General features: G+C 31.9%; 1 protein-coding gene across 2 annotated transcripts; it reads right to left on the bottom strand.

The window, feature by feature from the left end:
• Positions 1-42,843: 42,843 nt before the first annotated feature.
• LOC110996771 (igLON family member 5) lies at positions 42,844-67,667 on the bottom strand. 2 transcript variants are annotated; one of them, XM_022264598.2, is made up of 7 exons: positions 67,572-67,667; positions 54,183-54,276; positions 52,906-53,096; positions 46,775-46,985; positions 46,228-46,355; positions 43,780-43,948; positions 42,844-43,353 (listed from the first exon to the last, which is right to left on the bottom strand). In XM_022264598.2, exons 2-7 carry the CDS (start codon positions 54,256-54,258, stop codon positions 43,217-43,219), a joined length of 912 nt encoding a protein of 303 aa, XP_022120290.2. In that variant the 5' UTR covers positions 54,259-54,276; positions 67,572-67,667; the 3' UTR covers positions 42,844-43,216. The 2 variants fall into 2 exon arrangements, with proteins under 2 accessions (XP_022120290.2, XP_022120291.2); XM_022264599.2 differs by lacking the exon at positions 67,572-67,667 and adding an exon at positions 61,550-61,745.
• Between the last annotated feature and the right edge of the window lie 4,422 nt (positions 67,668-72,089).

The raw sequence follows: 72,089 nt of genomic DNA, 5'->3' as shown, positions 1-72,089 counted from the left end.
TCATAACAGACAGAAAGGTTGATATGATGCGATTACATATTCACCCACTTCCAAGTTCAGGTTGAAGGCTTATAACTCGGCTACAACTCCTTCTACGTGCTCAGAAAACTTATTTGATTTATGCGTTGCGGTACGACTGTAAAAAGGTTAAAAGATCAATACTGCGCCTCTCAGAATTATGCTGGATATTATGTCTTTTGACAGCGTAGGCGGTTCAATTTTGAGATTTATTTCTCTTCAATGTTTTCGCTTCAGTAACTTTGTAACATTCTAACAAGGTTTATTGTTTTAAGTAAAGTTCGCATAGGTTCAGCAAGTCTATAAATAATATCCAGTGACTGTACAATCCTTAGCCCCAGATTTCTGTTTCTTGATTTTTCAAGGCTGAAGCCTTCTGTGCCTACTCGTCTGTCAAGAATTCCCTACTATTAAAAGTATTAACTGAACGATGTAATAGGGCCTTTAAACACACGGCAGGAAGTCTTGTGACTGGCCAGTAGACTAATATTCTTAGTTAATAATAGAAAAATTAATTGAAAGTTAAAATATTTATATGAACCTGTACTAAACGATTTATTACGAAAATCCTTTAGGAATTATTAAACGATCTCACAGTTGAAGAATTCCGAGCGCAATCAGTGTGCAAAGTGTAATTTTTTATAAGTTTTAATTTTGCTTCTCGAAATAAGAAAAAGAAGTGTACTAATGGATTCCCTAGTAGATTGGTTCGATATGGTAATCTCTCGGACCAATTAGCTAGAGCAAACTTTGACTACAGCAAGTTAAGACAATTTTTACTTGCAAGACTCCTTGGACCTGGAATTTGTTATTTACATTAAATGCTAACTGCCATATTCAGAGTAATTATTCATCTTTTCTTCTTTCAGCGGAGTAATAATAAGCGTTTAGATATTCTGATGTACGATCTATATTTTGACATGATGTTTTACAATAATAATTATTATTTCTTTTCTCTTTCAGCTGACACATTTCAAAATATTTCCATAAAACTTGACTTGTGAAAATGGCTCTCTTAAATGTGTCTTAACTAAAGTTTAATTTATTGTCATCAATTAAAGTTTCTAATTTATTATTGGAGAAATACCTTTATCTCTTCAGCTGATATTAAAATAACTTAAATGTCATCAAGAATTTTTGTACATTAGTATAATGATACATAGGAACAATAATATTATTGTACGAATTGCACGTCCACTTCACTGTTCAAATTATGTGTCTTTACTTTTCTGGGCTTAGAATTTGTAATTTTAAATTAGTTATGGCTGGATTTAAGTTAATTTTAAATTTGATTTGAATTTAGATGTTCCATCGCTTTTTCAAGTTTTCTTATACATAGAGGCTTTGCTTTTTATATTCATATTTTTGCTTTTTTTAATATAGGCGGATGAATAGAGTTTGTGTCCGAACTACAAATCTAAAGCCCATCAAATCTTAATAAAGTTCAAGGCGTTAACCACATCTCACCTTTAATCTCACTTCTATTTAAAGTTTTAAGCTCCTTTCTGAACAACCTATTTTGGGTATGTATTTACACTTGGGAACTACTTGCTTTTAAATGTACCCTACCTGACCCTTATCTACAGGGATGCATTCACAGATAGAATTTTTTTTTTATGGAATAAGGGGTAAGCGGGCAGGAGGCTCACCTGATGTTAAGTAATATCGCCACCTATGGACACTCTCAATGCCAGAGGGCTCGCGAGTTCGTCGCTGGCCTTTTAAGAATTGGACGCTCTTTTCTTGAAGGACCCTAAGTCGAATTGGTTCGGAAATACTTCAGTGGGCAACTGGTTCCACAAAGTGGTAGTGCGCCGCAAAAACTGCCTTGAAAACGCCTAGTTGTGGAACGGCGGAAGTCGAAGTGATACGGGTGAAATTTCGTATTCAGCCTCGACGTCCGATGATGAAACTCGGCTGCAGGATTTTAATGTTACTTAATAATAATATATTTTTTAAATGTTACCAACAAGTATAGAGGTGTATTTTTTATAAATGAATAAGATTTAAATATAAATAAATAATAAAACACTATTAGAACCTTATATTTAACATATCTAAATGTATATTTTATGTTCTTACTAGAAAGTGCGTTTTAAGTTACATAAGTCATTTTGAAAAAGTACAGTCAAATTTTATTATAATTTGAGAATGGAAAAATAATACTATAGATTAGTATTATTTTTTACATTAAAGTTAAATTCATGCTAATTATTAAAATTTTAAGCCAAATCCGAAATAGGACTTTACATTGAGTCTTCGAATCCGAGACTGTCGCTCGTAAATCTGTTATCCCGTGCAAATACGTGGAAGGTATGTGTTGACTTACAAATGGACTTACTCAGTATTTACCCGTTACTTGAATTGCAGAGATATCTTCATTTCTATATTTGAACCATTGTATTGAATATCAACAAGAGACGAACAAAATATTTATTAAGTAAACACAAAAGTTAAACAATTAATATCGTAATAAGAAACTTCGTACCTTCAGGGCAGAAATTACTTTTACATGCATTATATTTTTATGATTTCTGTTTAGCCTGACGCTAAGCTGTCTGACACACTATATTTTACAATCGTTTTAGCAAGTGTTAGGTTTCTAGGATCCGGAAGTGTCACAAATGAAATCCAAGCCCACCAATATAATTAATCATTTTTCTTTAATAGTTTGATTTATATTTTTATAGAATTTAGATTTTCTGTAGTCTAACTAAAAATCCGATACGTTTTGAGTTATGCCGCTAAGTCCCAAAGACTGCCACAGCGGTGCCGGTTTGTTCACGCTGTTTTTCGTCTAGAAGCAAGTATTTATTGTGCAATACAATCATCAAAAAGAACGCAGCGAATTATATGTTCGTACCTTAATAATATGGGAGAAAATAAATTATTATTATTATTATAACCTGCATAACTCTGAGATATATTATAAGACGAACGTAGTAGGAAGTGACAATTGGAATTTTGTTTTCAATCAAGTTTCCAATCAAGCATCACCTTTTATGAATAATGTTTTAGTAATAAAAAAACAGAAAAATGATAACTTTTTATTACTATTATATCAACTACTATCCCCGTGCACCAATGGACTTTCTTTCTATGTGCGCATTTGAAGTTTGCTCGAACGGTGAAGGAAAACATCTTGATGAAACATGTCAGACATGTTTTAGACCCACAAAAGTCGACGACGTGTGTCAGACACTGGAGACTGATCACCTATTGGCCTATTCGTTTTAAATATGATCATGAAACAGATTCAGAAATATGAGGCCAAGACCTAAAAGAGATTGTAGCGCCACTGATTTATTTATTTATGTATTCTTTACGAGTATACATATTACTGTTAGTCTGCACAACTATTTTTTTTTTCACTTCTAAATCATCGTTTTACTCTCAAATTATAGATATTATCAAAGACAAAACAATCTCTTTGTTTTGATCTTTGATACCTTTGAGCTTTTACGACTCCTGTATATTAATTTTAATGATCTTCGTCGCTTTAATTATTTATTAACTCGTCAGTTTGAGATTACGATACTTGGAAGTCGTTTATATTTCACTATTGCCCGAGTTTCTTCGTTCAAATAGAAACTGGAATGCGTAGCTTAAAAGTTCCGCCTTATATAAAAATGTTATATTTTTATTGTTTGGTAATTTTTAATATTATTGATGTGTACGTGTTTTAAACATCATATCCTGCACTTATTTTTTTTTTTACTTGTTTAAGCATGTTTTAGAAATATATAAATCCAACATTGTTGGCCTAGTGGCTGCAGCGTGCGACTCATACCTGAGGTCGTAGGTTCGATCCCCGGCTGTGCACCAATGGAGTTTCTTTCTATGTGCGCATTTAACATTTGCTCGAAAGGTGAAGGAAAACGTGAGGAAACCGACATGTCTTAGACCCAAAAAGTAGACGTCGTGTGCACTGGAGGATGATCACCTACTTGCCTATTAGATTTAAATATGATCATGACACAGATTCAGAAATCTGAGGCCAAGACCTCAAGAGGTTGTAGCGCCACTGATTTATTACATTTATAAATCCAAGACGTTTTTGACAAACGGGAGCTTACCATAGCTTAAAGTATGTAAAGAGCTTTGTATTATTTTACCACGTTGTTTATTAAAAACCACTTAATTAGTTGATCAGACGGCGTAACATATTTCATATTGTGTGATTTTTTGTTAAATGAAATAAGTTATATTGAAACGGTGTATTACTATATTTCAAATCTGGAGTTTCAACTCAAAGATCCCGAGTTGAAGTGACAAGAGACAACTAACCCGATCCCAATAATCAATTTTTCTACCGTGCCATACCAAGGTTGCGACTGAAGCGCTTATGATATTGAGTACTATATTGAATTTACAATAACGTCGGGATCTGTATCGTATATATAATAATTATAGAAGCATAGAAATAGCAAAAATCTTTTGTATTGTTGCATATCATATTGTAGGTATAAGCCATATATTTGACAGTCCACATTTAAAAATTAATAATTCTGTTGTGCTTAACGAACGCGAACAAAAGCTTTAACCTCGTTCATATCTCGCTAAAATCTTAGTGAATAACATAAATATATAACCTTGACCTGTGTGTACAATTACGATTTTTGCCAAGTCATATAAACCTAGTTATCTAAGTAAAACAAGCAACACATGCTTTCATAAGAGATACTCGTTCTTATGCGTACAAAAATTTAATCTCTCTTAATTTAATCCATAAAATATCCATTCCTCCAATTTCGACTTTTGGAGTAGAGACTCTTAGGCTGTGGAGTAGCCAAGTAGCCAAGTACACAGGCGTTAATTAAAATGTTAACTTGGCACCTGGTAGGTAGTACCAGTGGCCCAAGAGCTGGTGCATTATTTGCTCAACGAATAAGTATCGTAAAATAAATAGCGAGTAAATGCGTCCAGCGTTTACAGCGCACACTGTCACAGGAACAAAACTTTTTAAATTTTATTTCTAATTAGCAGACTCGGCCAAGCGTTGCTGTGGCTAAGGTTTTTGTTATATTACATAGTAGTAAACTATTCCAGGGAAATGGTAGGAGAACTTATGTGAAAGGTAGATAGCTTATGTGAAATGTTGGTACTTTTAACAGAGCGCCATCTGTTATAATTATATAGCATCAAATAATAAACAAATATTTGCAATAAAATAATATTGCGGGTATAAATTGAGATGTCAGCTATCCTATCTTTTAAGTTAGATCAAACTGCACACGGTGTGCAAATTTGATTGTTATCGGTTCGGTAGTTTAGGAGTCCATAGCGGACAAACAACGTGACACGTAATTTATATACATTAAGATTATTTTTATTATAATGTAGTGTAAATTGTAAATACCGAAGTTCAGTTGCAGTTTACATGAATTAAATTGTTTTCATTAAGTAGTAATTGTATCGTATAGAAAAAGTTCCAAACTCAATTGCGTTATTTAAACGTAATGTTAATAAAAAGTGGAAACTACAAATAAACGACAAAAGTAAGACGATGCCCTCTAGGGGTCTTGTTATCAAACCACGAGAGAATGAGTCTTTCTTCTGACCTCGGATTATTTTTATTAGACCGGATCCCATGGGTTGGATTTATTCATGTTTTTCCCGGTTAAATCTTAGTATTTTCTTTATTTTAGCATATCTGCAGACGCACGTTGTAAAGCTCAGATAGGATTCAGTAACACTTTTGGGTCACTATTGTGTATTTATTAATTTCTATATTCATTTAGAAAATTATTAACTTAGTGATATAATAAATTAAATTGGTATAACACGAAACATACCTTTTAAGAAAAAAGCAAAACTAGAACCTTATAGTACTTTTTATTGTTTTTCAAAGTATTTACCGCGTACCTTAATACACTTTTCTATGCGCTTATACCAGTTATTATAACATTTATTCCACTGTAACGAGGTGTTCAAGATGGCTGACTTGAAAGCGTCGATTACTTCTTGACAGGACCGGAACCGGTGACCGAGATTAATTTTCTTAATTTTAGGAAATATAAAAAAATCGATAGGGCTAGGTTCAGGATTGTATGGAGCATGGTCAATAATTTTCTACTTTTTCCCGCTTCAGATACTCAATCGTTTGACGAGCGCTACGTGAGCTTGCATTGTCGTGATGATGACGTCGCAGGACGCTTTGAGTTACATTTTCAAAGTTTGGCGTTAACCATTCTACCATCTTCAAGTGCAATAGTCGCAACATGGCTGGTTTTTCCAACGAACCATCTTTGAAGTGCTTCGAGAACGAACACCTTTAGTCTGCTTTAGCTCGTCTTAAAAGACACAGATTGTAGATTGTTAATTGGAATTAGGATCGTGGGCATCTGTCGTGGGCCGCCTTGTGATCCACAGAAAGCAAATTCCAAATTTAAACACATTCGAATATATATAGAACAGTTCCAAATTCAAAATTGCCGGGAAATATGGAAGTGACATATGCTAATATTCAGATCGTATCAATTTTTATGCTTGCATAGGAACACACGGTTCGGTAAAGTGAAACTGTCAAAAGTCGGATTTACAACATAAACTATTCCGGCAGGAGCCTAGCAAATTGCCGACCGACCAACTTACTGTTATAAATATCGGAAACAATGTTCTGATATAGTTTTCGTACACCGCAGTGGTGATATGTAGAATATATATAAATAATAAATAATAATAAAAAATACGTTTATTATGGAACCTAAGATAGACAGGTATCACTTATTCGACGTCATTAAATTTGAACTTGCAGGCATCTCCTACTCATCGGCAAAGAAGACAGAGGGTGAGCTTATAGAAGCAGAAAAACGGTTACGATAGAGATGGAGAAGCCTTAAAAAAATTGGTTTTGTTTTGTTATATCCCATATCCAATATTTTTTTGAATTTTTAATCTGAAAATAGTTCCCTTTAGCTTAAAATCGATGGCTACCGAAGCTGCCATCATAATATAATTCATCATATAAAATTACTCTTAAATATTGAAGTTGTGTTTCTTGCTTTGAACCATTTGAAACACAGTTAGCCATCAATGTACTATTATTTTCTATTTGAATTGTGTGGGTTATTTTTATTTTAGAATAGACTATGAATTCGAATCTCTTAGGGCCTGTTTCACAATGTATGGATAAAGTGCCAAATAGCTATGCAACACATAAATTATTCGAAAGATAAAAGTTCCAAATAAGATACTTCGAATTTCATGACGTATATAGTCCGGTCAAATTAGACTAAAAAATAGGGGTAAGGTTACAAAAATTCCCACTTGGCTGAATATTGGTAGGATTGTTCAATACACTATTATAAAGGAAATGTAAAAAGTCCTCATCGATCCGGCACGTGCAAAAAAATTTACTCGGGTTCAAAGGTCACAAAAACGGGTTTTTCGCGATTTTCAGCAAAATGGTAAGTTTTATCATAAAATTAGCTCAGACAAAAATTGTATATCAGATAATTATCTGATATACAATTTTTGATTATGAGCAATCGTACCAATATTCAGCCAAGTGCGAATTTTTGTAACCTTGGATGTCTAAATTGACCAGAGTAATAGCGCTATCTGACAGTCGTGAAACGCAAAAATACTATTTATCATACCAATAAGTAACAAATAGCTTATTTGGAACTTATCCGGATATTGTGAAACAGGCCCTTAGTCTATTTCACACATATTTTCATATATGAATGTGTACCTATCGTGGAGATTCAGTGTTGACTTTCGAAGCAATAACAATTTTTTTTTACTTTGACGAGTTTATTTTACTCTCAACATTTTGTTTGGGAGTTTTATTAAAAGTGTACTATTTTTATACAGACCGACGTGCGTAATTTAGAATATATTTAATATTAGTTGAAATATCACTTTATTATATCTATACATTTAGTTATTCTGTGGACGTTAGTGATATGTTCAGATAGTATTTTTTCTCCAGAATCAAACTGAAATGAATATTAAACTAATTGTACCAATGTATAGTTCGCACACTGTGGCATCATTTAGTATTCCTGTTGCGTGTGAGACTCGCATAGCATTTCATTGTAAGAGACTAAATCATGCACTAGTTATCCCCTGCCAGTTGCCGCGAATCCTCTTCAATATTTCACTGAAGGGACTTTCGCTTTTATGTGAAAACTTTTTGCGTATTCTTCAAGTTTATAACTCTTCACACATTTTATTTTCGTACTTCGTAATCTGTATTTAATTTCTCTGTATTAAGTGTTTTTTTTTATTGTCAATACAATAAGTTTATTTATGAAGATTTAATATTGTGTCATTGTGTGGAGCCATTGTATGTCGTCAGTTTATCACAGACAATCATATCTGTTGTTATCAATAAATAATTAAGACCTCATTTGCAAAATTAATAAAAATCTTCTATTGATATCAGTTCATCTAAAGTAAAAATAAACGCAAATAAAGCTGCATAATATTATATACAGTAGCACTAGGACTACGGTACGTTTGTTATTCGAAATTTAAAATAATACCTTCGTAATAGAACTACCAAAACGAAAATTTGAAATTCAAAATAAAATGTAACATCATAACAGAAAATTTTACAATTTTAAAAGACGCAAATAAAAGCTACTTAACGATGACAAATAAAATGGTTCGTTTTTAAGATACGTACAAGTGCACTATTTTTGTTTCCTTTAAAAGCGAGGACATAGTAAATAAACTTAATGTATACGTTGTGAAGGAAACTGGAGCGGTCTTTAGCCGAGCGAGATTATAAAGATGCATTCAGAGCTTAAATTGAGCAGCTTTAAAGGAATCAAAGTTTCTATTTTCAAAATACAAATTTTTGGTTACAGATTTATTTCAATCGCGAAGTCAACCAAATTTTTCTAAAACTAATTAGTTCAAAAGCTGCCAACCTATTTAAATCAAGAAAAGTTCTTATAAGTTTTTTAGGCGAAATACAGTACTTATAAGACGGGCGGAAAAATAGATTGAATGTGAATCAATCGAATTTTGAATTTGAACGAAGAATTCTCAGTAAAAGTCATACAAAAAGTTTTTTAAATAAAAACATAGTAGATTAATCATCCGGGCTACCAATATCATATACGTAAGTTATTTTATATCTCCGACATCTTCGGGGAATTATCTAAAAAACATTTTAGTAAACATCCCCGGGATTCATAAAAGGTCGTGAGGAAATCATCATGCCTGAACACTCCGCGTGGACACTCCAATTATCTACTTTCCAATGACTAAAATCTAATGATCTACGAAACAAAGCTGGTATTTTTTTGTACCGCACAAACATAGTACTACGCTGAAAACTATAGAAGCTCATTAAACTAAATTACAGTCGTAACAGATACCATATTGACTATAACATAATCAACAATAACTGAATTATGTCCACATTGTCATACATTACATAAATTATTGCGACTCTCCCCATCTCCGGGGATCACTCGGTATTTGTTACGCATTCATACACATTTCTGTTATAAAAAGCAAGTTTGATATTATCTCTAGCTTGTATATTTCGCTGTGATTCTATTATTGGAAAAGTAAGAGGACGTGTCCTTAAAGATGATAACAAAAAAAAATCAGTGGCGCTACAACCTCTTTAGGTCCTGGCCTCAGATTTTGGAATCTGTTTCATGATCATTTTTTTTAATCTTATAGGCAAATGATCAGCCTCCAGGGCCTGACACACGTCGTCGACTTTTTTTGGGTCTAAGACATGTCGGTTTCTTCACGATGTTTTCCTTCACCGTTCGAGCAAATGTTAAATGCGCACATAGAAAGAAAATCCATTGGTGCACAGCCCGGGATCGAATCTACGATCTCAGGTATGAGAGTTGCATGCTGAAGCCACTAGGCCAACACTGCTTTTAGATGAAAGATGATTCTTCAATTTTACACGCTTAAGTAAAATTGAAGGTAGCAAAAAAATTGAAAAGTATAGTACCAGTTTCAGAATGCATATTATAAAATCTATTTATTCTATGAGACCTGACTATTTAAAATACTACTTCAAAGTAGAACAACCTGTCTACTTCTGTTATTTGTATCATTTTGCCATACAATAAGTTTCACATCTGAAGTGACAGGTTCAGATTTAAAACTATAGAACACTTTTATTTCTCGTATATGATTACGCTAGCTAATCTAGCTAGCCGGGTTAAGTAATATTAACGCTTTTTCTAGACAAACGATTTAAGGCTACCGAAATTTCTCCCGATAAAAGCATATAAAGAAGTAAAAAATAGCTTATGAAAAAGCTCTCTCGTGATTAACGGGTGACCATTAGTTACTCGGACAAAGAGGCTCGCAGGAACGAGAGTTGTAGAAAAATGTCCGGGATTATCTCTTCAGCTTGGACACTGATTTACTTGCCGAAATATAGTTTTTGGGCGATTAATTCCTTCATCATATTTTACTTTGAAAATTATAAGGCGGCAGTATTAACTAATATTATAATACAATTACTGAATAATTAAACGGATATTAGTTTATTAAGAAAGTTGCAGCATTTGTGGAGTTTACAGCATTTTGTGAGAAACTATCTATAAAAGATTAGAGTGTTGAAAAGTACGCTAGTACTTAATAAATCTTATTCACGCAGTACAATATTAGTATAACTCATGAAGGTATATTTTTCATAACCTTACATTTATTCTCATAAAATATTCAGTCGGCTGACTACAGGAGCGCATATTTCGGAGGTCAAGCCGAGGCTCAGTATGCAAACGTGGGATTTGTATGAAATATTGCTTAGATTTTAAACCTGATATCTAAACTTCGCGCAAATCCCATAGTACTTTCAAAATATATATACTGAAAATTCTACTACAGCATTTTTAGCATGAATTTAACAAGCGTGTTGATCTATAGTTAATATAAAGGTAGCTCTTATCTATGGCTTTGCTGCGAACATTAATACATAAAATAGCATTGAGGGTTGCCAAGCGGTATAAAGTTTATATTAACACATTAAACTTGATATAACAGAGCAACATGATTGAAACAAAAATGCATATGCGAAATTTACAGCGCCTTTAGTAGTTTAACCAAAACATTTGTTTTTCGTGACTTGATTTGAGAACTGGCAGTAGATTTAAAATTAGAAGCATTTAATGTATATTTCTTTTTTTGACGTTCATAAGCGTTACGTTACCTACATGAATAAATGCTTTTTGAATTTGAATTTTGAAATTGAATTCGTTTACGATACATTACTCAAGATACTTCATTACAAAAACTTGAAGATGTGTTACCATGAACAACATAAACATTGTAACCATAGTACTAAAATAGTATGTTTTAACTACATTACAATACCATTTTCTACTGTATTTTTATTCATTGTTTTTTTATTATTATTACTAAGCTTTTATTGCTGACACCTATTTATTGCTAAGTTGCATAGAGTAACTTGTTGCCATTCTGTAATATTTTTGCCCAATTATTACTAAGATTTTATTGTTGTAAAACTGTTTTAAATTTATAAATAAGTTGATACTTACTTGAGTTTTGGATACTAATTCACTTAGCCTGTGCCATAATCGTCGTACATTATCTTTAAGCTAGTTAATATATATATATATATATACAGTCTGCAATAGGTGTGATAATTTTACATAAGAATATTTTAAAAAGTAATAATAATACATTAATAGGTTTATAAATGTTTAAAAACTGTGGTCTATGAATATTACAATCGTCAGATTGTCTCTACTATATTTTATTCTGAAATATAGTGGATACAGGTGACAGCTAGTATATATGTACTCATCTCGATTTATGCAAAACATGAAAGTCAATTCAGGAAGCGATTTGTTATCGCTGTGCCCTACATACAGGTGAATTTATATTGACATAACTGTGTAGTTAAATTTATAACTAAAACAATTTTTAAATCAATGCACTTTCAAATATAGTTCAATGATTTTATTAGCGAACATTTTCATAGTGTTTATTATCCCTTTATACAAAGTGACGACAACTTAATTCATCTAAAGAGATATGCTAATATATACGTACGTACCTTGCAGTTTGCGCGCGTTTACAGCATTATGTTGTATTTTCTATTAATTTATTTAAGAGCACTCACAGGGTTGTCTAACTTATTTATTTTTCATAGTAGGTTTTAAAAATATGTTAATTTTAAAAGCAAACCTCACCCAAGCTGACATAACTATCTAATTAGATGTAGTCGTTTGGTTTTTATGCGTGACACATTTCAAGGACTTATTAATTTATATACTAATAATTCGATGACACGGTGCACAGTGATCCAAAATGGGCCTTAGTCTCTGAAACTAGAAAACGCGTTTTAGAGCCAATTATTCACAGACAGTTTTATTCAAAAAATTCAATGGCAAGCTGTTAGACTTGTTTATACATTGGACCACCCTCCAACTATTTTTAACCCCTAAAAATATAGGTATAGTTATTACAATTCTTATAAGCATACGTTGTTACTTACTAAGATTAACACATTTACATAAATAATATATTCTAATCTATAACCTATTCTTTTATGTATTAATAAAACAATGACCATGAACAAGGACCATGAACATTTGTGTCATATGTAAGGGTTTCCTAGAATATTTCCTTAATTTTACGCAAAGCGGGGGAACTGAAAAGAATGTGACCTCATAATCCTTACTATTTAAAGATGCTCTCAGAAACTTTATTTATGTCTCTTACCGAGCTACGAATAATCATAATAAGACTAATATATGGACAGATATTTTTGTATGAGCATCGTTCTTTATCTCCTTTGCTTTCACGACTTTTTTCATCACATCTAAGACTTGCGTTTTTTTAAACTGTCACCAATATTTCATTGCTGGTCTTAATAATAGAAGATTTGAGAGTTTACCACGATGATGTATTGATAGGATCTTCATTATTTTTTTGAATAAACTCACGAATTATTTATTAATTGTTATGTGAAGTTGTTTACGAAACTCGATATTCCTCAACTTATCCATATATTTTCTGGATTGAACATGACGGCAACTTCCTCATTTTAACTGAGATAATTACTATAACTCCACCAGGGTATGATAGCCGATTAAATACTATTTCTATGCCTTTTATTTATCGACAAGTAATCATTCTTGTTCCGCATAAACCTGTCTTGTTTTTGTGCTGCCAATGGTCAAGAGAAGGTGGTGGTAATTTGAAAAAAGTATCGTGTTCCTGACAGAACTAGTACTTCACTCCTGTCATAACGAGCGCCGATACTAAACCTTACAATAATTTTCTGAGACAGATCTTGATCTTTGAGTTGAAGTCACCAGTCATGATTGATAATTGGTTAGGTTCTGTTAAATTAACAGCTGCGTCTAGTCATTGTTGAAAGTTTCATTGAATTCCACACTTCTATCTGCTATCGCGTCATATACTTGAGGTTGAAAGGCCTAGCTTCTAGTTGTAATAAAATAACATGATCTGAAAGATATATAATAGAAAGGGTTTGTATGTTTTTCGTTATAAGCACCACAACTCTCAAGTTGATGTTGTATGTCGCTGCCACCAAAGTAGTATATTGTAGCATCACCAGATGTTAAAGTCCCATTTCCATACCATTTTAAGACACTTCTGTTCAATTCATTTCCTGTAAAAGATTATCCAATTTTCCATCTTCGTATAAACTGCGGATGTTCCAAGTTGCTATCTTCGTGGCTGACCCGGAAATTCTTCGCACCCTCTGACCACTTAAGGTCTGCCAGGGACTAAGGGCCATAGTTATGTTTTTAATGTGTCAGCCATAATATTCTGGGAAAATTAATTGTGGTTATTTTCCGTTGCCTTTCACATCGCTGTTTGCTGGTCCTACCTATGGGTAGGACCGGATTACTTAGCTCCCATTCATTCAGTGTACATCCCTTCCTGTTCTATCGCTGCTGTTGTGTGGTCGGGGATTGCATGAAGCAGCTAACTGCAATATCTTACGGTCGGCTCGGTAGTAGCTCAGACCTAATCTATACCTGTCCCTGTTTTCGGCATACTAAATGCCAGAAATTTATTCAGTAATGTCACTTGCTACTAATCACATTTATTTAAACTATTCTAAACTAGTTCATGTAATTCTTTAATAAATTAAGTAAATTAACTCCGTATGCCGTGCTTTTAATATATGCTATTTGTTTAATGACTTTACAATGTTAAAAGTTAATTAGTCTGTCACAATTTATATCAAAACAGTTTGTTTAAATGGAAATTCTTCAGCTCTTTATGTTATTAATGACTAGCATACACGCAAATGTCGGCTTTTAAATTAGTGAAAAATTTACATTTCTTTAATATTATCCAGTGAAAATTTTATTCATGATTAATACAATTGTACACCATAACAATTCAAAAAGTTTTTTCGGAAACTATAAGTAACATTGTTTTAAATCAAAATCATGCTATGACAAAGATTCAACAAAAAAAGTGCGTGAGTACAAAGTACACCTGTCAGAATTTAAACATTCTTTGTAAATTAATTATTACTAAGGTAGAAGCCACAATAGATGATCATGTACCAGTATTTGACCACACCATGTATTTCTTATTTACACTGTTATAATAATATCTATATTTACACACTGTATACGTGCAAATGATAATATAAACAAATAAAAAAATAAGTTCACTGCTGAAGACGTTATGCGACAGAATTTCCATCTAAAGTTCTAATATGTAATTACTAAAGGAATACATCAACCAATAGCATGTATTTTTCTCGATCTCCCTTCCTCACTCTCTTTCAATCAGTATCAATCGCTCTCTCCTTTTTCTTCGGCAAAAACGCTTCATATCTTCGTAAGGTTTCATCCACAAAAAATAACTCTCATGCGCCTACAGAAGTTTCAGTTTAAAAACTCGTACACATTACGATTTGAAACGCGTTTAAAGTGGTTTTTAAACATGGAGAAACATTATTTATATGAAGGTACGAGGGCGGGATTAGAACCAAACCAGAACGTTTAGATCCTGTACTCAACGGTGTCAAGGCACCGAAGCGTCACCGAAATAAATGAACAATTAAAAATCTGATTATTACTCAGTTACATTTAAAACCGCAACGTATAATGTATTGTTTTGTAACAAATTACATTAACTTTGAAATGATACAAGGATGAAGCTAGACATGTCGCATTACAAAGAAAAGTATACAAAATGCAAGTCCACAAAGGCTTGTTACGGAAGCTCTCCTTTGAACTGGATAACCAATGGTAGCGTGTAGCAAAGACTAATCTTTACTTTTATGTTTTGAAAAATGTTACGAGAAAATATACCGCAGGTTAATTCAACAACGTTTATTTTCAAAACTGATTAGTACATGCGTTATAAATGTATTAAAAATTAATACATTTTAATATATATGTTTAGTATATAAAAGACAAAGGTATAGTCGCCATATAAAAACTTTGTCCGTTTAAGAATCACTTATTGTAATTAACATATTGGACTATAACTTTTATGGATTTCGTATTCGAAAGGCGAGATTTTCAGATACAAGTAATTGGAGCTCAATCGAAAAGCCCGTAAAATATTGAAGTTTATGAAAATTATTTACCTGATACAACTTATATTTCCTTTGGTTTCATTAAGACTAGAGGTAGACAAACACAGTATTTAATTACTACTAATAATATAAGACCGTTAAAAATTATCATAAGTTAGATGATTTGTATATTTTATATAAGCTATACTGTTCTGCAAGGGTGTTAAGAACTTTCTGCAATTCAGAAGTCTGACCATAGACATACAAACATAAACAACTGCATATTTTGACTAGTTTTTTTTTTATTGTTAAACATTCCGTGACTAATAAGTATAGTACATTGCTAAAGTTACAATTGGTGAATTTACAGTTGTAGAATTGTGCCGAAGTTGCAAAGCATATCATATTTTAACTATTATTTAAGGATTTTATTTTTCCTTACTACAAATATACGAATATTACGAAGCTCCATTTTCTATTTCTGATAGAGTATATGGCTCGACATTTTTTGTAGTGACAGAGTTTCAGAGTTGCAGACTAATAAATACCTAAATGTATTAGTCGTAGGTTTTGTTTATCTATGTATTAGTCTACAGAGTTATCAGTTTATTAAACTATGATCAGAATACATAAACAATTAACACACAGTTGTATTAAGAACGTGATTTATTTTGAAATAGTTTTATAAGAACTGTATACTTTTATTAAAGTTGCTTTCCCATGGTGTTGTTAAGAAACAAGCAAAAAGTTACAGAAAATGTTATTTCAAACTAAATAAAGCTTTCTCATCACGTCCCGTAAACTGAGGGTGCAGAAATTAATTCATACGAATGTTCTCCCATCTTCATTTAAATAAACATCGATTCCGAGTATCTTGATCAAGAAATTGCCTCCAATTTATGCATCAATGCCTATTATTACAATGATCAAAGGTCAAATTTCAATACTATACCAAGTCCTATATCAAATAGTTAACAGCAAAATTCAAAAACAAATATTTCCTCATAGAATTAAAATGTAACTTAGATTATAAGTTAACGTTATTTACCTTAAGTTAGTTATAAATATTATTTTCTTTGTTAATTATTAATCGGTTTACTCTCATTTTAATATAATATTATCTACAACTCTATTAAAGAAGTGAATTTTCTTCTGGATAGAATAGCAAAATCTATAATGATGTCCTATACCAAATATTAGTTTTCTGTTGGGACACGAACAAGTTTTTATGCATTGCATGTTAAGTGATGAGGCCGCCCGTAAAACCCACCCAATTTCATTATGTCCAAAAGTTTTGACATGTCTGGTATAATTAACTTAGTACCAGTACTTTTTTCTCTGTTTATAGAATGTGTTTTATATGTATTCGTAATTGGTTCTTTATATTAAATCTTTCGTTTTAAGTAATATATGTACGTGATGCTAATCGAACCAAGCTTAAATCGTTTAATGTTTTTATATTTATACCTATATCTCAAATTTATCATATATATATATATATATATATATATTCATTTAAAAATGTAAAAAAAAGTATGAAAGTTAGGTTTGTGAACCGGAAAGATAGAACCAGAAAACACACGTAAGAAGATCGTAGAGTCCCGTAGCTCGTAGCGTTACGTAGCTCGTAGCAAGAACAACATCGGCTGCATTTAATTACAGCGACGACCCACTTAGAGTGAAAATTGTACAAAGTTAAATAAGAGCATTCAAAGTACTTTGTTTGAATAAAACTTCTTCAATGCACGTAAACGCAAATTTATTATATTTATCGAAGTTTTGAGCTAAACAGCTGTTACGATCAGCAAGAAACGAGAGAGAGGTTCATCTGATAACTATTTAATACGTCCCGTTTTCGAAGATCCTATAATAACATGTAGTTATTTATTATTATTTGACAAATCTAATAGAAATCATGTTGGAATGTATGAAACTAACTAAATATGGTTATATATTATCTGAATAACTAAGGATGTTAAATATATAAAATCAATAATGACTAATAATGACAATTGTTCCATTGGACCGAAGTTCTAAGGAATATCGTTACGCGATAAGTCGCGCGTTGCGAAAGGGGGCAAGACGAAAAAAAAATAGACGAAAAGCTGTAACGACGAAGCTAGCGACATCTCTATGATAGAACGGAACTTTTTCGTAAAAATGTACATAGGTGTCAATAGATAGATATCTTCAGATTTGTTGTCAAAATTAACACAATAAATTAATATAAAATAATAGTTTTAGAGACTATAATTACTAAAATTGAGCCTACTGATTAAGTTTATATTACATTATATTGGTTAATAATAAAAAAATAGACATATAACTTAAAATAAAATATTACAATTCCTTCACTTATTAATCGAAACGAACTTGGTTCCATCCGGGTTTCCCTTGACAGCTCTTAAGTTTTTTCTATTCTAAAGGAAAAAACTTTTAAAATTAGTTAGTATTAGATAGTTAGTAGTAGTTATTTTACATAATTTAAGAAAATTAATTGGTGTTTATTTAATAATAAATATTTCATGATACATACACAAATGAAGCTGATTGTTGTTTAAATAGAACATCAATTAAATCTAAAATTGTTTACAACACTAAATACCTCTGTTTATCACCGGACGCTTCACGTATTTGACGTAGTGAATTGTTTTTGTTAAATTCCTAATATAAGCATACATTGGCATATATATTATTTCAATGCCTAGCAAAATAGCTTTAGCCTTGAGAGAAATGCAAAGTACATCCGTCCCTTTCTTTCATTGAAAGCTGTTGTTCATTCGCAAGCCACATCAGTGTCAAGTCGTTCATTACCGACATCTGAGCGCTATTTGCTCTCTTGTTTATATTTACACAGTTAATTAATTCAAGTTTAATTAGTAACTCTCGCAAAATATTCCCTCTTAAATTATCTGGTGTAAGACAAACTGGGTTTTAAGTTCTTATGCCAGTAATTTGCGAAGACGGCAGGTTGGAAATAAAATATGGGAGGGTCTAATGAAAACTGCCTATATTAACCTAGGGCTAAGCCCTTCCAAAGTCCCCATTTCTTTAGAGTTTAATGAGGTCTTAAATTTAAGAGCCGAGCTAATGCCAACCCTATTTATCTTCCTTTGACGCTGATAATTGCAATACTAAATATTTAATTATTTCATATTGTACCAAAGGGCCATTTAATAGTCCAATGCAAGGATTTTTCATTGAAGAAGTTAAATTGTTTGCTTTAATTAATTATCATTGTTTATATATTATCTCAATACTAAAATTTATTTATTTTATTATAAGCACCAAGAAATACGTTCTACTGAAGTGGTTCCACATACACTAACTATATTTATGGTGTAATTATCGAAATTAATAATTATATTAAATTCTGTTAACTTTTCTGGTGTTGAAAGACGACACGATCTGATGATGATATGAAATTAGTCAAGTCTCTCGTTAATGGTTTCTGTTGACAGTAGATGTTAAGTCAGCAGTATCATAACTTTACTTACATTAATTAAATTAATTATGAATTTCAAGATATATAAAAATATGTACAATAACTTATGTTTAATATTACTGCTACTTAATGTAAGCCAAAACTAATAAAAAAATGTATGCGTGTACTCGTGTTCACTCGTAAGAAGTGAAATTTCTTTATGACCTTAATTTTCAAAAAACGATCTATTATATGTAACTTAACAAAAATTGGATAAATAAAGTTAAATTAGATAAAGTTTAACAAAAGGCTTTTATTATCATAGTCATGAATACAAATAATACAATAATTTCAGTATACCTTATTGCTTCTAAGATTATTACTTAATTTCATTAATTGTAATAGAATTATTACAATCTTTGTTATCGTAATTATGTATATTTTTATAATCTTCTTTTACTTTGAACGGTAGAAAATTACAAACTACAGTATGTGCGAGCTATCAAATATCAAATAAAATTAAAATATTTATAGTTAAAATTATACAGATAGGTAATGTAAGAAAAATCACTAGTGGATTTTTATCGCACTGCGTAAACGATTTATTAAATAAATAATCTTTTTACCATTAGATTGTATTTATAAAATTTCATTAATTGAAGAATTATTACTATTATTGTTATCGTTATTATATATTTTTGTTATCAATGGCTTCGAATCTCTTCTTAAGGACAAGAGAAAGATGCCGCGTTACCAAAAAATGTGACGCATAACGTACAAATGTTTAATTTTTTTTCCAACGCCGATAAAGATGTTCCACTTCAAATATTTCAAAATAGTTACGAATATTTTGGTAATACTCACGAAAAATAAATTATATTTTTAAAATAAACCAGTTGTTTAGCAACTAAATATTTAATTACAAACATATGACAGTCTAGTGACTTTGAAAGTCAATATTGCCACAGAGCTATCTAATATTGCCTAAAGTTGTTTATTGTAACATAAATAACGTTAAGGTGGAGATAAATAAATTAATATCAATTCGTGTTCAGATCACGAGGCATCCCTCGGGCATAGTGTTGTAGATAATCAAAGCTGTACGAAAGGTCAGCGCGAATTGAGATCCTTTTATGTACTAATATAATTATTATCATAGATTTAATATATGACAGATTAGAGCAAAGTTTTATATATAAACGAGCGATTGTCATTTGTTCTGATTCGTTTGTCATTGGCTATGTTTGAAACCCAGTCAGACGGTTATTTCTAGTAGGGATAACCAACACATATACATATCGTAGTCTTAGATATGATGTGTCAAGCGTATTGGATTGATCAGCATCTTGTCTATAGATTAAACAGAGGCAGAAATGCGTCTGTCCTAATCAAGGGTATGGGTTTCATTCCAGTGAAATGTAAATTTTTTTTGACACAATTTAATTTGAAAATATGACACATATCTCAATATCCTTTTAATAAAATAAATATTACAGCAGAGAACAATACAGTTAAACAGTTGGCACATATAAGTCATATAGCCTGTACGGATTTTAAAGTTTTCAGCTGTTTGAGCGATTCGAATCGTCAACGACAAGTTACTTTCGTTGCGGCTTGATCCCTTGGCGTTGCGTAGAGATGTCGGGTATCTCTGCATCTTCTACCGCACTTACCATAGACAGTGTTTAGAAAAGTTGTTTGGACTAATATCTGCAGCTGAGTTTCACTATCCGATGTCCAGGCAGAATAGGAATACCATCCGTAACCCTCGACGCAACGGCACCTCGCGCACCACCACTATGTGGCACCGGCAACGCACTAAAGTACATCCAAAAAAAGACAATGTCTTGTCCTTCAAAAAAAGATCTTAACAGTTGTTAAAAGGCCGGCAACTTACTCGCTATATCAATTAAGATAAAGTGTCCGTTTGCCTCCTATTACATAAAAAAATAGATATATGTTACTGTCTAGTAAATATCAATAAAAACGATTATTTGACCTTAATAAAAAAATACAACGCTGAACTTAACACAAACTATACAAATCCTTATCGCGAGTAACATCTCCCTTGACTGAGTTCGCATTTTATTTTTGTAAACAGCTTTCTAGGCATATGATAAAAAGGGTTTTATTTTTATCATTTAAATGGAACAACATACAATTCATAGTGATAAACGTTTATGTAAAATTGTGTTTCAAATAATACACGCAAAATATTTGTTGTGATACAATATAAACCACTATGATAAACTACTAGGTAGTAGACCTAACAACTTCTATAATAAAGCAGGCGCATGGTGCTATGAAAACAACGCTGCAGATACATGATTATGCTATTAGGTCATGATTAATGATTATGTACTATTATCACTATTAACTCCAAATATATTTTTTTATCTCTATATTTTGATTTAGTGAACTCTGAATGATTTAGTTCCAAGATAGGGCAAAATTTTGCACTAATATTTTTTTATTAGTGCTGCAGTGTCTAGCCATCTCGATAAGAGGCGCCATAGAACTTCGTAGCATTGTACTTATCAACTTTTTGTTTAAACGCTTTAACTTAAATATTACATAACAAGGGACATTTTGGTAAGTGGAAAAGGGAAGTGGGCGAATAGGTTGGCCAATTTAAAAGTACCTGAAAATTACAGGCTGTTACACATCTGAATAAGAATTTATGAGGTCCGTTAACATAATGACCCATAAACATTGTAATAATTTTTATTTTTTTAACAGCTACATTAGGCTTTTTATGTTTTCATAAGAATATATATTTATTTTTCTATAATATATATTTTTCATATACAATATGTTTCGTCAATTCAAAAGGGCATTAAAGGTAAATATCAGAATGAGCCTAGAAGACGAACATAGGGCGGCTGATGGCGACGAGTATATCGTTGGTATATATTAAGTTTCTAATGTAACTAAAAATATATTTTTTGTAATGAGAAATAATGTTCTTTATATATAGAATATTATATTATAATATCAGATAGGGTGAATTGCAGCCTCAAAGAAGTTTTCTGTGCTGATAAGTCAAGAGTAGAAAGCAAATTGTCAAAGTGACATATGACGGATCTGTGAGTGATTTATAAATCTGTATCAATATACTTAAGTGGTAAATTTCTACAGGTTGTTAGAGGAATCTCTGAATCTATAGACCCGATATTAAAAAAAAACAATTTTCAGAAAATCCCATATACTTCAAAAATTAAAACACTGTTTTTGGTAGGCAGATTTGCAAAACAGGTCGTAGAAAAAAACATTCAAACCTTTTTTTTACGGCAGAAGCCTTAAAAATAAGCTTTAGAGGTGATACAAGTCTACAAAAGGCATAAACAGCGTATAAAAATCTATATATAAAAACAACAGATCTGCTAGTATACTATAGTTTTACGGCAAGAAGTAGCTTTTATTGCTATTTGTGCAATTAACACATTCTTACGGTGAATTTAAACGCAGTCTGGAATCATGTCTCAAACCAAAAAAGTCAGGCTCAGAAAGCTTAGCAAATCAAAAGAAAGAAACACATACAATGAGGCCAGGTCCCATGCTAATATATTATTGTACGTTATACAATTTATTAGATACAAATATGTAAGTAAAATTATGTCAATGTATGTTTAACTATATTTTAAATTAAATCTTTAATTGTTTTACAAAATACTTTACAAAAGTCATACGTATTATTCACATGAAGTAAGTTGTATACATCTTACTGACTTAATACTTTAGTCTATAGACTAAGCCCCAAGTAATTAACAGACTTCTCAAATAACTTCAACAAATAACGCATCACAGACAAAAGCGTATTAATTTATAGGCGTTATCTTTTGTCATGCTTAGGGCTACTGAATAGGAAAGGATAATTTATATGTAGCCATATTTTTAGACCGACGTCTTTTTGAGAGCGTCGAAGTATAAATCTTGTCTTCTAAGCTTTGGTTACCGAATAGAAAGTAACTTTTGTAAATCAACTCTTTTATAAACGATAAGAAAATGTATTAAAAAAATTGTAACTAATAACATAGAAGCTTATTAATAAAAATATTAATTATTTAACGATTAAAGTTTTAATCTAAAAATATCGTCTAATTTTGTTGCAAAAACTATTTCGATCGAGACATCCGTTCTTCATTTACACTAATATTATAAAGAGGAAAACTTTGTTTGTTTGTAATAAAAAGGCTCTTTCACCATTCGAAAGCTACATTATCCACGAGTAATATAGGCTATATTTAATTTTGAACAAAAATAGGGTTCCGTAAGATATTAGGGTTTTTCGGACACAAGGTGTAAAAAATCAACCAAATAAGTTACTTATTTTGCGTACCCTGCCTAAACTATTAAAGATAGAACCAGTAAATGTTCTAAGTAATTGTAGATCTTATAAATATCTACAAAAAAATCCGCGACACACTATACCTATCTATGTCGAGTGAGGCACAATAACCATAAATGATATACATGGCAAAAGGACGTTTGCCAGGTCAGCTAGTATATAATAATAAACGTTTAATATGTATACAGGACTGGGCAAAACCTGTAAAGAAAGAGAAAAATGAAACAGTTTTTGTTTAAAGTATCATAAATATGAAATAGAAATATTAAAAGTGGAGTAATTTTTTTATTATGACTAGATTCGGTTCAATCCAAAAATTATAATCTATTACAGTTTCAAATACATTATGTAGCACGTAAATTATTCATAGGTACAAATGAGTACCCGCGTTTCCAAAGAAAAACCGAAAAAGGAAGCCGGCCTTATGAGAAATTCCGAGTTTTTAGGTCACCATTCATCTTACAGAGAGGTAGAAATACACAGTTGTATACCCACTCTATACAATGAGGTAGATGCATTGTAAATATCTTCTTTGAAAAGTTTGATAAAACTTAACAACTAAACCTTAATACTTATTTAAGCATGTTAGTAATACACAGTTGATAGATTGGTTATAGGTTTTATTGTTCGCAAATCAATCGATATAATATAGACACGTTCAAAAGCCGTAAAAGATAAAAAACTTTTCATTAATTTTATATTGGTTAAAATTAATTTATCATGTTAATTTTTTCGTTAATAATATTTTAATTAATTTAATTCAACCTCGTTTTTAAATATGACTTTATCAGTCAGGAAAACTCTTGCAATCAATGTACGAGTAATGTTTGCTAAATGATTTGAGGCAAAAAATTTTTATATATATCACGTTGCACCCGTAATTTCTAAAACTCAATACTTATTACTGTATTTGCTAAAATTACATTATATTATATTGCATTAAACTTCACGCCCAGCAAAGCGACTAATAGAGACAAATCAAAACCAAACAGTTGCATACAAAAATAAATCAATATAACGCGGAATACAGAATTTATATTATTTTTTATAAATGAAACAATGTTCAAAGTGCCTTTTAGGGATTACCTTGTATAACTTTTATACGTATCGATAAATGGAGTAGGCAGTAGAGAATGTCAGTTATTTAGTGAACTACTCAATATACGTATAGACAGAAAAATACGATAAAAGGAAACTGGATCATGCCATTATGGTATGAGGCTTTTTCCAGTTTCACTGAATTTCTTCTTTTCAACAAAGTTAATATAAACTTTACCGAAATAAATGTTTTTATTAGAAGTATCTTTCTACCTACGATTGTTAAAATCTTAAGATGTATAAATATAAATAGTACCTAGTCGAGCAATAAGATTTGTTACAAATGAAAATGCAATTATTATTATATTTATACCCACATATTTAAAGACTTGGCAAAAATAAAACAATATACTATTAAAATGTAAAGTACGGAACATTGGTTTCATGCCAGGATTGGATAGTTCGTGCATTCTGACCAGGTGCTAAATCTGATGAAACGTTCTTGAAGGTTTCTTAATATGATCTAAGATGAAGATGCAGTATCTTCAAACACTTTGGTTGAAGTTGTCACAAATTTTTCCTTTAATTCACGAAAATGTAGTATGTTTTTTTTCTTCTTATTGAATTTGTAATATGTATTTTTGCAGTTCTTGCCTACCTTATGTAATTTAATCCATGTTTTTTTTTCACAGTGGTTGTCTGGAAGAAATCGCTCGAAAGCGATAAGGCTTTGTTTTAAGTTGCTTTTCATTAAAAAATGTTTTTTTTTTCTTTTATGCAATGCAACAAAGTGTTAATAAATAAATAAATGTATGTTTGTGACTCCTAGATAGAACAGGCCCCATGAAATCATCACTGACGCAGGATGATGACCACTTTGTACCTTTCCGACCACTTGAGCAGAAGTGTGAGAAAGCAAGCAAAGAGCAAAATGATAAAGTGTGTGACTTCCTCATTTCGCTTATAGTATTCTTCAATCGTGAATTTATTATTATTCATCAGTAAAGAGGATATTTCTGTGTTTTTCACCTGCTTATAGCAACAGGCGTCGTTTTGATCGCCGCAGTCTCTTTAAAAGTAAATATTCATTTAGGGCATATCCTGTGTATCGACGATAAGCACTGAACTTCAGGTCTTGTTTTATAATACACGACAGACATGCAGGAAGATTTTTGGTTTCTATTAGGGTTTCGACGAATTCTGGCATTAACACTGCATAACAGCCTTTGTAGTTGTGTTACACAGAAGTGCCGTCGTATCTGTTGATAGTACGATAACCAAACATACGGTTAATACCAAGTTTTTGAAGTGAATATATCCAATTTGTGCCAGGAGATCACTGTAATCGTTTTCTTAAACTTTATTCAATATTGTAATTTCATAACGAATACGAAAAAATATGTGAAAAGGTGCAAAAGTAGTTCAATTGAATTTGGAACACGTATATTATTTTAAATAATATATGTGTTCCAAATTAAATTTTATATGGCCAGACAGGTTGTAATAAATTCTTACGTAAATCATTCATTTGTTTATAATGACTTCAAGTAGATGAACTGCATAATAAAGTATTAACTTTAGTTACTAGTATTGCATGTACTAAAGCATTCCACTTTACAGTTGAATGCAGAATTCTGATATATTCGAGATTCCACTCTAAAGTTCCGTACAATGTGGGAATTTGTTCACAACTAAATACAGCAAATGTGTGCTGTGCAAATTCTTGAATAATGAAAATCATCTAATATTAAGTTAATGAAATTATTTATTTCTTCGATATTAACCTTTAATAATATGATAACAACGATTTCATTTCTATACAAAAGTAATTATGTTTTTTATTCCTTTCATATAAGACAAAATTCTATACGATTTTTTTTATTTTTAAATGGTGCTTCGATTAAATGAGCATAGATCGAGTAAATACATACACTATAAAAGCGGTTAATATGTACTATAATAGAAATTTATCTATACTAATATTATAAAGAGGAAAGGTTTGATTTTTTGTTTGTTTGTTTGTTTGTATGAATTGAATAGGCTCCGAAACTACTTGGCAGATTTATAAAATTCTTTCACTGTTGGAAAGCTACATCATTCCTGAGTGACATAGGCTATATTTCATTTTCAAAAAAAAATAGGCATCCTTACTAAAATTACGATAACATTAACATTTGTTTATTATTTGATACAATTCTAACAGATGGCGCTGAGTTAAAGGTAGTTTAGTTTAGGTCCGTGTCGTGGTACCAACGTTTCACATAAGTTCTCCTACGGTTTCCCTTGATTAATTAACTACTATGTAATATAACAAAAACCTTAGCCACAGCAACGCTTGGCCGAGTCTGCTAGTATTATATAAAAAAAGAGTGTGTGTACTTATGTACGCATCGTAAAAATTCACTCTCATCATTTTTCTCCATCGCGCCAAAAGAAGTATAACTTAAAAAATAAAATATAATAAACAAATATCAAGAAGATAGTAAGATTAAAGCTAAAGTAAACAAATCATGTTTCTGACAAAGCTCTGTTTTATCAAAATAGTCTCTACTAATTTAAATTTCTAGAAAAGGTAATTAAGTTCTAAGTCCAAGTATTAATTGACCACTAAACGTTCCAAATTCAAATACATAATCCCAGTGGGAGTAACAAATGATCGTTCCTCACAAATACCTAACCAATGTAAATGTGCCTTTCATGCTGGTGCCCAACGCTAGTGCTGCCCCCTGAGTGCGTTCATACATCAGATACACCACAGAAACATTTCACGCGTCCCTATATGCATAGTAAAGGGAGATGTGAAGGGTTCTTTAGTAATATCTAGGGTGAATACTTTTGTGAGTAATGCGTTGCCTTCATGACGGGATAGTATTATAAAAGGTAAACTGCTAAAAAAATATTATTGCTACCATGGTAACCATTATTTTAATTTAAAAAAACACTGTAACCATGGTAACGTGCAAGTAAATATCGTGGTTCCATGTATTTATAAATACTGTTTACTGTGAACGTCTTAAGTTAAACCCGGCTTAAACAGTAATTTTTTCTGTTACGTCGGCACAAAAACCTGATAACTTGTGATCGACAGAAGATAATATTTCTCGAGTCTGTTCGGAAGTACAAGAAACAAAATTTGTTCTAAATTTTTTAAAAATGTTACAAAAACAATGTAATGAATATTTCCTACACGGTAAGTTCACTATGCCAGTTTATCCCAGTTTACGCAGTGGTTAGCAACCATTATTCAATTATAAACTCTATTGTATGGTGATAAGGTTTCTTATTGGGTGGCATTATTATTTTTGAAGTTTAAACTCATATCGCTTTACTGAAAATGTGATAGATGTGTGATAGGGAATTGAAAATTAACCAATTATAATATTCCACTCAATGGTTTAGAAGATCTAAATTGTATTCTGTTGATAATTTCTAAGACCAGCGATAGCGAAATTACAATAATTTGGCATTCTTGAAACAAACGAATGGCTATTTATTAACCGGAATTGTTTTAGCGGCATGTAGACCTATGAAAAGAAAAATAATCTGAAACAAAAAAGAATATGTGTACTTATGTACACGCCTTAGAAGTTATACTTCTTTGGCGTATGGAAAAAAAACTAAAATGCAGTAGTGATTAACGATAAATATTAAAATTAATAAAAGAAAATTAAATAAATAAATTATTACATCACCGTCGTTTATGAAATTGATTTAAAAACACCAAAATTATATTTATTTATTCACACTGTTTAATTTTAATAACTTCAAAAAACAGAAAAACTAGCTTGTTTATATAATCTATATTCTTGTTTTGTCTATTTTTTTCCAGAATAGAACCAGGATAAACAACTTGTGCTTTCAAAATATAAAATAGTTAAACATCTAACAGTAAAGTTCTTTGAAATATTTGCAATTGCCACTATTTATTAACTACTTAAAATCTATCTGTACACGCCACCATCTTTTTTCATTCTTTATTCCGGTTATATTTTAATATATACCTTAGGAATGATTTTAAAAATTGGAAGCGTTTAGCTATAAATTGTAAAAGCTATTACAAAGATTGAGCGTGCTTTAATGTCTTGTTTAAAAACGTAATAAAATGTAATGTATCTAGTAAAGCTAAGTTAATTTAGGTATATTGGATTTTGAGTTTCCGATACATTTCGTAGATATATTATAATTTCCTCTTTGAAAGTACCGTTGTCTAATTTGATTATTAAGCATGTGTTTTTTTTATAAGATATTGGCCTATTTTTTCATATAATTAATAATAAGGTAAGTCATTTTCGTACAGACAAATTACGAAATATTTACATTACCCTTTTACATATTATTTTAAATCTAACGTTAAAAATATATTTACTTACAGACCCATTTACCGCTATGAATGAACTTACAAATTAAAAAGCTTTATAATTGAAGGGAATATTCATTAAAAATCCGTTTGTAAATACAATACGATACATCAAACGGACAGTATAGAAAGTCATAAAATCCATGTTCCATTTTTAAAACCGCATAGACGCGACTCTCTTCAACTTTGACAGTTAAACGCCGAACCGCACGCATTGAGCTTACTCGAGGATAAAGTTTTACGAGTTCTATCAGTCGATTGTCGTGACACGAAAGTCTTTATCTCATCCCTAGCGGGTAATAACGTGCATTCTCTGAGGAAATTAGCGGTTAGTGATCTCTACATCGAGATACTTACAACGTTGAGATAAAGTCGATTGATTAGTGGAAATGACAGTCGGTCTATTTTTTTACGTCCAGTGTTCATAAATGGATTTATTTTCGTCATCTGTTAGATATATTAGTGTAAGACACATAATTTGTATAATAGGAAACATGCATTAAATATTTATTAAACGCTATTTAAGCTGACATAAACAATTCATGAATTTACTGAGGTAAAACGTTATTAATATTATAATCAAATTATTTTACATTAGAAATAATGTTCAAACTGCGATAAGTTCTTAAAATAAACTATATAACATTTATGTATGCAAAATTACACTTCACATATTAAACCATATCTAGAAATTTGACTTCCGTTACTTGAACTAGTACGGCAGCTATCAACTTGTTTGATTGGGATTTGGTTCACATCCGAGAAGCTGTGGTGTATCGCACAAGACAATTCGACATTTAGCTTACTACTCATAGCATTCTTAACATTATTATTATCACGTGTGTACAATTAATGTAAATTAATTTATTAAATTGGAAATTTAAAAATCACAATATCCTATCTTAGGTCAAACATAATTTAACATCCTTTTAATATTGTAACATCCTCCAGTGATATTTGTTACAACCTGTCACAAAAACATTTGTTTTTCTTTTGATTATACAAAGATTCTAGTCAGAAAATCAAGATCAAGATCAAGAACCGTATCCCATCCTTGCAGCTTTACTTCTGGCTTTTCTTTTGTTACACAGTTGCTGACCTTGGACCTAAAGGATGTTTCATCTACCTTTTGCTTCTAATATTCTAAAATTTATGATATTAGTTTCATTGTGTAAATTAAATGTATTTGGAAGATAAAATTTTGGTCTGCGATTAGACTTTTAAAATACCTTATCGGAGTTACGTTAATTTATATTATTATCTATAAAAATTTTAATTCAGAATTCCAAACATTTCAATGATTTCTAATAAATGAATCCTCTATTTAAAAAAAACACAATTGGTTGATTGCGAGTGCACCTAAGTTTTCTTTCTTGTTTCTTGATAAAATCAATCAATATTTCAAAACAAATTGTTAGCCAATGCTTTGGTGTATTAGTAATTGTTTTAAGAAATCTTTATTTATTTGCATTATCCAAATAAATTTCTAAGAGCAAAACACTCTCTCAGCAATGTTCACATGTGAATAGTGTCTGTAAGTGGAATGAGATAAATTACCCTATCTACATTCGTGAACTTTCCTAGACAAGCTCATAAAAAGCCAAGACATTTCACTTGAGCTTTGTTCGTTACAAGTTTTATATGCTAAAAAGCTTTTTAGTACAAATTAAATGTTTAGGTTTAAAGACATTTATTTTCATAATAGACATTAGTCACTTACATGAGAACACTTTTATGCTAACGTTACAATTTGAAAAAAAAGAAACTTGATAGAACTTGGATGAACTTTCATTTCCGTAGATTGGGATCACTCAATAGATGGTCTTTTAATCTCAATTTAAATATTGCTAGGCTGCCTGCACTTTTTACATTTTTTGGGAGTCTATTATACCGCAGTACTCCCCCAACGCTCAATGTTTTTTTGCCGTAATTGGTTCTATACTTAGGTAGAATTAAATTATGAGGGCATAATGTTTACGTTTATCAAGTTACGTGATATACAATCGGGTGTTTATTTTAACATATTGTATATTAAATAATGATGACTTTTTAACAAAGACAGTTAAAAGTTCCACTATGGGATAACTATAGTCATACGAATTATATTAGTAAGGTTCAATAACAGTGTAAGTATGATGGAGTGATTCTTCCATGTATCGCAATCGATTTTGGCTATCAAGTCCACTTATTCACAGGGTGCTGTTAGGTAACCTTTGCACACGCTGGGCCAGTGGGACATCTCACTTGCGCATTGCTTAAAAATAGTCTACACCTGCGCAAGGAAAAATAAAAATCAAACATTACATTGTATTATTATTCACCACTTGTATATAAAAATAAAATGCGTTTGAAAGTAACATTCGGTACTCTAAGAAACATTTAAGGTCACAGAGCCTATTTAGACACGTCACTTATCAACAGGGTTTTGGTCTTAATTTACTTCTTATAAATGAAAAGAAAATAAACGCTATAAATTAGAGGCTCAACAGTAAAGCCTCTTGAAGCTATAGCCTTACAAAGATCCCGTCAAATTGCCTATTTTATTTTTTACGGTCAATTGGATGAAAAGCGTTGAAATAACTTAATATTGTAATTTTTAATCAAGCGAAGTTAGTTATAAAATATTTTCAATTATAATTTATAGAATCAATTTTTGATTCTCTTTAAGTTATTATTATCATTACAAGTATGCATTCATCGAATACATTAAGAAACTTCCTTAGCTTATATTACCTAAATATCGTATCGTACGAACACGCCCACAACACACTATATATTACGTCTCATATAAATTATATGCCACGGAATCACATAATTCAAATTTGGAGGCAAACCTTAAGGCAGTACAACAACTACATATTATATATCAATTTAAATAACTAATCACTAGATTATAAGACTTAAAGAGAACCTTATCCAAACTTAAAAAGACCTCTGGCCTTCACAGTAAGACCAATTAACTCACTTAAAAGCTTTAATTTTTAACATTATGTAAGCTATTTAAATCCAGCAGCTTTGTATAAAAGAAAAACTTGTTGAAGTTATACCAGCCCAAGTCGAAAAGCTACGCATCGCCGAGTTCTAAGTTATGCCGACAAACAATACACCACTCGATGGAGCTATAAATATCAAGATACTGAATAGAATTAGGCATGTGTGTAAGTTAAAGATATACTAGTGAGTAAAAAATTTAAATTCTAATACAACCTTTTTAATGAATAGACATATTATTAATTAATATTACGCTTTGAGTCTATTGAAATGTTAATTAACGCCATCTATTGCTTTGAATTTGACACATTGCATATTTCAATGATTATTTTAGAAGACCCATTTCAATAAAATCTTGGTAATTTTCCGAGTAGTTTAAACTGAATACATAAAAAAACAAAGCAGTTTTCAGCGGGACTGATAGAATTAGTTAATGTTTATTTGTGAAAAACCAGTGTTCTTAGTTGGTATTGTTTCGGCCATTTTGTGATATCCTAATATAAATAAATTATATCTAATGAATAATAGTTATGCACATATACGTAGCGCCAAACGTTTAAAGCGACAGCTGACAGACATTCTCATGAATCCCCTCTGTGCCCAGTTCTACGTGAGAGATCAACATTGATCTCCACTATGACCTGTAGCTCAAATCAAATCAAAATATCTTTATTCTTTTAGGTAAAAATGTACACTTATGAACGTCAAGAAAAACAAATTAAATTAATCGTAAATTTACATTTACCACCGGTTCGCAAGTCAAGGGCGTAGAGCTCCCTCCAAAAACCCAATGGATGAGTTTGGCGTCCACACGCCACTTTGACAAGGCAACATCATCTCAACTGGTTGGCGTAAAAGCATCAATTATTTATCTCTTCATGAGCACATTACTGTATAAAGTTTGTGTAGACGATTTTAACGGTTTTATGACGTAATTCAATTGTAATTAATTTCGAGCTATAAAATACCCAGAATACCATATTTTCATTATTTGTATAGCAAGTAGTGGATAAAATCCTAATCGCCACTATTGCGGCTTGGTTTCAAAGGGTGCGTGAGCTGTCGTCACTAACAGCTGACGATGCGGGGAAAAACTAGAGGGTTTTGCAATAAACTATAGTTTGCGTTACAACAGGATATTATTCGCCCTTTTAGTACGCTTGTAACATAGCTTTTTAGTATATGTATTACTATAAAATGTTGTTACATAACAACACTATAAGTAAGATGGATTATGAGGAATATTTTTACTTTATTTTACTTTTATTTTTTTTATTTCTATATATATATATATATATGTATATATATTTGTTCTAACGTCCGCCTGTTGACAATCAAATGTATTTTAACACTCTGAATTTGATTTAAATTGAAGTCACATTGTCACAAAGGTATCAAAATGTGTATACACCTAAGTGTGTATACACATTATACCAATATTACGAAAGAGCATTAATTCTATTATGCTGTTGAATAAGAATTTTACAACATTATAGCTAGACCAGTAAGTATGAAATAAGTTAACAGTCTATTTCGACATTAAACAAAAAAACATTATACAAATAAATTGAGTAAAAACCGTGTTCGTGTGACAAAATTATTTACAAAATTACAATAGAGATATGATGAATGAAGAGTGACTTTAATTCCTAGAAATTCAATGTCTACAATTCAAACATATGCCTAATTTAATAAAAACACGTTTTATTGATCAACCTACGTCGCTATTACGCCTTGTCGAAATTTAATTTAGAAGGTTCGTGAACACAATAAAATTTTAGATTATTTAGTTATTAAGTTTGAACTTAAATAAACAACATTTTCGACGCGATAGTAACAATTAAATTATTGTTGTCGCTTATTATATTGTTGATAGTCTTTGTTTTTAGATTGTAAAGCATCTTCGCGATCGTTACAATACTGTTTCATGTAAACATTTATTTCTGAATCATCCCAGATTACAATTCTGATTATCTTTCGGTCGTTTGTTAAACAAACTTAGATGGATATAAACTGTGTGACTCGACTTTATAAGTTTTAACGAGATTTTTCTGATGGTCGCTCGGTTTCGGAACAGAAATTTAGATCGCAAATTGACTTAGATGAAGTTGCTCCTGTCATGTTCCTGATTTAGAACTGTGGAGGAACTGGTACACTAGTTAAAAGTTGCCGCTTTGTCTGTGAAAACGAGAACACCTGTACTTCCAATTTCCTACATAATATGTTTTTATCAAACCTTATACAACACTTTTAAAACAGACCAAAGGGACCTCACACTAAAATTATGAAACACCAAATAACAATATTTTATTTCCAAAACGCCAAAAGACGTCGAATATTGGGAATATTATAGGAACAGTTTCTATCGGAAAATTCAATTGTCGTTTGGAGTATTTTTCTTTATTCATTTATAGTTTCCCATTGTTAAAAACTTGTCTGAACGTCCACAAACATTTCAGAATCATATTTAGCCGAATCGGTCCAGGTACTGTAGAGCAAATGAACATGGATTTATTTTTAAATAATAGAAATATATATCAGTATATCTAATGAATCGTATAATTTCGTTTTATGATGTACGCTTATAGATTATTTACTGTTAGTTTTGATGAATGAAAGGAAAGACTCGATTGATTGGTCTGGTACCATCATAATGACTATAGAATATTAATATAACAGGCGTCAGCCCTAACACGACGTTTAATTTTAAACGAATATAACATTGCCCTGTTACATTCGTAGCTCTAAAGTCTTATTAAACACACAAGTATTAGTTCCAACCTAAGGTTTCAACAGTTGCAAATAATACTGTCTAGACAGTCACGTTTCAGATGTGATCTAAATACAATTAAACACAAACCTTACCAACCATTTAAGATCGTCCATTATAAAATAAATATCTGTGGGGATAAATTCTTTAAGCCTTGGTTGGATTTATGTTTCTGTGTTGTGATCATAGTCGTAGTACATCGTGTCGTGCATAAATCATTAATACACGGGAAAGTGTTCAAATTTTTATAGAACTTTATTTTTCAACCTAAAATCATCTTAAGAATATAAAACGAACGAAATTAAAAAAGGGAGGTAGAAAGAGCTATCCAGACTCTAAGGAAAGACAAAGTACCAGGTTTAGATGAGGTCACCAACGCGCTTTTGAAAAACAAAATATTGGTAACTACTTTAACCGTTCCTTTTAATGTTTTATTTAGAATGGAATCAATTCAATTTGACAAAATCGACGATAATACTCATACATGAAATACGATAAGACTCACATCAATTAAAGGCCTATTAGCTCTATAACAAGCTCATATTAGACTATTAGTTATGAAATAAATGCACACCCTCATACTTTATGCACGACTTCGGCAAACTCGCTCGATCAGCCTTTTGTAAGTTTTCTAGTCAGGATGTTCTTCACAGAGAAAGTTATTATTTTACATATACATAAATTCGTTTTCAGATTCCAAAAACTACTTCAAATTAATGCGGCTCAAGCGAACACTGCTTCGTTATCGCTAATTAAGGCTTTATTGCAAAACGTGGATAATAGTGTTTACGGTATTTGTTGCCAAACAACAAAAAATAATAAGTTGTTTTATATGAATATAATATAACGCGTTAACACACATGTTATAAAATTTAGTAGGTCGCTAATATGTTAAATACATCCTAGGTTGCGTTTAACAGGTTTTGACTTATATTCTTTAGTCTAATACAATTCTAACTATAATGTTATATTTTACGTAGCTCACTACATCATCATATAAACAAAATATTTAGAATTTTGAATGATATGAAATGTATTTCAGTGAAAAAATATATAATCCACATAGTGGTTTATTTTAACCTTAATGACTCGACCACGCTAAGGGTTAACCACAAACCAGAAATGGGTAAGGCTATTGAATTATGCTTTTACTAAAAATACCATGTCAGCATGATAGTTTTTCATATGAACTAACCAGAAAAAACTAAAGTTGTAAAACAGTACACAGATGAAGGAAAATCACAATAACAAATAACATATATATTTTTAGAGCAGTGTTGTCGTAGTGACTTTAGCGTACAAATCTTCCTGAGGTTGTAGCTTCGATTTCTGCTTATGTACCAATAGAAAAAATCGTGAGGAAAAGGTCCAAAAAGTCGACGGAGTGAAAAAACTGTATAATTTCTGCGTTTTCCTGTTACTACGTTAATGAAATTGCGTGTGTCTTGTACTATATCCGTTATATAATCTCGTCATTACCAATATTGCTTATCAAGGCAAGTAGGCCAAAAGCCTTCTATGCATTATACGTCATCGTCATCGTTTTTGGGGTAAAGAGATGCAAAGATCCTCACATGTGTTAATTGTCTACTTACTGTTTAACCTTGAGTTTTAAATACACGGCGGTTCGATAACTTGTTTGATAACATTGCGCCATCAAAACATAGATAACAAACGAGTGTGAAAAACAAAACGATCTCACTAAAAACGTACACATACCAACTGTTGTTGTACCTTCATTGTTTCAGAAACGATACAAAATGTTTGTGATCTGATACCAAAGGCTGACACAAATGTACTCAACAATACGTCGATGTCTTTTCACTATATTTTTTTACTATTTATAAACTCTTTGATCGGGTATTGCTTTGAATTTATCGTTGTATTGATGAATGCAGCGTTCGATTTAAATTTCTACTGATCGTTCTAAATAAAGCACGATTCTCACTTGAATTAAACACAAAGACAAGTTTTGCTTCAAAAGGGGCTTATCGATTCCAATTTTAAAATTCATATTTATTTGTAACCGTGAATAAAACACTTCAAACGTAACAAATGAAAACGCCGAGATTGCCAGAATGTTCTTAAGAAATTTCATAATGTTTTGAATATTATCCATCGCTTTATAAGTTATTATGTAGTATTTCTATGCAACCGAGCCGAATTACTTAACGCCTCGATACCGAACACCTATGTTCAGACATATACAGTTGCATTAAATGTCAAACTATCAACACACAACAAACTATAACACCTCCGAAGCCCTTGAAATTGGTGAAACACCATAGATTCAAGTAGTAGCCAGCTGTAGTCAAATTTATTTTAACCGCCGCCTAAAATATTAATTAAATCAATAACTTCCAATTCTCCTAAAATTATTCGCTTAATTTTAATATTTGAACGTAAAATAAGTCTTCGGAACACTCAGTATGAATTGGATTCAATTAAGTTGTACCAATTAACAGTCAGATCCGTATTATTCCAGTTTCAATCGTGGTACAGAAGTTGAAAGTTGTGCGGGCTTAGGACCGGTAATTTGTACTCTACTGAAAACTAATTTGTTTTCTACTATATTGGATCATAAATTATAAATTTGTAATGAATTTCACAGCTGAGATGTAATAATTATATATGAGAATATAATTTATATGCAGAATAGCCCCAAACCCCACAAACCGCTATCTCGCGGCCGCTTATGGTCCAGTGCACCGTATTAAAGCCGATAGAAGCGTAACATTTATATTAGCTTAATTGTGATTCCAATCAATTTATTTAATATTTTGATACGAAGGTGCCGGTCGCAAACAATATTTTGAGTGTTAAAAACCTATTTTGCTTTTGTACTGAATTGAAATGAAAATTCTAATGGAAAATGTATTTGATGTTGTAATTCAACGGTAAGGGTGACCGACAAATGGGTGCAATTGCTGGGATTGGCAATTGAATTAATTTCTTCACTGAGGTTTTTAGTGAAATTGATGGCAAGCCGTTTCGGATACCCCGAAAAGGGTTTATTGCGAATCGGGAATTGCAGTCATTATTTTAGTTTCATTTGTTTTAGGCTATTCATTTGTTTATAATTATATAAGTCATTATACTCTATTTATCTGTGTTTCAATAGTTTCTTTTTATAAAATAAACTATTCTAAATTATCTGGCGTATCGATACTTTTAATAAGAAGTTTAATCCCATATTATTAGAGTTTGTATAATTACAGTCTTAAGTCATCATCACAATTTCACAGTAAAAGACTACTTAAATTTCTTTTCGTTCTTTGGTTAAAACAGCAGATTTATATTTTTCATGAATTTTTGTGTTTTGACAGATATATTAGCACACCGCGCTTATAAAAATAGATGTCTTTCAAAAAAGGTTGCAAGGAATTTTCATTTTATTTTTCTCAAACCAGGAGCCACATTCATCTTGTCGTTTTTCATTACTTTTATTTTTGCAGGTAGGGCCTTACATAAATCATACTGATTTTGTATAGGGCATACAATAAACTGTAGCTGTAAGGGTGTAGTGTGACTGACCCACGTTAGATTTTAGAGTGACTATTATTAGGTAGACCGATAGCTGTTATTGTTTCACCAGCATTCAAATAGGACAGCTAGGTTTCGTACCTGGGTAACACTGTAAATGTTTAGAACTGGCCAGTTAGAAACATTGCTATACCATAAATTAAAAAAAAATTGCTAATGAAAACTTTAGATTTTCAATTTTAGAACTCTTTCGTAACTTTAAACAAAAATTTACATTGCTATATAAACCGCAGGAAATACACATAGTGATTGTTATTTCGGTGACAGCTTTTGCATAAAACTTATACGTCTTATCAAAATGTAGAATGTTTTCGCTGATAAGTTCATATCAATCGCTTGTCATTATTTAATAGAAAGGTATATGGTATATAAAAGCAAAATGCATTTTATGAAAAATCTCAGGGACTACTATACCCGAAATCACTTTGATAATAAGTATATTATCTATACTAGTAAGAACTGTAAGTACGTACCTACTGAAGACACATGAGCAGTGCACGATGGTATATCCCTATTCTACTATTCAGTATACTGTGATTTCGAGATGAATATTTAGTGTATATATTAAAACATTTAATTGTTGTATCTTAACAGATTAATCCCAGAGTAAATTTTTTGTAGCTTTGTATATCCAATAACGGTATGATAAATTCTAAGGGTTTTCCAATTTTTGACCATCCTAACAAGGATTTTGAGATCTGCTAATTCTGCTGCCAGTACCTGAAAGATATCATAAGTAGGTTAATACTACAAAGTATCTACAAAGATACGTTGTAGTATTAAAGAATAACAAAGATTTAAATTAAGACTTTACCAATGCACTGATGTGGTTAGTATCTTTACTATTTTTTTTATTCATGCCATTTTATTTCTTGCATTAAATAGTTCAATGGTTCGAGTAACAGAACACCTACACACTTATCTTTTCCCCCACAAGTTATGAATTTCATACATTTACACACATTAATTTATATGTCAAAGCAATTAAAAGCAAAAGGTTTTAAAAATCCTCGTAGCACCTTGTACTTATACTTCAGCCTCGTAAGAAGTATATTAGAATACGGTAGTCCAATATGGTCGCCGAATTATAAGGTGCACATTGACGATATTGAACGAATTCAGAGGAAATTTCTCAGAATTTTATGTTATCGTATAAAACCTGGCCGGTCTAACTTAAATTATTGCGATAGACTCCTGAAATTTAAAGTTCAACCATTAGAATCCAGACGCATAGTCTTCGACTTAGTTTACCTTTACAAAATCACCCACTCCATTATAGACTCTCCCGAACTACTAGCTCACATTAGCCTTAACATTAGATTTAGTGCCCGTAGAGCTAACGAAGTCAATTTATTTTCCCTTCAAACTTATAAGAATAACATCTCTTTTTACAACCCTTTGACCAGGATGGCTCGTCAATATAACGAGATGGCAAAGAGCAACCACTTACTTGTGGACATATTCTGTCGCAACATCAATAAATTCATTAGTGTCGTTAAAGACATCCTCCATCGTAGGTTAAGTGCTGACCCTTGTGGTCCTGGTTAACGTTACGTTAAATTGGTGTCGAGGAACTTATTATTATTATTATTATTGTTTTTTTTTTTTACTATGTTACCTTTGTTAGTTATGAGCCTTTTATTGATGTAACATTAATTTTGCAGTGTGCACATGGTTTTACATTAGAATCCTGTTCATAACTATTAGTTTTAAGTTTATTTTTGTAAAGATTATAATGTGTTTTGTGCACCAAATAAATAAAAATAAAATAAAAATAAAATTATACTAACAAATTATATGTACAAAGTTGTATACAGGGACCTATTAAATTTGTTTTAAAGCAATTTATCAATGTTAACTTCCTTTAAACTGTTAGTTGGAGTACAGTTAGCGAACAGACCTTTACGCAATTAAGTGAATTCAAAGTTCAACGGATAAATGTAGATCTTGTGCAATGCGTTATTCCTGCAAATAATTGCATGATTTTCAGTTGATTAAATGTATTAAGCTTTGGAGATTGTTAAAGCGGAAGCGATCAAGCGAATAATAGTTTAGGAATGAAATTACTTTTTGATTTGGAGTATTTTTTAGTGTAGAGATACTGCGAATTTGAATCAATAATACTAAGATGAATTAATTAATTTTATCTTAAATATCATGCGAATTTGTTCCTTTATGTTATAGGTTCAAGAAGGGTGAAATATTAATAGCAGATTTTTTCCACAAAAAAATTAAGGTAATTATAATCATCTCATTTATAACATATTATTATATTTATTTAAGATTTATTTTTTATACAAATGAAAGCTGTATATTAAGATAAATGCATAGGAGAAAGTTGTCTTTTCTTTATATAATGACACCCATTTTTAGTGGGTGCGTTTACGGCCTTTAAGAGAGAAGTACGCTCGAATTTTGAATTTAAATGACCGTAAAAAGAGACAAAGGTGATAACAATTTGGCTATATATTGCAATATTCATATGATAAATTATTCCTATATTACTCTGTAAAAAATACCATTACCGCATATCGCTGTTCCTGAATTCTCGTCCTTGCTAATGCAAGCGGACGTATTAATCTTCGTTACTGTACCCATCTGTAGCACAGAATGGTTGTACGTGCAGTGCATATTATTTATAGATACATACATTTTTTCAATTTTCATTTTCTTTTTTTACTTCTGAGTCTGTCCAAAGGAAAGTTATTTAGTTTATGTATTTCATATTCAAACTTTTGTCACCAAAATGAATTTGATAGTGTGTGTACAATACTTGAGAGTCTTGATAGTCACTTAAATCTAAATTTATATTATTTATATTGGTTGTTATTTAATAAGTTTTAAATTTTAAGAAGAAACTAATAGTCATTTTTCCTGGCGAACTACATATTTGTTTTTGGTTTGTACACGAAACTACATTAGGTATATGTAATTGGCTTAGTTCGGTAATGGAGGTGTTAAGTAGTCTGATTTTTACAAATTTTCCTTTATGGTAAAGGGCTTAAGCGTAAGAACTGACAACATTGTAGTTGAGGATGTTGCTATGATATGTTTTATGATATGAACTCGACTAGCGTTGCTTCCCTACCCACTGAAATATAGCTTTTTCTTAAACCTATAAATACAAATATCATCATTTTGTTATGTTGTCTTCAAATTTATTAACAAACCGTGAAAAAAGATTAACATCAAGTTACCACAAATCTTGTAATAACTTTAATAAGTTCATAAAAAGATACCTGAAAATAAATGACAAAGATCAATTGTATAAATCTCTCTGTCACTTAAAATCAATTAAGGGAATGAAGAAACGAAAGTCTCAGTTTAAGAAAATGGAGGGGTGATAATATTTATTAGATAACATTTACATAATCACTCGTGGACTTAGATAACCATTGATTAACAATCTTTTCAAGGTTTTAAAAATTAACTTAAACGCTAGTCAACTCGATATATTTTTATTTTGTAAAGTTTAGTTCTATGTTCAACCAATTATGATTTTATGATGCCATGTAACGACGAGATCCAAGCAAGTTTTTCAATTAATTAAAATCAAACCTTTCTTTATAATTCTTTTTCTCTTATATTCGAGCGTTGATACAATTAGACGACAACACATGGTTAAGCTAAAGAAAATGCTTGAACGGGTTTGAAAATAAAATTCAGTATTTATTAATAACATCTTTACTATTTACATTTAGTTGGACTTAGTGATTAAATCACAAAACTATAAATTAAGAACCACTTATTTGTATTAATATCAGTTTTTTGTAAAAACATTTTCAAATATTTACTTTATTGCATAACTTTAAACTATCTATATATGTTATGAACAATAATATTTTAAATTTCTTATTGTATTTTTTACAATACTTACTCTATTTTGTCTTTCTTTACAACTCTTAAGGTTTCTAGTATAAATTCAATCAAAATGCAAAAAAGTATTTTAATCTCCGGCTTAAACAAAGGAATGTCAGAGCTTCATCTCTCTATTGAATATCCAATTTGTAGGAATCTCTTTATTTGTCTTGGAAGCGATAAAAATCACTATTTGTTATTTTTACACTATAAATAAGTTAATCATAACTTCTAACTTAACTAAGGGAAACAAATCATTTGACAAACCACCGGAAACCGATGTGGCGGTGAAAAAGCATTTGTCGTGAAAAATTATACATTAAAATAGTAAACAAAATTATATTTTCTATAGAACCTTATTGGTACACTAAAGCATATTTTTTCTTAATATCCCTTCCTTAACATTATGCTTTAACTATAATATAACGTTGTATGGATTTCGATACACGCCGTGATGTCTACCTATATAATATTTACCAATTCGATTTATTCTAACCAAACTTTAGCTTGATATCAGAATATTTCGTTCTTTGAAATAAATAATTAATTTTAATTGTACATGAGGTAATGCTTTCTAAGTGACAGCTCTTAATTGGGTCGTGATTTATCGGTTTGCTGTTAGGATCTCGTTACATTCTGTTAAACTGTGAATAATTTGTTGCCTATAATATAATGTTATAGTGATAATAATATAGTGTTAACATTTAATTTTACATTGGATTTGGAATTTATGAGATTTTCATCTTTGAGTGTTTATTGATCTCAGTATGGTGCCATAGTCACCATTTGGGTTAAGTTTAGGGTAGAAATTCTCCCTTAGATCAAATCCTTTACATTTTTGACATACGGAAGGCATATTACCCGCTCTTAGCCCTTGACTTGCGAACTGGTTGTAAATGTAAATTTAATTTGTTTTTTTTTGACGTTCATAAGTGTACATGTTTACCTATATGAATAAAGGTATTTTGAGTTTGAGTTTATTAGAGCCTAATAAACTCAAACTCAAAATACGACTTCGACTTGCTCCGATTGCATTCATGGCATTCTGACTGACTTATTTCATCGACATTTGGTTTTGAGACATGAAGGTTTCCTCACGACGTTTGCCATAACCGATACATAACTTCAGCACTGATTCGAAAGCATTGTGTCTAACACTATGGTCACACATATGTATTTAACATCTATCATATATATTTAGTTGTAATTAATATTTGTGTTAGCTGCTAATTTAGTCGCGGGCAATTTTTCTATGACGTAGTACATAATTAAATCTAACCTTTAAAAATATCTATTATTTATCTTATCCAACTTGTACGAAACATTTACTTATGAGTTAATATGTGACTCTTTATACATAACACGACCAAATTTGAGATTTGTATCGTTTTGAACTAGATTGATGTAATATATTGTATACTAAAAGTATAAGGTATTTTAATGGATAAAATAAGTATTATACATGTTAATGTCACTGATATTTCTAATGACGAAGTTGCACAGCCTTGTTGCATGGCCGCTGGGTGTTCACCTATAGAAAGAAAGGATGTTAAAAACACTGTTATTATTATGTTAAAAATATTGAATAGCTTTATTAAACAAATGAAAATTATATATACAACCCTATTGTAGTGCTAAATCGATAGGAAAAGACTCCAAAGCGACCACTTAGCTCCAACAATATGTATAATTGAATAGTTAACACAATAATACTTCAAAAATGGTTTGAGCTCTACGTGGAAGTAAGAACATTTTATTTGAATAGTGTCTGCAATATGATTTGTAGTAACTTGTAAGTTTTTAGACTAATCATACCTTTATTTTTTTTTATAGAACAGGGGGCAAACTTTATATTGAATTTGCGTATCACATTGCATCGCGGTCGCTTTCATAGAACACAGCCTTATAGGGATTAACTTTTTTATTTTATTTTCCCATTGCTTGAAGTACAACCTACCAGATAAGACATGAACTCTCGTTGAAGCAGGCGGAGCATTATTGGGACCACAAGTGTAGAGCCCCGCGTCGGAACCCCTCGCTCGTTGAACTAAGAGCCGGCTCGTACTCTTCAAACCTTTTTCGGTGACAAGCGATATCCCGCCACGTGCCGAGTCGAAATTTATCACCTGTCAATATATTTTTTCGTTTAAATAATTATAGGTACAAAAGGTATAGTGTAATTTTTTTTTTAATTTTAGACTAGAGTCCAGGGACTTTATATATCTCACTTTTTTCTTTTTTAAAAAAAACAGTATAATTTATAAAAATGAAAAATATTTACTATATTTTATATAAATATAGCATTAATTAATTATTAAATTAATATAAAATAAAATAAAAATCATTTATCTCAGACCAATTAATAATCCATTTATTGTTAGTATATAAAACTTATAACTATGTTAGTAAAATTATTGAAAAATATTTAAATATTTAATTTATTAGTCTACGTTGATTTGAGACACCAGGTACATGGGCATGTATATGAATCCAGTGTCTCAAAACAGTACATTCGGTCTTATTTGCTATAACCATATGTAATATTATGACATAATATTTTTACCTGGTTTTCATAAAATACTTCTACAAATTCAGAAGTAGTTTAGTTTGAAACGACGTGTGCACCTTTGAACGACTTTACACCCAGAGTTCAAATTCAGGCTATGAAAATTTTTATCAAGAAAATCAATGAAACTGACATATAATGCATGCCTTGTAAAAATGTTCATACAATCTTAATCTGTGTAATCTGTTTTGGCTTTGTGTATTGTATTTGTATTTTGTATAATAATATGTATTAAGTAGCTGTTAGATTACTTATAATTAAATAAATAAACTATCCTTAGGCCAACCGACGAAACTAAAACAAAAAAAATAGAAGACATAGAAGCTAAGTAAAAGTCATAAGTAATGCCAATACTTTTACAATTTATTAGCGTTTATGTTCAGATGAGAAGTAAAACATCATTTAAAATTTAAAATAGCTTCAATGAAAACGCTAATTTGGAGCTGAATTTTATTGTGTAAAGCCGCAATCCGAGCTGCGAAACCAACATAAGTTTTGAATTTTCAACAATTTGCTTCTGTGTTTAACTTCTGCAACTAAATTTCTCGTATACAATATTTGCTGTTAAACATTTACAATTCATTATGAAACTGTTTAAATTAAGAATGTATATGGAAAAAAATATCTTTGAGAGATTACATTTCTGTATCCGTTTTATATTATTATAATTTCATATTATTGAATAAGCGAATAATGACTGTTCCTCACGATATCCACGCAGGAAAAAAAATTTATAGTTTCACAACCAGGGGAGATGAACTTCAAATCATGCGTTTAAATCGCACATATGTTAACAATTTTAACTATAACGCGTGAAGTTACAGGATCTTGCGTATAAAAATATCAAAGATCTAATTATATATTATAAGTCGTGTTAGTTACGCTCCAAATGGCAGAATAATAAAATATCAATTAAGTTATCGAATCCAATAAATAAATAAATATATTTGGGAAAGAAAACAGCATGTGGTGCCATCTGTTTAAAGAAACAACGCATCATTTTACATCGAATCCGTATCAGTTCAAGAAATTCCGATTTGGAGGTGAGGCAACGCATAACCAGGCTTTGTTCTTCCATCATCAAAAATATTGTAAATCAGAAAGTGCTTTAACATGTAGTATCGCAATATTGTCGCTAGACAGAAGAGACCTAATGTGTAAAACTGACTTCTATCGCAACGGCAAACAATAAAGCATTTCTGTATTTGTAAAAAAATTGTATAAATGTCCTTAATGAAATCCTAAATTATGTTTCACTAAAGTTAACACTATATTATTAGACTGTTAGACGGAACGAAGTTAGCCGGGTCAACTATTAATATGATAAGCAACAATAGATTAGTATTTGATAATTTCATTTCTGAAATAGGGTAAATTAACGGACCAATTTAACATATTAACTCTACGTTAATCTGCTTTATTAAGCAATACAATTGTGATTGAAGTGAAATTCACTATTCCTATGTGTAATGATTGTTTTCGTCAAAGCACTCAATTTGCAATACTCTATTAATACGTAATTATCGATTGAGACTTCAGGTTAATTTGATCAAAGTGTGTGGAATGCGAGATGATATGAAACTAAATTACTGTTTGTTTTGAAATTATAAGGAAAATAAATTTCAATAACTATGTTGCATTAGGTAGGTTTGTATTTCCGTTTATTAATATCAATTGTTTACGTTTATGAAATACAAAGTGTAAAAATACAATCGTAAAAACAAGATTTTGCTATTGTTATTAAACGACTCCTTAAAGTGGTATTAAAATACTTATTCTGATATAAATTATATGTCGTTAGGATAGAAGGTTAATTCAATAGAGTTTCATGTAACAGACCTGTTCCCCATGTGTCCAAGTAATAGATGTAGGTGGTTCTGGAGTATGCCTCACTGTACAAGTCAAGTTGATAGTTGATCCTTTCTGTAGGAATAACTCTGCTCCACTCGATATTGTAGTCTCTGGTTCTATTACGGATAATCATTGATTAAGATTTTAATTTACTAGTAGTGTAAATTAGTAACTAAATTTTACAAGTGAGATTAACAATGGAGTATCAATCATCAGCCTCTTATAAAAGAGAATGACATTTATATTATTAATTCATACATAATCTTGTTAAGCTAACCCTTGATATGACTCATCTTTCTTTTAAATAATAACTACTAAGAGACAACTTTATAGTATTTTAGTTGTATCACAGCGATAATTTCTAATTTATACGTGTATTATATTTCTTTTAATAATTGAAAATACGTATTTCTTTAAAGAACTAAACAGATAATTTACTTTTATTTTTAAATAGTAAAGAAGTTTTTTTATTTATTTTGGGTCAACCCTGACAAATAGAATAATTGAATTCCTTATAAAATTTAATTACACTCACCGACAATATTGAGGAAAACGGCATGCCCAATGGGTGGTGTGGTAGAAATTTGACACTCATATTGGCCGGAGTCGCGACGTTGCGGGCTGCGGATACGAAGCGCCCATTCCTCGGATCGCGGCTTGTGCTGCGCCTCAAAGCGCTGGTCTGATGTGTACGTGTAACGGCCCACTGTTAGCAGGTGGATGTCACGATGACGCACCCAGGATACCTATTTATCAAGTGAATCAACACAAAATGAACTCGACTACTCATATACATAGAGGAACATATTTTTGTAAGACATATAAAAATATATATACAAGTTCGAAGACTAAACTTTGGTTTTATCATGATAGCTATTCTATAAATAAGTATACGCTGCGCAAAATAAATTAAATTTGAGCACGCTTAAACGTCGCTCGTCGCACGCCGATGTAGGAATTGTTTTATAAATATTTTACGTCGACGTTACTTTACCAAACTTATGGTAGAATTAGTAATGATTTACGTTCGTATTTTTGGAATCGAAAAAACCTTTAGTGAAAGTTGAAAAACCTTTTTGGTTGCTTTGTTGGCTGAAGGTTGTAAGAAATCGCGAGTAACGCGGTACTTTACATTTTTTTGAAAGCATCTCTCTAGCTCTACGGCCATAGCAAAACAACAATATTGTTTCTTGAACTTTAACGATGCTTAGTCAAGGACAAAATTGAGGAAAAGTGATGAATCACATTTGGCAGATTTAAATTCATTTAAATGGTGTCGAAATTCGGAAATGTGCTATACTAATAAAATAGTTGGAAAACTTGGAGATAGCTGAAACCCGACGAAGTTGAATAAAGTCATCAGAGTAAGTTTTGCTAGAGCGGTGTTTTACAAAATTGAATATAAAGGTTTCCTCATAGTTCAAAATATGCAAATTATTAAGTTAAATGTTTAACGAATATCACTGGATACGACAGAGTTATAATTTTGCATAACTTATTTGATATTGATGTAAGGATTTTGATTAGTTTGACTGGCGTATTTACGCAAATTAATAGATGTACTGAGGTTTGGCATTACTCGACGAATATTTGTATAAATACTGTTAGGTTTAAATTTGCAATGTCTGCTTACTAGAGTGATTGTTATCTTTGGATTTGAATTTATACTTTTTGGTCAGCAGTAATTGTTTCGTCACCCATTACTATTGCAAATAAGAAATGTAATAAATTTTTGAATATGATAATTGATTTAACACTTTTGTGTTAAGCTAGTTTATTGTCATTTACTTTTTTGTGCTTCTCTTTTAGCATAGACATCTCCTTTATTTCAAACAAAACACACACACACAAACACACAAAATAACAATAATCAAATAAAAATATATTTATAATTATAATATATCACTTTTTATGTATTTTTGTAAGTCGTCTGTGAGTATTTCGTTAGTGTGTATTTTTAAAATAAATAAGTAATAAATTAGATTCTTAGCAAAGGCATTCATACAAGTTCTTAAATCGTATCCATTGATTTGTACCTTTTTTTTATAGAACAGGGGGCAAACGGGCAGGCTCACCTGATGTTAAGTGATACCTAAGATAAGTCTCAGTATCCTTTCATAAATTTCAGTCGCTGCTCTACCTGGTCCAGCCATAAGTTCTTTTACAAAGAAAATGTATAATTTTTTTTTAAATGTATGTCATACTGAAAATTTTCACCTACATATTTATTAAAGCAAAATAATAAAAAAAAACATTATATTCGAAATGGCAACCTTTGCCTTTAACTCAGGCCTTGAATCTGTTTGACCACGACGAATCTACGGATTTTTGCACTGTTTCCAAGGGAAATTTCGCCACTGCTTGCTCCAAGCATTTTTTATAAGACTTAGGGCCTGTTTCACAATGTCCGGATAAGTTCCAAATAAGCTATTTGTTACTTATTGGTATGATAAATAGTATTTTTGCGTTTCACGACTGTCAGATAGCGCTATACGTCATGAAATTCGAAGTATCTTAACTTTTATCTTTCGAATAATTTATGTGTTGCATAGCTATTTGGCACTTTATCCATACATTGTGAAACAGGCCTTAAATATTACCGTGTCGTCTAGAAAATGCCCATTCCTCTAAAACTGACCATTATTTGTAGTCTAAAGGGTTGAGGTCTGAGCTCGATGTGAGCCAGTAATCTACTCCTATAAAGTCCGGAACGTTGGTTTGAAGCCACGCCTTCTTTGATAATTTTAAGCCTTTTAATTTTCGCTTAACCAATTGATAACATTTCAGAAACATCTAAGAAACTTTCCAAGTTAAATTTAATGAGAATAAATTACAAATAATTATATGACTTTCTCGATAAGAAAACGGTTGTAATATGCAAATATATGAACCAAAGTATTAATTTATGTGATAACTTTATATTGATTATGATAAAACTTTAGTCTTAAAACATAAATTTATACCCAATACTTAAGGTGATTAGAATATTCAGTATAGTATATTAATATTATCTCTGGTTTTGTCTGTACTTCACCGTTGACTGTCATAGCAACCATTGTAACACCAAATTAAAGAATCACTATTATCATAGGCATTATAATTACTGTTACAAATATTACCAAAAATTTTATTGAATTGGTTGATGAGACTAATAATTGTTTTAACTAACAAGAACATTAAAATATTTTATAAACAATTTTCTAATTACTGATGAGTAACTGTTTCTATCTACTAAAATAAATTCAACGCACTTTCAATTCAATATTCTGAAATAAATAAAAGCTCTGGCGAATAAAGTTTATATAAAGCCCCGCGTTTTAGATATCCCATTATCCTGAAGGTATCGGGATTATCAATGGAGATGGCGAAGTGCGCACTTAACAGTGAACGATCGCTATCTCGGGGGGTAATCATAAATATAAAGTGAATAAGGCTCTTCACGTTTTGAACGATTTTATGTACGTGTTCGTAGGCTGGACTTTTGCTTCTTTTTTCAGAAAATATTTTGACTTTAGCATTATGAAATGTATTTTATATGAATTAGAACACCATGACAATTAATACTATACTTAATGTTGCATTCTCACAATAAGGATATCTGTATGATGTCTTGGCAACGGGAAAGACAATATTGTCCTATTATTCATCTTTTAGTCTTACACAAAAATAAAAATAAAAATTTATTGGTGTGGTTTTTCAAGGCTTTAGAGTAACAACGTCCGTATATAACACGTCAATTAAATATCTTTAATTGTATTATAGTGTAAAATAAAATTCTCTTGAGCGAACATCAGATAAGTGTTTACAAGTAGTAGCATATGAAAATTTATTTAGATTTTTTCCTGAATAACCCACGCATATACACAACATTAAAGTAACTACACTATATGTTCTGTATGAGCACTAAATAATTAATTTCTCAAATAAATATTTTTTTTCGGTAAACACTGCGTTTCTTAACTAATATTTTTAAGTATTTAGGTGTAAAAATAATTGCGTGAAAACTGGAGTTGGTTTGTGCCCTGGAATTATAAGCATAATATAATCGACCATAGAACGATTTCATAATTTGTTATGTCCATACAGTTTTTAGTAAACAAGGAGGAAGGCTTTTTCACCATACAAAGTCTATGTCAATATATCCAGGAATCCCCTCTGCTACTCATGATTGACTTAACATGAACCAGGCAAGTCGTACGCAATATGCATATAATATAATATTGTCTTGTACAAGAACGTTATAAAAAGAACCTTTTCAATAAATAGTTCACTGTTTATTATATTTAATAAAATAAACATAGATACGAAAATAAATAGATCTTGATTGAAACTTTAGATCAGAGTATCTTTTATTCGTTGCAAACGACTTTCGTTTGATTATCCTATTCTATGAAGCGTATTGGAGCATATTTTTGAATTCTACAATTTGCCCGGTCCTAAATTTTATAGTTATGGATATAAACAGACTCGTTATGTAGGTTCAAAGGTAGTTAAATATGATAGATAAATTAGTAAGTAACTCGTTATGTTATTAAATAGACTTTTTAGATCAGGTTCTATAATTTTTAAAACCAAAAATAATAGTGGGAAGAAAACTTTCGGAACAGAGGAGAATATTGTGAAAATTATCGCACTCGCGAGCTCTCCGGCATTGAGTGTCCATGGGCGGCATCACTTAACATCAGGTGAGCCTCCTGCCCGTTTGCCCCCTGTTCTATAAAAAAAATAAAAGGAAAAATTTTTTACGGGTGATCTGAGTTTTTAAGGGTATAAAACGGTATATCTTGATTTTCGGCAAAACTAAAAGTCCTATGAAAAAAAGTCAGATGACTAAGTTGTAGATACTAAAAGTTCTAAAACTTTTGGATTTACACTTTTTCACATAACCTCAAAATTTATATCCAATAATTTTAGAATGGGTTTTTTTGTTAGTGAAACCTTTTGTGGATACATGGTCTATTTAGGCAATTTACATTTGCTCGAAGCAAACTAAGCCTAGTGTGTATTTTTCTCAAACCTGTGCGTTCTAGGCCCCAAGTGGTTAATTTAAATTGTACATATTAATTTATACTAATAATATTACTACGTCATTTTATTGATTTCAATTTACTTAGTAAGACTTTACCCTTTCTTTGTTAGAATTTTACTCAATATTTATTTTATATTAAGCCTCTTATACTTTATTAATTAACGTTGATAAGTACATAAAAAGCGTAAATTATCAATAATCTGCTTTGTGTTTTGTGTCTTAAATATTTGATAACTGTTCGCATTATCTTTGTCTATATTATATCGGAGAACTAAAATTTTGTTTCAAGCATCTCGGCGTATTCGAAGTAAAATAGTAATTTTAGGTGTCAGCACTTAACGCGAGCAAGTCCTTCAGAGCCGCGGTTAAACTTCACTGAAGTTTGGACTGAAAAGAAATTGTGATGACGCCATTTTTATTTCCCATTTCAAATGGTTGTGACCCCAATCCCGTTATCTAGTCAGTTTCAGACAGCATACGTTTAATAAAAATCTAAGTGTTGCAACTTAGCTCTCCTACCGTATAAGTTGTAAGATCGATCTAATACCAAGGCAGTTTAATTATTCAATCCCTACTTAAGGGACCTTTTGTCTAGTGTTATTATGTAATAAGCTAACCTAGCAACAATTTATAGTTATCATATTAATATTTAAAAGCATAATATGTTTTAATTATGCATTGACGTGGCATGGAAAAATAATGGAGATAAATAAGATTGTTTAATATGATTAAGAAGATGATGAGTAAATCTATTTATTTTAAATTCGTTCGGCCAGTGAGTGAGTGAGAATCCAGTTGAAATATAGCATGTTTATGAAATGCCGGCTTGGTAACTGAAAATGCTTCTAATTTTATCGACAACGAAGTTATAGGGGTGTCGAAAATGGCTTGAATGGCTTCCAGAAAGGGATGCGACGGATGGGCCGCCATATCTTTTTAGGCTTACTTGTACAGAATTATTTGTCTAGATTATTATGATGTTGTTTCTTTATGTTGCCTACATTAATGTCTATTATTTAAATAAGACTTTTTGAAACAAGTGTGAATTCACTATTTAATTAATGTACATTTTGACTGCTGTGTTTTTACAACTCTAAACCCATAGACAAGCTTTTTTGATACATATCTAATATTAAAATTATATGGAACTGCGTAATTAGTAATAAATTTATAATGATTACTTCTAGAATTGATAAACAATATCATGTTTCTTCCTTCTGTTCTTCTTTTTTCTCTCATTTCTTTTGTCACTTTCTGACTAATTGTGTTTACATTGTGTACAAAACAGTATGCCATCTTGTATTATTTAAATCGAAGCATATGTATATTATAGATATTACTTTATCTTTGATAGCCTCTATGATTTATGCATGGCAACAACGCAGCAGTTTTTGGTGTAAGACAATTTTTTTTAATTAATTATTAACTAACGGAAAGAAGCAACAAATTCATCTCAAATATAAAAAAAGTGAATAAGAGCTGATATTTAATACAATAATATCCCACAATTTTTAAAAACATATCGAATTTTTGCCTTACGTAAAAATATAACATGGCTTTAATTTACGACATTTGTCGATGGTGTCATGTTGTGATATTGAAGAGACCATTATTCTATACCGCTTAAAAATACTTACAGTTCGATTCTGTAGGTTCTTTACGCGACACAGCAAACGCACTGGGTGACCAACCAATCCGGTGATATTTCTTGGCGTGCCAGGGTCGAAATAAGGTGCGTCTGTCCCCTGCCACTCTTGAAGATATTCTGCTCGAAAGCGGCGTGAAGACATCTCTGTGACTGAATCTGGGTAGTCTGCACCCGAGTTGGCTATTGGAATTTAGTTAAAATATATTGTTTGATTTCTTATCTCTTATATATATGCCGAGAAACATCTTTAAAGTAATGAAAAATATAAGAAATCATTTTGCGTTTCATTTAAAGTTTTGTTTTTATAATTTAAATGATTTAGACATACAGTATTTTCTTTGTAAACCCATCAACATAATGGTGTCGGAGAAGGATATTAATTTTCAAAGGATTGAATTTTGATTGTTGATACATTTTAAAAGGAAATCCGATGAAGATGAAGAAGCAATAGTTCCTAGAAGCGAAGTTCTACGAGTATTAACATTTCAATTTAAAAGTAGTAAATTTCTCAAAGCGAATTTGGCAAAGAATCTTTCGTTCTATCTACGCAATTTTAAATTTTTATAAACCAATAAATAAGGATTTTTGGTTCATTGTAACGATCACATCTTTACACGTGTCGATCCATCAATATACACTATTCTATTTCCACGCGAATAAAGTCACGGATTACAGACTAAACAAACATGAATATAAACATCTATTCTATCTATTCTATCTAACATATATATTATATATCTATACGGAAATAATACGCGTGTAGTACATCCGTTAATAATTATTTATATTCTAATAAATATAATGTTCGTGTAAAGAGACGTTAAAAAGACAGCTTAAGCATTATTAACATCCCTAAACAAAGGGATGCCAAGTTTTTTGCCCTTATTGAGGGCGTTCATTCAAAAGCAGTCAAGTGGAATGAAATAAATACACAAGCTTCATACAATACTTTGATTTATGAGAAAGCATCATCCAGATAAGAATTTTTTTGGTAATATGATACTTTTGGATGTACTTAACCTCCGTTTTCTACTTAAATTACTTTGTCGGTAGCCCCAAAAATGTGGGGTATATTTTTCATTCAGTCAGTATTCAGTTCCTACCAAAATTAACGACAATGTGATAACATCTTAGCCTTAGTTACTTATTTAATTAACCTTTTAGACACATAGCTGAATGAGAAACTATGTCTAAAACATGATGGTCAATATGTATGCTACTTCATCAAACAACACAAATTGAAAAAAATCCTTATTAAAAATTTACCTCTCAGGAACAAAAACTGTAGTAATAATATGAACAGCGCTCCATTAGCTCCACGAAATGGGTGACCCATAATCATCCTTCCGCTGTTTGGTATCTGAAAAAAGATAATATGACTTAAGACTAAGTTGAAGTCGTAGTGGAAAAAAGTGGTTGCCTGGAAGAAATTGCTCTACAGCTCCTTTTCATTTAATAATGTCAAATGTATTATGCCTCTGCAGTGTTAGTAAATAAATTAAACGTATGATATTAAATAATCAAACGCTAGCATTGATTTAGCGATGATTGAATGAAAGAATATTTTAATATTTATTTAATTAGAAATGAAAGAAAATTTATTCAATATGATGATTAGAAGCACATTTTATTAAATACAATATCCTGTGAAAAATTATATAGACATGCAAACAGCTTGACATTCAAATTCTATATTCCCTAACAAATGTTATTCGTATATCATATATAATCTCACATTGAACTAGTATAACGGTCGTAGAAAAATAAGAAACACAATGGCAACAATTTTATGTTCAATTTCCTTCTCATTTGCTCATTTTCATACAAAAGTAATTACTCTGACACTCATTATTTTACGCCAATTGCGTCTAATTAACCTCCTTCGATAATTAAATTGCAAATAATATTCTCATAATGGCGAGAAAAAGCTTCCGATTTTTGTGTCACGATTTATTTGTGAAAGAATTCACTAACATTCCCTAGTCCGACTTACATAGATAATAATATAATATGATAAGAAGATAATGTTTTATATAATTTTATTATAGTTTTGTGGGAAAAATCTAAGAAATAAATTAGTAACTAGGAATTAGATTTTATAAGTTGATTTTGAAATGTTTGTCATCACCTAATCGTAAGAAGAAATTCGACGCTACTTTATGTGACCTAGATTTTAAATAAAAATATTTATGAGTAAATATAAAGAAGTTTTAAACTTATAATTGCTGCATTTATTTATACCTGCAATCTACATATCTTCTAAGAGATTTTAGTAGCCCAACATAAAGAACATTGAATTAACTGTTTATTGTAGAAATATTATTACACAAATTGAAAATAAATTTAAACCACCAAAATATTTATAAAATCACATAAATCACCCTAATTTATATTTGTCCACCATTAATTCTACGTCAATGTCGTTCCCGCCAAAACGTAATCACGAACGCCGGGCATGAACCACAGAGCATCGCGTACCCATAGATTATAAACGTATTTTAAATAATCGACAAACAAAAGAGGTTCTCTAATTGATTAAAGACGTAAATTGAATATTGTAGTAATTATTATTAAAAGTTAAAACGATAGACCTAAAATATAAATTAGAAGTATTCTTATAAATAAAAAACCGAGTAACTTTTGTATTTTATAATTAATAATATTATTAAATATAAAATTGTCACTTTATGTTTTTATTATAGCTGATTTCATCCTAGTATATAATATACAGATTAGCAAAGATATTTTCTATTAAGGGTCTCTTGTTTACAGCCTGGATATGGATTTCTATGCCCTTGCGCACAGCGTAATATTAATTGTTTTTATTATTCCGTTTTACGTTACGTTAGTTTTATTCCCGAGTGTCTTAAGAACAAATGACCGAAATTAAGACATATATGCGTTAAAAAATAAAATTATTATAACTTTCATAAAAAATGCGTGTACCTAATGTTCATTTATTATATTTTTACTACGTACATTTTTATCTTGTAATGGATGACGGAGGATAGGATTCGTTTCTGTTTTTTTTTAATAAGTTGATGAGTCTGCCATCCCCTACCTACCCGAATATTGTTCTACCCGTGTATTGTAATATTACGTCATTCAACAAATTGCAGACAAAACACGCAAACTGTACTATATTTTTATCTTTGCAGTAGTTTCATGCTCACTTCCTTACTCGGAGGGGTTGAATATAAATGCCGCTTTGAAGTGCCCTATTCATTTCCTGTAGTTCTATCTTTGACGCAGTGCTGTGACAAAATGGTCTCATTCTAATAAGTACTTTAAAATGAAGTTTCTATATTCACGAAATTATAATGTAGTAAAATATATTTGTTTTGTATTATACGTACATAATTAGGCTATTAATTGCTCACAAAAGCACTGTGTAAAACAAATTTTATTTTAAATTTACTGTGCTTTTACAGTTACATATAACATAAGTATTCTCGTGTATATCAGCTTCCCACGACACTTCCTTTTAAGGACTAGCGGACTGTGAAATCGGCTCCCGTTTCCAGTATCTTCCCTGGAAGATACTACCTCCAATTATTTAAAGAAAGGTCCTCCTACGTAAAGGCCGCATCACACCCACTAAAATGATTATCCATCTGATGCGATGACTTCCCTTTTTGGGCGGCCCGTATGCTATAAAAATCCTGAAGTCAAATCAAGTGTGAACTTAAAAATACTTCTATAAGACGATTATTACGTGATCTACATGTCATATTATGTATACGTTTATACAAAGTACGGTAACACGCCATCACGCACGTATGTCACGCGACGTATCACGAAAAATTGCCAAAACAAAATTGCTTGGCGTGTACTTCAATAACAGCGTTTCGGCTCACCGATTAAGGGAGCTAATAATGGTTATTATGTTTGTGTTAATTAACAAAAACAATAATATTTGAAATAGTTATTTTTGTATTATATTTTTTCTTACGGTATGATACTTTACCACACGCAGTGTCTATTCTGTTATGTACGATATTAAAGAAAGATTACCCCGGGGGGGTACCACACGTGGAGAATCCCCCTCTGGGCGTCCATCATCGGAACAATCAGTATCCGGTGGTGGATGCACAGGCTGCCCTTCGTATTCTGGGGTGGGCAAAAACTGCGCTCTAAACAAAACATCCAGTTCTAGTTTTAGGTTTCGATCTCGGGGCAAACGGAAGAATTCGCCGAAGGCAACCCCTTCCACGCTCACAGTGGACTTTGTGGGGGCTCAATTCAAACCTAAGCGCGGTTCACTTTCACCTTGAATCTGCGAAGCCGGCCTTATTCTTCCTGACTGAGACTCAGATATCCTCCCCGGCTGATACTTCTTACCTCTCCTACCCGGGGTACAAATTGGAACATTCATTTGTGCCGCGGGCGGGAGTTTGCGTGTACGTCAGAGAGGATGTCTGTTCTCGTCGCCTTGGGACGCTTGAAGGAAGGGACCTATCTAACCTCTGGCTCCGCATAGACTGCGATGACCATCCGCGATTCTATGCGTGCCTGTATAGGTCCCATAGCGGAAATGACGAAACTGACCGACTCATCGAGCACATCCAAATGGCTACAGATTCCCTGCTTGAAAGGGTTCCTACCGCCGAAATCGTGATACTTGGCGATTTTAACGCCCACCATGCCGATTGGCTCGGCTCTGAAACCACCGATCACGCGGGAAGATCCTTTCACGACTTTGCTTTAGCCTACGACCTGACACAAATGGTCCCTGCGATTACGCGAATACCAGATGTGGACGGTCATAAACCCTCTTTGTTGGACCTTCTGCTGACTTCGCATCCGGAGAACTATCAAGTCTCCGTTGACCCGCCATTGGGTTCATCGGATCATTGTGTGGTCCGGAGTACTGTGCCATCTACGCGCCCTTCGCGGTCGCGCTTTTTGGGTTTTCGCCGTATTTGGCACTACAAGTCAGCAGATTGGGACGGGATGCGGTCTTTCTTTGCGTCCTACCCTTGGGGGCCTATTTGCTTTTCGTCTGAAGCTCCAGATTCCGTCGCTGCCTCTGTCGCCGAAGTGGTTCTGCAGGGAATGGAACTCTTTATTCCTTTTTCTGCGGTGCCGATCGGTGGCAAGTCTCAGCCCTGGTTTAAGCGTTCTTGCAAGGCAGCCTCGCGTCGAAAGCGAGAATGCTTTAAGGCATGGGCAGAAGCGGCGAAATCTCGTGATGCTAATACCAGCGAACTCAAAAAAGCATATAACTCAGCCTCCAGGTCCTTCAAACGGGAAATCACTAAAGCAAAGTCAGAGCACATTGCCAGATTTGGCGAGAGATTGGCCCAGCTCCCTTCGGGGACTCGAGCCTTCTGGTCTCTAGCCAAAGCTGTTCAAGGGAATTTTTGTCAGCCCTCCATTCCACCATTGCACAGGGAGGATGACTCGCTGGCCCACACTGCGAAGGAGAAGGCCGACCTTTTAGGCTGTCTCTTCGCGTCCAACTCGACTTTGGATGACCGAGGGAGATCACCACCGAGCATTCCACGGTGTGATTCTTCGATGCCGGAAGTTAAATTCCGGCAACGCGCTGTCCGTAAAGCATTATCTTCCTTGGACATACATAAGTCGAGCGGGCCGGATGGTATTCCTCCAATTGTGCTGCGTACTTGTGCTCCTGAGTTGGCTCCGGTCTTAACGCGCCTTTTCCGGTACCTGTACTCGCTTGGCACTGTCCCGGAGTGCTGGAAGATCGCTTCGATACATCCGATCCCTAAAAAAGGCGATCGCTCCGATCCGTCCAACTATCGCCCAATAGCGATAACCTCCTTGTTCTCCAAAATAATGGAATCCATTATTAATTGCCAGCTCCTCGAGTATCTGGAGGGCCACCAGCTGATAAGTGACTCTCAGTACGGCTTTCGTCGTGGTCGTTCGGCTGGTGACCTTCTTGTATACCTTACGCATAGATGGGCGGAGGCAATTGAGTCCAAGGGGGAGGCTCTAGCGGTTAGTTTGGACATAGCGAAAGCCTTCGATCGGGTGTGGCACAGAGCACTGCTCTCGAAGCTTCCAGCCTATGGGCTTCCCGAGAAATTATGCGATTGGATCTCCAGCTTTCTGGCCGATCGGAGCATCAAGGTCGTAATCGACGGAGCATGTTCCGACCTTAAACCCGTGAACGCTGGGGTCCCACAAGGCTGTGTTTTATCCCCGACCCTGTTTCTTCTGCATATCAATGATATGTTGCAACTTAGCAACATTCACTGCTATGCGGATGACAGCACTGGGGACACTCTTTACACTGGCCGGGCAAGTATTTCTCGGGCAGATGTCGATGAGTACCGGAACAAACTTGTGTCTGAAGTAGAAACCCTACTACGTGGAGTCTCTGACTGGGGCAGACTAAACCTAGTCCAATTTAACCCCAAAAAGACACAAGTTTGCGCGTTTTCCGCTAAAAAAACACCCTTTGTCGCTACTCCTCTATTCGAAAACACTCTCCTTAAAGCCACAGCTAGCATTGGAATACTTGGCGTTGACATATCGAACGACGTTCAGTTTCGCGGTCACTTGGAGGGAAAGGCAAAATTAGCCTCCAAAAAGCTCGGTGTGCTCAGCAGGGCCAGACGGTACTTCACTCCGGGCCACCGCTTGCAACTATATAAAGCGCAAATTCGGCCCCACATGGAGTACTGTTCCCACCTTTGGGCGGGTGCTCCCCAGTACCAGCTTCTTCCACTTGACCATATTCAACGAAGAGCGGTTCGAATCGTTGACGACCAAAATCTCTCCAAGCGGCTTGATCCTTTGGCGTTGCGTAGAGATGTGGGGTCTCTCTGCATCTTCTACCGCATTTACCATGGAGAGTGTTCAGAGGAGTTGTTCGGATTAATACCTGCAGCTGAGTTTCATCATCGGACGTCGAGGCAGAATACAAAATTCCACCCGTATCACCTCGACGTCCGCCGTTACACAACTGCGCGTTTTTCCAGGCAGTTTTTGCCGCGCACCACCACTCTGTGGAACCAGCTGCCATCTAAAGTATTTCCGAACCAATTCGACTTAGGGTCCTTCAAGAAAAGAGCGTACCAATTCTTAAAAGGCCGGCAACGCACTCGCGAGCCCTCTGGCATTGAGGGTGTCCATGGGCGGCGGTATCACTTAACATCAGGTGAGCCTCCTGCCCGTTTGCCCCCTGTTCTATAAAAAAAAAAAAAATTGAATTAAAATAAAATGATTATGACTATCCACTTTAATTTAGACCTGGATTAACGACCTTATCCATTTCACAAGCTGTTTCTTTAATTTTTTTATAATTTTTTTTTAATTTAAGGCCCCAAATATGATTAGTTTCCCATACAAAAACTGTTTTCAAAATTTTTAGTTGTTAAAATTCATGTGCAATTCATTTCATATGACTTTTACTTTAGAACTATGTAAATATTTTTAACAAATATTCTTCCTTAATTAGGCTTAGACTTAAGTCTGTAAAACAGGTAACAATTCCATTAGTATCTTGCTATCAGCTTCTCGTATTCCTCCGTAAAGCCTTGCGTAGAACGAAACGTGTGGGTTATAAAAAGATTAATATTAAAGTGGTGATTTCCCATTCATTCCAAAAATCTAAAGGAATTCAGCTATTTAAGACACTGAAGCTTGTTAAATTTTCCTGAAAATCTTATTACAAAATGTAAAATATTTCCCTAAAGCCTTAGAATAAATTCCAAGCTGCAATCTTCAGATTGTTCAATTCAGATTGCAAGTATCGACCTAGATAAATTTACTTGCCTGTAAATTGGTATTGGAGATGTTGAAATGTAAATCTTTAATGTAATTTAAATAAATAATCAATAGTAATGTATTTTTACCGTAACTTTTTAGAATATATGTTATAATGCTTAAATTATGTTCATATACCACAACTTTTGAAAAGCATGACGTCATATCAAGATGATTATTATTTTCTTTGACTCGTGACCAACTTCGTGGTTAGTTGCGATTTTAGCGTATTTCAGGAGGGACCATATTTAATTAGATTCCTAATAATCAATCCTGGCAGGTACTTGAAGTCAGTGAGTTTAAGTACAATGTATTTGAATTAATTATTTTAAGTTACCTTTTATATTTATAAAGATTAACGAACAAACGAGAAGCAAATTGGCTACATGGGATTTAGTTTCTTAGTCTTCTTCACGTTTCATCAAGCGGGATGCAAGGATCCACCTTGCTTGAAAATTGTATTGTTTAACTATATTCATATTTCAAGTGAATACTTGACTTAATTAATATTAGACAAATTTTTGGATGTCGGAACTACACACACAATTAGCATCACAGTAAAATATAAAAATAGTAAAAATTTGACAACGTCGTACAAATTACAGGGCCAGGCTAAAAGCTAGTAATTTAGGTAAACCATGTCATAGTTATTTCGGTTGGTAATTGCTCATATTTTGCGTGTCTACAACAAAGTTGGATTTTGGTTATTTAATGATAATTGTGTATTTATTTAATAAGAAACGATATTAACAGACATATAAAAATATTATATAAAATCTTATATGTATAATAAAACAATTATTATACATATAAGATTATATATAATATTTATCATTCAATCAATCATTAACGCTAAATCAATCAAATTGCACTCGTTTACTTTAAGTACTCACCTGTTTCTTTCCATCAGAGCGTAGATACAGTTTGACACAAAGAGGCAAAAGATTTCTTTTGTTAAACGAGTACAATCATTGCTAAGGATGCTCCACAGCACAAACACAAAAAATACTAACTAAAATAAAACCTATATTTATAATGTCGTATTCTTTATAAAGTCAGTACGTAGTAATCATGGAGCAGAACTCTAGAAAACAGGTAAGGCTGAAGACATAACGCTATTACAGTTTATACACGTTATATATAACACCTTTTAGACATTTCGCATGAACTTATCGAATGACTAATCGCTGGATCGATCCGTCATCCAGTCACAAGGGAGAGTTTATCACACGCTACGCATGAACGATTGTAGGATTAGCCAAAATGGAAAAAATATTTCTAGAATAATATTCAATCATCCGATATCTTCCGAATGTTACCTACATATTCTTTAAGCTAAGGAAATTTATATATCTTTATATAAATACATGTTAGTATGTCGGAGCAATGATGGCTTAGTGACTTTGCCGTCATTCTTATCCCTGAGATCGTAGGTTCGAACCAGGGTGTACTAGAAAAAAATAACCACGAAAACGATGCAGAACTCTGAAGTCAAAGTTAAGTCAGCACTTGATCCTTTATTGAAAATTGAAAAAAAAAAAAATGAATGTATAATGAAAGATTCAGGTGTGGTTATGTGTTATGCTAACACACAATCCGTAAATTAAATACTTTATATGAAGTCTCGCAACTTGGGATATTTCTGCGTCTTTTTCATAGACAATTGTATGTATATATAAAGGTGTTTTTTTGGATCTGAGACGGTTTTCTTGCGTTCCTACTCTGCCCTTATTGGTCACATAGAAACAATGATCTATTAGTTTACGCGGCACATATATTAGATCAAGCACAGTGACAAGATTTGAAAGTACATCTCGTACTATTTAAATATATTAGCACAGTTACAAATAACATCATTTTTTACTAATGGAAAGATTATAAATGGAATTCCATTTTATCTCTTATAATCTTCCCATTGTTGATAAAAAACACGTTAAAAATAAACCTGAAACTTCAATGGGAGTTGACCCAAAACATAATAGGCGTAACAGGCGTATTGTTCGTAAACGCATTATTTCACGATGAGCCTAAATTTATTCCATTCATTTCGCACGTACACATTTATAATATTAAATATTAATTAACTTTTTCATTAACTACAGCTTTTTCACAGAAACTTCTATATTTTAAATTTATGATTGTATTACTTAATTATTAAAACTAAAACATTGTATTTTTTGTAAGTGTAAATGTAAGTATTAAGTTTTACTCGATTTTCCAGTATTGGGTTTTTGAAAATTTATTATTAAAACTTTTTGAAAGCAATGTCTGATTGAAATAACATGAGTTTTGAACCTTGTATATTTTGATAATTAATATAATTCGCGGTATTCATATTTTATTAGAACAGTTTTCCCTGAATATCGAACCAAGATAATATCCATCATTATACCATAGCATTGGGTAACATATTTGCATTTTTCTTTATTATCTAAATGACTGTGTCATAAAATAAATATGAATATTTAATATTATTTCGTTATAACAACTGATACCCAAAAATATATAATTTATCCACCTATATGAATGTAATTTACTAGTCTATCAAATTCCATAGTTTATTATATTGGACGGGATCGTGTTGTCCGTGGCTTATTCAATTTACTTGCGATGTAATAATGACACAATATGGAGGCCGGAGTTGCTTCATCCGTTTTTGTATCAGAATTGAGGCGTGTGATCACAATTGTTAAATGTTCTGTACAATGGCTGGGTAACTTTTGTATCAATGTTTAGCGATAGGTCATAATTTTTTTAAATCCAAATTACTGGTTTTAATTTTTTAAGAGTGTATGGATATGGATTACTCGCTATTTTTTTACCTGGCTACCTCCTCCTGATAATGATAGTGTAAAAATCCGTTATTGCCAATACAGTGTATTGGCAATCGCCAAGATAATTATTATTTACGTAAGTATATAATATATAATAATTTTGTTATTTGCGATATGTAACTTTAACTTCCTTCTCCATAGTTTAATTTCGTATGTCCAAATTAGACATACGGGATTCAACTATGGGGTTCGGGGTGTGAATCTACCTATATCAGTATCATACAGAGGGTTCAAAATTACATCTTGAAACAAATATCTAACTGTCCGTGATTTATAAAAACATCGGAGGTTCATGAGCACCTCAAAATCAGGAATGTCAAAGAGGAGATCAACATCTGGAGTATGAAATACAGAAAAAGCCTAGAAATGCATCCTAATCACGGTTGACAGAGATGAGCAGTCTCGATGGAGATTTTGCTCTGAACTCCTAACAGCTCTCAACACATCTGCTCATTGTCTAACTGACTGATTTCACGATAAGAATACTTATAAAAAGAAAAAAAGGTGTGTAAACATTGGTAAATAATTATAACTATAACGATGGTAACAACCCTGAATAGTTAGGGCTGAATGTATTTTCAAGGTATTAAATAAGTAATGTCGCCATCCACGTGAATTCAGGACTACATACGTAACTATGTCTTTAGAATTTCCAATTTCCTAACGTATTCTAACATTGTTTTGCGAGGAATTCACGTTTCGAATTGAGCATTATTCTTTCAACTACAGTGATCTGTTCTTACGCAAATCCCGATTTAGAGCTGTCATCTCCAGTGGTAACTTATTTAAGACGCTAAAGTAAATTGATTTTTTTTCTTTTGTTGACAGGAAGACACGAAATAGTACGAAAGTTAATCGATTGCAATCAGAATTATTAAGTCGTCTACGATATTTTATGTTAAAAGACAATGCATGGAGTCTGTCTAATTTGCCTACAATAATCATGAGTTAAAAACATTTAATACATTATTTAGAATGCCAGACTATAATGCTTAGGACAACAAATTAAATATGATTGGAACGCACATTTGTTAATCCAAATTAAAAGGCAAGTTACGAAACATTTTTTCTACCAAAAACACAGGTAATAAAAATTTAATCAATAATAATAATCAACCTGTGGCACAATAATCCTAAATGAGTCTTGGCCCCAGACTGAGAGATTAGACTAAATCGGCCTTCTGTGTGACACTTGACGACTATGGATTTGAGACATGCAGAACTTCTCACGATTTTCCTTTGCCGCACAAGCGACTGTTAGATAGATAAAGACAGAAAGTCCATTGGTCTACAGACGGGGAAAGAACCTACGACCTCAGAGATGAGAAGCCCAAACTTAAGCCCCTAGGCCAATATGGTACAAAATTTTCACTTTAGAATTACATACATATATTTAACACATTATTAAATTTTTAGTGTTGTTACATTTTAAGGTTAGTTATTATATTAGAATTATTTATTAGATGATATTAAATCATGTCTTTTCTAAAATAAATATGGAATATAAAACTTGACTTTGATATGAGACATACATAATTAATACAAATTTAATTGATAAATAATTATAATTATTATCGGAGTTAGCTTAATGATTAACGCGATCTTCAGTTCTCATGCCGATAACCCCAGCTTTGCAATAGATTCTCATTTATAAGAGAGCTTCATGCTTGATACAAAACAAGAAAAAAGAATATATCTTAATCCCGTATCTTACTAATTCTTAAGCTGATTACTCAGAAACCTTTAATCAAAATCATACAAGACTTTTAAAATATTGTATTGCTTTAGATAATTATAATTAAAATAATACAGTGTGTGTAAGTATATGTGTAAAGAAAGATATCATCAGGCAAGCCTCCAAAATAACTCTCCAAAATTACTAACAAAAGAAGTCGCACCCAAATAAACAGGTGATACGAAATACGTAATTACATTACGTTAATGTAATGAAACCGCAATGAGTTGACGACGCTTTATACAATCTATGTCATACCCGAGTCTTTCATTTTTAATTAAAGTCTAAATGATGGCACACACAAGCTATAAAGCGACATTTATATTGATATTAATGCTGTACCTTCACCAGAAGCAAGTACTAATAGCGCTTGAAGAAACAAATTCATATGCAACTGGGGTTGGAACGAACACCCTACAGTCGCTACTCATAATTATTGACGTAGTCTGTCCGTTGTTCATCATCTCAACATTAATATTTATTCTATATATTCCGAAAAATTTAGATAGTAATGTACAAAGGCCTGGTTCGTTAAAACTCGCGGGACAAACCCACAATTTAAGTTTGCTTGTTATAAATTTCATTTTGGTATAATAACTTTAAATTATATGTTACAGTTATATACGGAAAAATAATCGATAAATGAAGAACAAAACAGGCCAACGTTCGTGAATGTCCAACTTCAACTATTTTCCTAATTATTTAAGTTTAACTATAGTGGTATCATGACGTTTTTAACTCCACGATTTTAACACTGTTAATAAATTATCTAGTCTAGTGAGTGAGCTTCTACAGAGTTGCACGAAGAGCAAGGGCCTGGGCTTAGACCACTGATGATGGATAGACTATATAAAATCATCTAACAACCATTGTGGTATTTTAATATTGATTTCCTATTGTATAACAAAATTGTTTCACTATCGTTTCTTAGACTGTATATATACTAAATAACTGTAATAGCCAGCTATGCGAATATCTTTGTCCATCGTAACTATTATAGCCGAAACAACGTATTCTTTTTTCATTAACAATGTTTTCCTTAAGACTCTTTATGACGTCAGAATAGTATTACATAGTCCATTATCATCCAATATGGCTGTGGTGTCCTTAACATGACTTTACTGAGAAAACTGTTATTAAACATATTTGGAATATAACGAAATAATTCTCTTAATATATATATATATAATTTAAAAACCAGTGTTAAATGTTGACTCACTTTAAATTTTAATTTGGTATATTTTTTATTGTATTCTTATATAAGTTAACTTCAACTCACAATATATCGTTTATTATATGATATAAATCATATAAAGCGATCAAAAAGAGTGGCGGAGAGTAAATTGCCAGTTCTTCTTCCCTTCCGTCCTACGCCCTTGATTTGATAACTGGCAGTAAATGTAAAATTAGAAGCATTTAATGTATATTTCTTTTGTTTGACGTTCATAAGTGTAGATTGAGTTACCTACATTAATAATTTTTTTTTATTTATATAATTGGAATGAATGAAAATTGATATTAATTATATTTATTTCAGACAATTGATAATTAGATTAATAACAATTTAGTCTTAGTTGTTTTGTTAGTATTGGTTAGCAAACACCTATGGTAGGATATATAATACTAATGTTACAAAAGATTCTGACTTGTAAAGGTTATCATTTCGGTTAATATAAGGAAGGCTTTATATTATATATTTATGTATAATATAATAATATTATTCATTTATTATAAGGCTAACATAGCGCTATGACTGACTTAACAGCTTGTAAGAATGCAATACTTCATAACCTTCATTCCTTTTGTTACAATTTATAGCAATTTCTTTACGTGACTGGAATTGTGACGAATGAATGTTCAGTCAAATTTAGTTGTCTCCAAGGAATCGTGCTATATCAGAATTGTCTTACGAGATATATTTCTATACTACGATAATATTCATTTTATAAACTTACAAACCTAATGTTAGCAAGGTATAAAAACAGTGATTATTAATATTATTGATCTGATACGATTATCCCGCGGGCGTCACATGCATTCACAAGATCCAAAAAACGATAATTAATTTAAAACGTTTTAGTAATTATTTTGTAGCAACAAAACACTTAATGAAACATGATCCGGCTTTGCATTAGATTTTAAAAGTATGTACTAATTTCGTAATACTAAAATAAATAAATTACATTATACAGAGCCATAAACATCTTAAACGGTTTTATGCGATTTTTCCACGCAATATTAAATTAATACTTAAATAATTTAAATAGCATTAATGAATAAACATTTACTGTTTTATCTATAACTTTCTATAATCTTATGAATATCTAAATAAAACTGCATACATACCTTTCCATACACATCACTAGAAGTTTTTCAGACCACTTTCAAATCCAATAAAAGACGTTCGCCACAAAAACAAAATAAACACAGGCGATGTTGTCTACGCGTTGTTACGACTGCGGTGATTGCTGATCACGCTTGGCCGTTTGTGTCGCGCATGCGTTGTATGTACCCTTCGAATTGGGAATTTTTCCCACTGAATTACAAAACCACAGCAACACTTGGGATTTCAACGTAATGTAATCACCGGAACAACATGTAACGAGATTTTTTTCCTCATTTTATCGGTCTGCATTAACATACTGAAGGTAATCGCTAAAGTGGGAAATCTTAATCATGTCTGCTTTTTGCATACAACGAAGATTATTTTTGTTCTGTTTATAATAAATTTAGAGATTTTCAGTAGACCGACGTTTAACACGGCTATATTTAAAATCATTATATGAGGCTTAACATAATTTTGTTCGGTTAAATATTATGTTTATAATTTTTTTAATTATGTACAAATAGAAGATTCAAGCAGATTTTTATTAGCAAAAATAAAATATTAACTATGATGTTTTTTTGGATTTCTTAAAACGAATTTCATTGAATATAATTGTAAGACTTCGTTCATTTTAGACATCAAATATTGAAAACAAAGTTTTGGACTAAATTGTGAGAAATTTAGAAGCAAGATTTTAAAATTCTCAGAATTTTTTATTCTGCGCGACGTCAATTTCTTAATTTAAATTATTCGATGGTATGAAAATAGACAAATACAACTTTATTTAAAACGGTACAATTCAGACAGATTTTATTAATAAATTAGTTTAAATATATGCTATTCTAGTTGCTTTACGAAATGAGCTGCCTTTTTGATGTTGTGGTAAGTATGTACGTAGTTTAAATATATGCTATTCTAGTTGCTTTACGAAATGAGCTGCCTTTTTGATGTTGTGGTAAGTATGTACGACTGCAGATCATCAAGTTTCAAATTAGATTTTGGAGAGGCGCAAAAATTTATTTTTCTATAAAATAATTCCGCGAAACTTACGGCAATTTTGGATATTGTCGGTGGTTGAATACCCCGTGCTCCGGATGAGCACGTCAAACTGTCAGTTCTGTCCTACTCTCGTTATACATACGTATTATGTATTTCTGAAAGCCTACTTCTTATTTGGTTTTAAGCTAAGAATTTTAGTTACACAAGTTTCGCCGAACTTTCTTAATAAAAACTCAAATTTCTTGCGATAAACCACAGTTCCTACAGACTACTGTATAATTTAATAGCAGATTCATTCAGCCAGCTCGCTATTATCGTCCGTTAATTAGAGCAAATTTGTTTTAAGAGTTCCACTTGGAGGGTTTTTGATGGCTCGACAAATGCTGGAGTGGGGTTTTAGCCTAATTTTAAGATTAAAATGTTGCGTAACAAAAGATTTGCTTGAAAGATGAGAGGATTAAGTTTTTATAGGGCATTGGGGAAATCAATATCAATCTGTTGATTTCATAGAATGAGCAATGGAATCGTAATTATTAGAAATTTAATTTTTAACAATAAAATGGATTGTCTACGATAATTTGAGTCTTTGACGTATAATTAAATCCTTATTTATTCACACTTCGTTGCTAGAAAGAAACACAAATAACACAATACTAGAAATTACAAGGGATGCAACGGGCGGCCTTATCGCTAAGAAGCGATCTCTTCCAGGCAACCCTAGTAAGAAAAGAAAACAATAAATAAAAATGATGAGTGCAAGAAGTGCATTACCAGAAGTTATATAAAAAACAAAATATATTTATATTAATCTATAGAACATCGCAATTTCTCAATATCGCTTTATAAAACTGTACAAACATAACGGTGACATCATTATCAAACGCTTTGTAAGTATTACAATTACAGATACAGAATAGCTTAGTAATTAAAAATATAAAAAAAATATAAATGCGCAAATTGTATGGGATAGTGGAAGTCGGAATTCCATTAATATTACGCAAGAATACAGTAATAAAATAAAACAGTAACAACATTTCATATTTATCATTATTACTTTCAAAGAATATACTAAACCTAGACTAATTCATTTATCCAATAAGCAAACAATCATGGAACACCGAAACTCTGACCCTTTTCGTCTACAAATAACAACCGTATCAGTTTTCCTCGAAATTGTTTTCGCTTAATAAGAAGAAAAATAAGAGCGAAACGTCAGCGTTTAATGCTCCTTAAGGCGATGAATAGTACAAATATTTTAGGAGTAAAAGCCTGTCACGTAGCCCCCCGCAGCGTTCGGGAAATGCCTACGCGTACTTGGGAGCGATATGAAATGTTCGGTGCGGATGCAAACTTCTAGATGTGACTTGAACACCTGTTGTGAAATGCTCAAATTCTATTTTAGGTATTAGGTAGGTTAGGTTGGTAGACGCAGTATCCGCACTAAGACTCATAATTGGTCAGTTGTGCGAAAAGTCATGGCTAAAGCCAGCCTAGATCTGTCTAGAATCACAGAACTCTCTTTGGCACTTTACAGGCTTCGCAGAGCGACCTCACTGCTCAGAGGATTTTTTTTGCACGTCGTTTAGCCACAGCCTCGCATTCCAATACTACGTGGGTGATTGATTCCGCTGAGCTGAAATACCCTCTACATATGGGGCTGCCTGTCGCGCCTAGGAAAAAAAGATGTTTGTTAAGGAGACAATGGTCCGTAATTGTCCCTATCATTGTTTTGAGTTCTATTTAAGCTTAGAAGTCGCTTTGTTAATTATTGCAGGTGAACAGCTGCCAGAGTCATTTTTGACAGTTGGAATTCGCAACCATCGCTGATGATAGAGTTCAGCGATAGTACAGATATTGGTACACGGTGGGTAATGTAAAGTACGATCTCAGGGGAAAGAGTCACACACTGAAACCGGTAGACCGACACTGCAGTAATCTTTTTGACAAACATAAATTAAGACAATGGTTAACACAATTTTCTTATTGTTCAACTGATATGAATAATGCAAATTTATGTACTTAATATTTTTCTTCATATACACGTACCGTTTTCTAGGTACTAGTGAATACATAAATACAATGGAAATAACTCAATGACTCATTTCAAGTATCAAGTATCGTTTGGTTTGAAAATTCAAAATATTTGATCTGTTCTGACACATCTAGATAATATATTATATGGAAAATATGTGTATCATTGCCACATATAGAGCGATTTAAACGCCACACGTCTTTGGATTAACACCATGCCTTGGATATCTATTATGTTCAGATTTTATAGGCGGTTTACATTTAATAGCCTAATAATGAAGTATTTCCCGTAACTAGTAGGGAATAACATTCAACTATTTAGTTTAGTCGTGTTTATAGACATTATCCAAGGTTAATTAACTATCCAGTTGTTCTAGAACTTATATATAAAACAAGATTTTCAATCATATGTTTGTGTCTGACATATGGATTGAAGATGTGCCAATTTTGTTACAGTAACATCAGTGTTAAGTGTACATATAGAAAGAAAAATGTATAGTGCACAGTCGTGGTTTTAACACATGCTCAAGTCATACATAACATTCAAGCAAAATCAAAAGATATCGCACAATTTTTTTCCATAGATTAATTAAGATCGATGTTTCTAGTTAACTTTCTGTATAAATTAATGATAGTTGTTTGAGTTTGTGAAGTATTATGGGCGTGTAGTCCGAGAAATATAGTTCGGAAGTTATACTTCTTTTGGCGCGTAAGGGGAAAATTATGAGAGTAAATTTATACAATGCGCGCACTCACCGTCACAAAAAACCGACACCCTGAATTTAGCTATTTAACATTTTAGTTTTTTTTCTATCGTTAGGTTGGTTTTTCCTACAAACGTAGAATAAGGCGAAAGATAAAATTTTTGGTACCAATATTTCTATTATTGCGCAAAAAATATAACTTCTAACGCGTGTACACACTCGTTTTTTTTTCAATGTAAGAAAATACAAAATTTCATAAAACGTAAAAAAATAATCATCAGTTTTGACATACTAAAACAAACAAACTAAACAATAACAATATAGCAGTAGATTGGAGACAAATAGTTCATACGAATCAATTATGGATATACTAACGATTTCCGTAGCAAGTTTATCTAAGTTACAATCCTTCTATCTTGTTAAAACTTACCCTACAAGACATTGACAGATTTATGCCGAAATTTATAACAATATAAGGAATTGAAACAGAAGTACGTTTTGACTATGAGTACTTGTTACATTTGTATTGTGAATTTAATTAATATCAAATGCCTTTGATTGATAGATCGATTGTTAAGAATAGTTTTTATGAGTTCGCCAAACTGTTTTAAAATTAAAATATCAACAAAAAGCATCAAAGAATCAACTTTCACTTGCACATCGTATTCCTTAGTACCCGATCTCACAGAATAAGCGGTAATAATTTACAAATTGATCCCACCTCAGTCTATTTGAAAGGAAAATATTAATATTGCAGATGCAGCCTTTTACGAATTGGTGCCAAAATAAAAGGGCTGATGACAG

The sequence above is a fragment of the Pieris rapae genome, chromosome 15 (assembly GCF_905147795.1).
Source record: "Pieris rapae chromosome 15, ilPieRapa1.1, whole genome shotgun sequence".
Classification (NCBI taxonomy): domain Eukaryota; kingdom Metazoa; phylum Arthropoda; class Insecta; order Lepidoptera; family Pieridae; genus Pieris; species Pieris rapae.
This window is presented reverse-complemented; position numbering and strand designations above follow the sequence as displayed.

Excerpts from the sequence above, each read along its gene's own strand:
- LOC110996771 (XM_022264598.2), bottom strand. The coding sequence starts at position 54,258 with ATGATTATGGGTCACCCATTTCGTGGAGCTAATGGAGCGCTGTTCATA. Across the intron at positions 46,986-52,905 it reads AGAACCTACAGAATCGAACT|GTATCCTGGGTGCGTCATCG; the intron begins GTAAGTATTTTT and ends CTTGATAAATAG. Across the intron at positions 43,354-43,779 it reads GAGAGTTCATGTCTTATCTG|GTGAACACCCAGCGGCCATG; the intron begins GTAGGTTGTACT and ends TTCTTTCTATAG.